This window comes from Notolepis coatsorum (assembly GCF_963971535.1).
Source record: "Notolepis coatsorum genome assembly, chromosome: 3".
NCBI classification, from domain to species: domain Eukaryota; kingdom Metazoa; phylum Chordata; class Actinopteri; order Aulopiformes; family Paralepididae; genus Notolepis; species Notolepis coatsorum.
The window spans coordinates 70,920,751-70,992,839 of NC_140167.1; the positions used below are offsets into that span (position 1 = coordinate 70,920,751).

At 44.8% G+C, this 72,089-nt stretch overlaps 1 protein-coding gene across 1 annotated transcript; it reads left to right on the top strand.

The window, feature by feature from the left end:
• Window positions 1–21,461: 21,461 nt before the first annotated feature.
• vcam1b (vascular cell adhesion molecule 1b) lies at window positions 21,462–58,863 on the top strand (the record flags this gene model as incomplete). The annotated part of the gene is made up of 10 exons (XM_084311241.1): window positions 21,462–21,519; window positions 24,039–24,323; window positions 25,012–25,317; window positions 29,679–29,939; window positions 34,231–34,509; window positions 35,387–35,653; window positions 47,648–47,947; window positions 48,944–49,222; window positions 57,912–58,172; window positions 58,589–58,863. The coding sequence occupies 10 exons, from the start codon at window positions 21,462–21,464 to the stop codon at window positions 58,738–58,740; spliced, it is 2,448 nt and encodes an 815-aa protein (XP_084167367.1). The 3' UTR covers window positions 58,741–58,863.
• Window positions 58,864–72,089: the final 13,226 nt, after the last annotated feature.

Genomic DNA, 72,089 nt, shown 5'->3' on the forward strand with positions numbered 1-72,089 from the left:
TATGCTAGTAGTCGTACTGGCCAGCAGCGTAACTAGTAAGAGTATAGGTAAGGGATATGCACTCAACACTCCATAGCCATGAAGTGCTTTGAGAAGCTAGTAAAGGGCTACATCTGCTCCTCCCTCCCCATCAACCTGGACCCCCTGCAATTTGCATACCGCCACAACAGGTCCACGGAGGACGCCATAGCCCATGTGCTGCACACAGCAGCATCACACCTGGACAAGAGGCAGGGGAACTATGTGAGAATGCTGTTCATTGACTACAGCTCAGCATTCAATACCATAGTCCCCTCCAAACTCATAGCCAAGCTCAGGGACCTGGGCTTGAACTATGACCTCTGCCAGTGGGTCTTGGACTTCCTGATGGGCAGACCCCAGGTGGTGAGAGCAGGCAACTGCACCTCCTCATCCATCCCTGTACACACATGACTGTGTGGCACAGCGGAACAACAACACAATCATCAAATTTGCTGACGACACAGTAGTGGTGGGCCTGATCTCTGCAAACGACGAGAGGGCCTACCTGGAGGAGGTCAAGGTTCTAGCGGGATGGTGTCAAGAGAACAGCCTCTCCCTGAACGTCAGCAAAACAAAGGAGATGATTGTGGACTTTAGGAGGTCGGGGGTCAGGGACTACAGCCCCCTCAGCATCAACGGGGCTCCGGTTGAGAGAGTGAACAGTTTTAAGTACCTCGGAGTCCACATATCCGAGGTCTTGACATGGACCTCACACATTGACAGTGTTGTGAAGAAGGCACAGCAACACCTCTACTTCCTCAGACACCTAAGGAAGTTCCAAGTCAGTCAGAAGATCCTTAAGAACTTCTACTCATGCACAATAGAGAGCATCCTGACTGGCAATATCACCTCCTGGTTTGGGAATAGCACCGCACAAGACCGTAGCAGACTACAGAGAGTGGCCCACTCAGCCGAACGCACAATTGGAGGGGGGCTTCCCACTCTCCAGGGCATTTACAACAAGCGGTGCATGGGCAAGGCTAAGAGAATTATCAAAGACTCGAGCCACCCAAACAACTGCCTCTTTGAACTGCTGCGGTCAGGCAAGCGATACCGGAGTCTCATGGCAAGCACAGAGAGACTCAGAAGAAGCTTCTATCCCCAGGCCATCAGGTTGCTCAACGAACAATAACACTATGTAACAACCATCAAATGCACTCACAGCACACACATCCACACGCACACACTCATTTTAAACATACAACTCACTGCAGCACCCACTTTAACCACTTTAGTACACCTAAGCACACTTTATATTTATCGGTAAAGAATTTGCACTACAACCCATACCTCATTACACCTTACTGTAAATTATATTGTACCTAAATTGTACCTCATCCCACTTCTGCTTTGCACTGTATAGTATATTGTATGGTAACTCAGTTACTTCTACTCTACATAGAGCATTGTATATATGTATATACTGAACATTTTTGTCTACTCTACGTACTTGACTTCTATTTTATACTTGCTATACTTATTTTATTATCTATTTTTGCCTAGCACAGTCTCTGGAGCGAAACAGAAAGAAGCATTTTGAATAAAGTATTCAGTACTTCTGTATGACAACTAATAAAGAAACTTGAACTTAAACTTGAAGTTCGACATTATTTGATGAACAATCTTACTTACCCTTAGCTGCCAGAGTTGTAACCTTCCTGCTGACTTGTTGTAGAGAATTTGTAAGTCTCTTTGGATAAAAGCGTCATCTGAATGAATGATTGTACTTTGTACTTGTTTTCATACTTTTGTTGAAATCAGCTTTTGGTTTGAAAGCGAAACATTGTGAGTTGGATTGAGACACAATAAGAAACAGTAGAAGGTAGGGACGAAGTCGTCATCCATTAGTCCCCTACATTTCAGTAAACACTAGGTTGTGTGCACCAGATTAACCTACACGCACACACCCCACCAGATCCAAAGAGACACAACATAATGCCACAATACCTTAAAGCCACCAGTGATGTCATCGGGGACATTGTATCCACGTGTTGTGTTAATTACAGCTCTATGATGTAGATGAGAAAATTGCTAAATAAACCTCACCACCACATGATCTCATCACCACATGATCTCATCACCACATCTCATCACCACATGATCTCATCACCACATGATCTCATCACCACATGATCTCATCACCAGATCTCATCACCACATCTCATCACCACATGATCTCATCACCACATCTCATCACCACATGATCTCATCACCACATGATCTCATCACCACGCAATCCCACCACATGATCTCATCATCACATGATCTCATCACCACATGATCTCATCACCACACGATCTCATCACCACATGATCTCATCACCACACCAGCGGTATGTACAGAGTTTACAGTAGTATTAATATGCACAGTGATACAGGTATAAAGACACTATGATAGTAGTCGTACTGGCCAGCAGCGTAACTAAGTAGGTAAGGGATATGTACAGATATAGTTATAGTATCTACATGTAAAAAGGATTTTTTTTAATGCAGGTATGTACAGACAGATGTGGATATATATATATATATATACTCTTCCAGAAAATGATCTCGGATTGGGGCTTTAAATAATTGGCCATAACTGGACCACATACCACTTTAACATAACCTTTAATCAGAGCAGCATAACTGGACCACATACCACTGTAACATAGCAGCCTAACTGTACCACATACCACTGTAACATAACCTTTAATCAGAGCAGCATAACTGAACCACATACCACTGTAACATAACCTTTAATCAGAGCAGCATAACGAAAGGTTATCCTATAACCTAGTTATATGAATACTGGCTGAGCGTCTCGTTCTTCGCCATTATGAGATATCTCTTATCTCCTAGCACATAATGTGCTCACGAAACAACAAATGCACTCACATGCACGCCCCTGCGTCCCACTATATGACGCCGGACATGGTCACACTCTACCTTCCTCAGAAAGATTTCCAACACTGAAAACCCAACCAAGGGACCTCAGGGCGCTAAGAGCGAGACGCTCAGCCAGTATTCATATAACTAGGTTATAGGATAACCTTTCGTTATATTATCATACTGGCCATTATGAGATATGGGGCAGAGCAGACGCGTGGCCCGACGCGTGGCCCGACACACACACACACACACACACACACACACACACACACACACACACACACACACACACACACACACACACACACACACACACACACACACACACACACACACACACACACACACACACACACACACACACACACACAGCACACACTCATGTACACACACATATACAGCACGTACACACAGGTCAAAAGACCACTAGTACACATCCTGCATAAACCCCTAAAACACAGTAACAGAGAGAAAGAGAGAGAGAGAGAGATAGAGAGATAGATAGAGAGAGAGAGAGAGAGAGAGAGAGAGAGAGAGAGAGAGAGAGAGAGAGAGAGAGAGAGAGGAGAGAGAGGGGGAGAGAGAGGGGAGAGAGAGAGAGAGAGAGAGAGAGAGAGAGAGAGAGAGAGAGAGAGAGAGAGAGAGAGAGAGAGAGAGAGAGAGAGAGAGAGAGAGAGAGAGAGAGAGAGAGAGAGAGAGAGAGAGAGAGAGAGAGAGAGAGAGAGAGAGAAGGTTGGGCGCTCGTCCGGGATATTTTACCCCTAGAAATTTGTTTGGTGGTTTTTTTTTGTGTTACACAGGGTGTCATGGTATTATGGTTTGGGAGGTGTTCGTTACATATTGTGTAACGTGGGGGCTTGAGCCGTTTTCGTCAAACAGGTGAGTATGCCTTATTTGTTTGTAATTTGATGTGACTACTTATGCTGTTAAAATATATAGTTTAGTGGGCACCACATGTAGATAGGGACATTATTTTCTGGTTGTTGGTTAGCTTCCTGTGCACCACATACTCCTGGGGCAGTCAGGGAAGGGATTGGCACCATCTACTTGTCTGGTACTGTATCATGTACTGGACGGGTGGATGGTCAAGTATGATCTTTGACTGGTAGCAGGTGTGGTTGAAGATGGTTAGGTCTACAGGGCATTAGTTTAAGGGTAGGTAGATTAGGGGGCCAGAAAACACAGGTAGTGTGGTAGGGCCTGATTTAGTGTTTCTTAGGGTAGACATGTGGTGGGCCGGTTGTGACTGCAGTTTAGATGTGGAAGCATAAGTAGTCATATCAGGTTAGAAGGGCCACCTGTTTGAATTTGTTTGTTGTATTTGTTTTGTTTGTTTTGAGTGTTTGGTTAACATACCTGTTAGCACCTGACACCCTGCGTGTATGACACGTCTATTTATTTCAGGGTGGTTGTTTTTTTTTTTATTTGTTTTTGCAAATTAGAAAGGTGCGCTCACATTAGTAGAGCACACATTTCCACCGCGTCCCTTTATTGTTTTTATTGGCATTAGCATTCTTCAGTGGTTCTTCAGTGGTTCTTCAGTGGTTCTTCATGGTTCTTCAGTGGTTCTTCGTGGTTCTTCAGTGGTTCGTTAGGGGGTCTTCAGTGGTTCCTTGGTGGGTCTTTAGTGGTTTTTCAGTGGTTCTTTAGTGGTTCTTCGTGGTTCGTTAGTGGTTCTTCGTGACTGTAAAGTATAGTGAGTAGCTTGTGGTGACTGGTACAGTAACGATGGCTTCCATCAAGGACTTTGTTGATCACCCGTCTCATGATATGTTGGGGAAGTTTTCCAAGGAACAACTTCTAGAACTTGCTGTGCACTACAGGGTAGAGCTTACTGCAAGTGAGAAACGTTTGAAGCCGACTGCCTTGAGTGCTTTAAGGGTGTTACTCATTGGAGAGCAGGTGCTTGAGGAGAGGGTGGATGAGCCTCCTTTGTCTGACGCGTCTCCGCTATTACCTGGTGCAGAGGGTGAGTGGAGGATTAGGGAGTTGGAGTTTAAGGAAAGGCAGCTAGAGCAGGAGCGTGAGGAGAGGAGAGAGGAGCGTGAGCTTAAGGAGAGAGAGAGGAGAGAGGAGCGTGAGCTTAAAGAGAGGAAAGAGGAGCGGGAGCTTAAGGAGAGACAAATGTTGCTGGAGGAGAGACAAATGTTGCTGGTGCACGAGCGTGCGCAGAAGGAGCTTGAGTTTAAGCATGCTGCCTTACAGGCGGGTGCTCTGCATTCAGAGTCACGTTCCGGTTTTGATGTAGGCAGGAATATTAGGATGGTGCCTCCATTTTTTGAGAAAGACGTGGAGAAATATTTTCCCCTTTTTGAACGGGTGGCAACCACATTGAAGTGGCCTGATGCCGCCTGGACACTGCTGCTGCAATGTGTTTTAGTTGGTAGGGCACAAGAAGCCTATACTGCTCTGTCCCTTGAACAAAGCGCTGATTATGAGCTTGTTAAAGCTTCCATATTGAGGGCTTATGAGTTGGTCCCCGAGGCCTATCGTCAGCGTTTTAGAGGTTATCGCAGGTCGGAGGGACAGTCTTATGTTGAATTTGGAAGGGAGAAGGAGAACCTGTTTGACAGGTGGTGCACTTCTCAGAAGGCAGAGTCAAGAGAGCAGCTTAGGCAGTTGATTCTCCTAGAGGAATTTAAAAGATGTGTTCCTGATACCGTTTCCACACATCTAAATGAGCGTAAGGTATCGAAGATAGGCGACGCCGCTGTCTTCGCTGATAAGTTTGTGTTGACACACAAGTCCGTGGTTTTGGAGGACTACCGTGTTAGTCCTAACACTACCGGGGATAGGTGTCCTGTTCAGGGGGGCCGTTTCCCAAAACCTGTGTCTGCTGGTCAGTTAACTTCACCTCCTAGTGGTTCTGCTAGTGCATTCCCAGAAGGGATTATCTGTTTCTACTGTAAAGAACCTGGTCATATCGTTGCTGGGTGCCCGGTGCTTGAGCAGAAAAATTTCAGAACCGTGGCTCTGGTAGAAACCATATGCAGGACGCCTATGCCAACGTTAGAGGGTGATGGGGGAAGTATCAAACGTGTGGACAAAGAGCTCGAGGGTTCCTCAAGGTTTATGATGGATGGATTTGTTTCCCTGACTAATGCACTAGAGTCCAAACAGGCTATAACAATTTGGAGAGATACCGGTGCTTTTCAGTCCCTCATTCTGGAGGGGGTTTTGCCGTTTTCAGAAAACTCTTCTTTGCATTCCGGTGTCGTTGTTCGGGGCTTTGGGGGTGGATTTGTGGATGCACCTTTGCATGAGGTCACGCTCAATTCTCCCTTAGTATCAGGCAATGTTGTTGTGGGGGTATGTTCTCACATTCCCATAAAGGGGGTGTCCTTCATTCTAGGGAATGATTTGGCTGGTGACAAAGTGTTGGCTACTCCAGTTGTAACTCCCATTCCTGTGGTTTCTGAGGTCCCTAATGAGCTGGCACAGAAACATCCAGAAGTGTTCCCTGTGTGTGCTGTGGCACGGGAAATGTCAAAGGACAAAAGTGATGTTGTTGATACTTCGACTTGGGACATTACACTTAGTGACACATTCTTTGTTGAATTAAAATGTGTACCTGGTGAGAATTTTGGAAAGCACACTGTGGATGTACCTCTGCATAATGATTCTCTTGATTGTGGCTTTGTGTTAGGCCCGGTGGTGAAACCAGAGTTGACATGCGTGCCGGAGAAGCATGTGGCAGGAGATGATATGGCAGCGCAGTGTCTCAAGGTCTTCCCAGCCTGTACGGTGGCTGAGGCCACGAACGAATTGGAGGATGAGTGTGGGAAGGATGCTATGAGAGGTGCTGTTGTTTCATGTGACACCGTTCTAGTTGGAGAGGCTACTAAGCCTGACTTAGGCTGCCAGCCTTCCCACAGTAGCTCTATTGTCCCTAATGTTTCACTTGTGGGCAGGGATGGTCCCAGTATGTCAGTTGATGATTCTGACATTGATCCACATGTCCACACTGATTCTCTGCCATGCACTAGGTGTGATGGTCAACCTAGTTACCTGTGTCCTGTGGAGCAGGAGCCGCCTTCGCGACCTGGTCTGTTGAGTGGCAGCCATTTTGATTTTGATCAGGACAATGTTACTTTGGGTGACGCCATTTTAGATGGTGTTCCAGACGTTTTTGTGACTGTCGTACTGCCATGTTCCAGGGACGGTGGGGTTGTACCTGAGGCGGTACATCCTACTCTGGATGTTCACGGTTTGCAGTATCCTGAACTGCCAGTGCCAGGTGGGATGGATATGGGCGCGGTGGTGGTATCAGTGATCTATGGTTTTTGTTTGGCTGTGTTCTGTTCTGTTGAGCGCAGTGAGATTAGTTCTCAGTCTATTTTTGACAGGTCGGTATCGGTGGAGCGGCCTGTTGAAAGGGAGCATACAACACGGTTGGTGGTCGTGTTCGACAGGGGCCGACCCGCTATCGCTGTTGTGGTAGTGGCCCTGACAATTAATGAGTCACAGTTGTTTTTGTTGTTTTTGTTTATGGGTTGTTGTGTGGTGGTTGCCTCTGGGGCAACCAGTTTGGTGTGGGAGGTGTTATGTACCAGGAGCCTGATCACTCCTGTGTCACTGTGCATGCAGGTTGAGGGCTGCCAATTAGCTAATTAGTGCTGATTGGTTACCTGCTGGGAGCTTTAAAACCAGCCCTGGTAACACACATGCAGTGTCTGTGCTTAGAGGAAGAGCTGTCACGTTCTTCCAGTCCTTGTCCTTTGGTTTACACTAATAGTTCCTTGATATAGTAGCATTTTGAGTTAGAGCACGGGGTTTTGGTGTTGGTTTGCACATAGGTTGCGTGCCTTTGAGCCAGGGTCGTAACACCACATAGTGAGCAGACGCCATCATACCGAGCAGGCGCATCACGGACAGCACCGTAACCGTCCTGCCAGGACGGAACCCCCTGAGCGCGCCGAGAATATCCTCTCGCCGTCGCTCTGAGAGGGTTGCCCTCATGGGCCTTGAGCTTAGAACCAAGCCCAAGTACTCCACCTGTTGACTGGGAAGAGGAGTACTCTTCTTCCAGTTCACAGAAAAACCCAGACTGGTGAGAAATTCCACCACCAGCCTGGTATGAGACCTGGCAACCTCCTCCTCCCTGAGGAGCAGAATGTCGTCGAGATAGAAAATAACTCGTATCCCCTGACGACGTAGAGGCTCCAGCGCGGTCTCCACGCACTTGGTGAATATGCGAGGGGACAGAGAATAGCCGAACGGCAGCCTCTGGTATTCGTACGCTACACCCTGAAAAAGGAAGCGAAGGAATTTCATGTGAGGGGGGAAGATCGGGATGTGAAAGTATGCATCCTTCAGGTCTATGGAGGTGAACCAGTCTCCCACTCCCACTATCAGTGAGCTGGATGCAATCCTACCTGGAGGGGAGAGAACAGATGGTAGAGGTAAACGGTACTCTATCCCCCCCCCTCACAGTGAGCTGTGGTGTTCCACAAGGAAGCATACTAGGACCGCTACTCTTCCTAATTTATGCAAATGACATGTCGTCAGCCTGTGACTGCAACTTGTTCCTGTTTGCGGACGACTCAGCCCTGCTGGTCTCTGACAAGAACAAGTTGCAGGTTGAAAAAACCCTCAGCTCGGAACTAGGCAAAATCTGCATATGGCTCGCTGATAACAAACTATCATTACGCATGGGCAAAACAGAGTCCATTCTCTTCGGTTCAAATAACAAACTCAGCAAGACCGACGGCTTCTCAGTTGCAGTGGGTGACAATATTGTCACAAGGAAAGACGAAATTACCTACCTGGGTTCCATCCTAGAGGCAAATCTTTCCTGTGACAAAATGGCATCCAATGTAATAAAGAAAGTCAACCAACGAACTAGATTCTTGTACCGGATCTCCTCTCTGGTAAACAAGAATACCCTGAAGACTCTGGCAGGAGCACTCATTCAAGGGTACTACGACTATGCGTGCACCTCATGCTACCAAAGCACCTCAAAGGCGCTTAAAACAAAATTACAAACATCACAAAACAAACTGGTCAGACTACTACTTGACCTTACCCCCAGAACCCACCTCACCCCTGCCCACTTTGACAACCTAGGATGGCTTAGAGTAGACGACAGAGTACAGCAACTTGCAATGGGCCTGGTCTACAAGATACACTATACGACTAAGGTACCCATGTACATGTCAAAATACTTCCCAAAGGTCAGTGAATACCACAACCACTACACCAGAGGAAGCTCAACAAATCATGTTAAACCCAGATTCGGCTCAAACAAGGGACTAAACACGCTTCGCAATTATGCCACATCAATGTGGAACGCCCTACCCAAAGCTGTAAAGGAATGTGAATCCCTACCCACATTCAAAACCGCTCTTAAAGAGCACCTACGGGAGGCTGCAATTCGAAAACCGCCACGTAAATGCCCAAAACCCCCACCACCTCCTAATAGACAGTCTCCTCCCCACCACATATATATATATATATATATATATATATATATATATATATATATATATATATATATATATATATATATATATATATATATATTAGGGCTGTCAGTTTATCGCGTTAATTAGATTAATTAATTACACAGCAAATTATCGCGTTATGAAAATTGACGCAAAATTAATTACAGCCGACCTATATTTACTTTAGACAAGTGGCAAATCGGTGCGCTTTTATTTTGAAATCCACGCTTGAGTTGGGCGTATTAAACTTGGCCCATTGAATGACCTGTAGCCTACTTGATCGTCACTTCACACATGCGTCGTCTATCAAACAAAACAAACACACAAAGGAATTAGCTCAGCTGGAACAAGATGTCAGCATCACCCGAGGCGATACTCCTGGGACCTATGAACGGCAAGTTCAATTTCAAAAAGAATATAGATGGGACAGTAAACAAGACCATTGTAATATGTAGCTTATGTCAAAAAGAATTTGCGTATCACCGAAGCTGCTCTAGTCTAACGTATCACATGAACGCTAAACATGTCCAGGCAAGTTGTTCGAGCAGCTCCAGTGTAGCTAACGTTAGCTCCAGAGCAACTCGCACGCTTCGTCAAACCACTCTTGGAGAATTACCGTTAGGCAAACGGTTGAGTAAATCCACCACAGACAAACTAACCAACAGCGTCGCGAAGTGGATAGCAAAATATTGTAGGCCAATAGCTATAGTGGAAGATAAGGGTTTAGCGGAGTCATTTCGAATAGCGTCGTCTGACCCAAATTACAAGCTACCCTCGAGAGCTACAGTGATGAAAAGGATCCACAACATGTATGACACAGAGAGGGAGGCGAGGGAAGAAGTGTTGGCACGGGCTGGCCCAATGGCCCTAACGGGTGATCACTGGACGTCGGTGGGCAATCATAATTATTTGGGTGTCACAGTGCACTTGATCGATACTGAGTGGAAACTGCAATCATTTGCATTAACGGTGACCAAAACTGTGGGCCGCCATTTCGCCGATGCGTGTGCTGAACAGTTCAACACCGTAATAGAGGAGTGGAATATAAAAGATAAAGTCACATCTATTGGGACTGATTCCGCCCGTAATATGATAGCAGCAGCGCGCTATATGCCGTTCCAGCACATGCCATGTGCTGCACACGTGCTGCAAAGAACCATCACAGTCTCCCTTGAGGACAGAAGCCTTGACACCACCCTGGCAAAGTGCCGCAAGATTGTAGGCCACTTCAAGCACAGCCCTGCCAGTACAGAAGAACTGCAGCAGCAGCAGACTGCCCTCGGACAAGCAAAAGAGCCCATGATACAAGATGTATCCACAAGGTGAGACTGTTTAACTACCTGTTGTATGCTTAGGGTAAATTTAGTGTGTGTGTGTGTTTATTTCTTTGTATTCTGTACAATTGCATCATGCTGCATTAACAACCCCCAGTGGGACTAATAGTTATTTTATTGAATTGGAAGGTGGAATTCGACACTGGCCATGATCTCACGGTACCTGAGGAACCAGGAGGCTGTGACTGCCACTTTGGCCCAACAGAACCACAAGCTGTCCATGCTGACCCCCACAGAGTGTGACAAACTGAAGAAGCTGGAGCTTGTACTTGAGCCCTGCAGGTAAGTGTCTCTCCCTCTCTCTCTCCCCCATACACCCCCCTCCTCTCTCTCTCTCCCCCATACACACACCTCACACCCCACTCTCTCTCTCCCATACACACACCTCACCCCCCAATCTCCCCCATACACACACCTATCTCTCTCCCATACACACACCTCACCCCCCCCTCTCTCCCCCATACACACACCTATCTCTCCCATACACACACCTCACCCCCCCTCTCTCCCCCATACACACACCTATCTCTCTCCCATACACACACCTCACCCCCCCCCTCTCTCCCCCATACACACACCTATCTCTCCCATACACACACCTCACCCCCCCCTCTCTCCCCCATACACACACATATCTCTCTCCCATACACACACCTCACCCCCCCCCTCTCTCCCCCATACACACACCTCACCCCTCTCTCTCCCATACACACACCTCACCCCCCCCCCTCTCTCCCCCATACACACACCTATCTCTCTCCCATACACACACCTCACCCCCCCTCTCTCCCCCATACACACACCTATCTCCCTCTCATACACACACCTTCACCTCTTTCTCTCTCGCTCTCTTGTTTCACTGCAGGTATGTGACTGAGCTCCTTGGAGGGGAAACCTACGTCTCATGCTCTGTGGTGCTCCCCGCACTCTGCCACCTAAACCGCATCATGGACCTCAACGAGGAGGATCCGGGCTACATGGTAAAGTTCAAGGCCAGCTTCACGAAGGACCTGGACGCACGCAAAGCGACCCTCAACAACAGATGGCTGAAGCTGGCTACAGCCCTCGACCCGCGATTCAAGGACTTGAAGAGCGTACCAAAGGACGAGAGGGATGAGGTGTGTGTGTGAATGAGAAGACCAGTGTTAAGTCCTTAGGCTGTCATGAAAAGTCCTATGCAACTAATTAATTGTCCCTCTTATTAGGTGTGGACCTGGCTTAAAGAGATGCTGCCAGGACCAGAAGCAGACAAAGCTGCTCCACAAGCCACAGAGGACGAGCCACCAGCGAAGAGGACCCTCCTCCTGCTGTCTTCAGACTCTGATTCAGATGAAGTCAGGGTACTGTCAGGACAATTAGACCTCTACAAAGCTGAGCCCAGCATCGGAATGAATGACTGTCCACTGGAGTGGTGGGCAGCTCACGCAAAAGCCTATGGACAGCTGTCTCCTCTTGCTCGCAAATATCTGGCTACTCCTGCTACCTCTGTGCCATGTGAGAGGCTATTTTCACTTGCAGGTCACATAGTCCAAAAGAAGAGGGCAGCCTTACTCTCAGACAATGTAAACAAGCTTGTTTGTCTTAGCAATTGGCTCAAGGAATAGATTTGTCATGCATACAGTAGACCCTGCACTAGACCCTGCACTAGACCCTGCAGTCATGCCCCAGACCCTGTAGTAGACCCTGTAGTCATGCCCCCAGAAACTGTAGTAGACCCTGTAGTCATGCCCCCAGACACTGTAGTAGACCCTGTAGTCATGCCCCCAGACACTGTAGTAGACCCTGTAGTCATGCCCCCAGACACTGTAGTAGACCATGCCCCCAGACACTGTACTAGACCCTGTAGTCATGCCCCCAGACACTGTACTAGACCCTGTAGTCATGCCCCCAGACCCTGTAGTCATGCCCCCAGACACTGTAGTAGACCATGCCCCCAGACACTGTACTAGACCCTGTAGTCATGCCCCCAGACACTGTAGTAGACCCTGTAGTCATGCCCCCAGACACTGTAGTAGACCATGCCCCCAGACACTGTACTAGACCCTGTAGTCATGCCCCCAGACCCTGTAGTCATGCCCCCAGACACTGTAGTAGACCATGCCCCCAGACACTGTACTAGACCCTGTAGTCATGCCCCCAGACACTGTAGTAGACACTGTAGTCATGCCCCCAGACACTGTAGTAGACACTGTAGTCATGCCCCCAGACACTGTAGTAGACACTGTAGTCATGCCCCCAGACACTGTAGTAGACCCTGTAGTCATGCCCCCAGACACTGTACTAGACCCTGTAGTCATGCCCCCAGACACTGTACTAGACCCTGTAGTCATGCCCCCAGACACTGTACTAGACCCTGTAGTCATGCCCCCAGACCCTGTAGTCATGCCCCCAGACACTGTAGTAGACCATGCCCCCAGACACTGTACTAGACCCTGTAGTCATGCCCCCAGACACTGTAGTAGACCCTGTAGTCATGCCCCCAGACACTGTAGTAGACCATGCCCCCAGACACTGTACTAGACCCTGTAGTCATGCCCCCAGACCCTGTAGTCATGCCCCCAGACACTGTAGTAGACCATGCCCCCAGACACTGTACTAGACCCTGTAGTCATGCCCCCAGACACTGTAGTAGACACTGTAGTCATGCCCCCAGACACTGTAGTAGACACTGTAGTCATGCCCCCAGACACTGTAGTAGACACTGTAGTCATGCCCCCAGACACTGTAGTAGACCCTGTAGTCATGCCCCCAGACACTGTACTAGACCCTGTAGTCATGCCCCCAGACACTGTACTAGACCCTGTAGTCATGCCCCCAGACACTGTACTAGACCCTGTAGTCATGCCCCCAGACACTGTACTAGACCCTGTAGTCATGCCCCCAGACACTGTACTAGACCCTGTAGTCATGCCCCCATACACTGTAGTAGACCCTGTAGTCATGCCCCCAGACACTGTACTAGACCCTGTAGTCATGCCCCCAGACACTGTAGTAGACACTGTACTAGACCCTGTAGTCATGCCCCCAGACACTGTAGTAGACACTGTACTAGACCCTGTAGTCATGCCCCCAGACACTGTAGTAGACACTGTACTAGACCCTGTAGTCATGCCCCCAGACACTGTAGTAGACACTGTACTAGACCCTGTAGTCATGCCCCTAGACCCTGTAGTCATGCCCCCAGACACTGTACTAGACCCTGTAGTCATGCCCCCAGACACTGTACTAGACCCTGTAGTCATGCCCCCAGACACTGTAGTAGACCCTGTAGTCATGCCCCCAGACACTGTAGTAGACACTGTACTAGACCCTGTAGTCAGTATATTAATATTTGAATAGTCATATTTGGCACTATATCGTCGAGTTGGACGTAGTCTATTAAGCTAATAATAGTCTGTTAATATATAGTGCTTCGTGCGGTGAGAATACTACCGTAGTCAGTACCCCATCGTTTCGGGCAGAGAACTGGCTGCTTATCCAGGGTGGTTGACCCCACGTGAAGCTGCACCCGAGGAGCCCCAGAGCCGACGAGCGAGTGGACCTGTATACCGGATTATTCTGCCGACGACAGCCCGCCTTCCCAGGCACGGATTATGCTTTGTATACTTTGATTATTCCATGGATAAAGACCCCCGACACTGTAGTCATGCCCCCAGACACTGTAGTAGACACTGTACTAGACCCTGTAGTCATGCCCCCAGACACTGTAGTAGACACTGTACTAGACCCTGTAGTCATGCCCCCAGACACTGTAGTAGACACTGTACTAGACCCTGTAGTCATGCCCCCAGACACTAGCTTGCTGTGGGCTGTTTTGATTTTTGAGGATACTGTAGCTTAGTGTAAACTGTTATTGGCTGTATCAGCAACAAATGTTACCTTATTGAGAGGTATGTTTTCATTCATTTTATTTTATTCAATTTAATAAAATTGATTTCTAAAGCATTCTTCACTTGCAGGTCACATAGTCCAAAAGAAGAGGGCAGCCTTACACACAGACAATGTAAACAAGCTGAAGCTTGTTTGTCTTAGCAATTGGCTCAAGGAATAGATGTCATGCATACAGTAGACCCTGTAGTAAACCCTGCACTAGACCCTGATTTTTGAGGATACTGTAGCTTAGTGTAAACTGTTATTGGCTGTATCGGCAACAAATGTTACCTTATTGAGAGGTATGTTTTCATTCATTTTATTTATTTATTTATTCAATTTAATAGAATTGATTTCTAAAGCATTCTTCACTTGCAGGTCACATAGTCCAAAAGAAGAGGGCAGCCTTACACTCAGACAATGTAAACAAGCTGAGGAATAGATGTCATGCATACAGTAGACCCTGTAGTAGACCCTGCACTAGATCCTGCAGTAGACCCTGCAGTAGACCCTGATTTGAGGATACTGTAGCTTAGTGTAAACTGTTAGCTGTATCAGCAACAAATGTTACCTTATTGAGAGGTATGTTTTCATTTTATTTATTTTATTTATTTAATAAAATTGATTTCTAAAGCATTCTTCTTGGTGTATTTAATTGATCAGTCACCTGCTACAATAATGTAATGTCCTTGAATTTTAAATATTTATATGAATATGAAATATAAATATGCGATTAAAATGCGATTAATTCGATTAATTAATTACAAAACCTGTAATTAATTAGATTAAAAATTTTAATCGCCTGACAGCACTAATATATATATATATATATATATATATATATATATATATATATATATATATGTATATATTCCCTCCCCGCCGTATGTATATTTCTCTCCCACCCACCCACCCCCTCCTAATGTACAGTCCCCTCCCCATCATATGATTATACTCTGTCAGGATCTAGGGGTAACAGTACTGTATATTTGAATACCGTTTATGTCACAAATGTATCAGTACTAAATACCTATATGTCCCTATGCCATAAATGTCATGTATGTTGTGTATGTCATAAATGTCTATATGAATTGAAAATGGGGGACCCTGATGGAAACAAGACAAACGTCTTTCTCAGGTCTGCATCCCCTTAACAATTGTGTGTATTGAGCCGTACTGTATTGTACCCATTCTGCAATCTGTTAAATAAAGTTTTCATTCATTCATTCATTCACAGAGCTTATCAGGTGTTTTACGGTCAACATCCTGAACCGCCTCGCCACAATCAGCCGATTGAACGCAGACAGATCCAGAATAGGTCTGACACCTCCCGATTTCTTGGGCACCAGAAAATACCGGGAGTAAACGCCACGCATCGCGTCCTCCTTTCCGCCACGACAATGGCTTGCTTCGCCAACAGAGATTGGATCTTGTCTGCCAGAGCTGTCACTGCTGCTGACCCTGACAATAGGGTCTGTACCACGACAGGGCCTTTGCTGCTGCTGCCCCCTCCCTCTGGAATGCCCTCCCCAGCCATATCCGTGATGCAAACACCCTGACATCTTTTAAATCAGCCCTCAAAACCCACCTTTTCAATCTTGCTTTTGACCTCTAATTCTGTCGGTTTTATTTTATTTTGTCATGTATTATTTTTGTTCTGTTTTGTTCTGTTTTTTTGTTTTGCCATAGTTTGTCTCTCCTGCCCATGTGAAGCGTCTTTGAGCACCTGGAAAAGCGCTATATAAAATAGATGTATTATTATTATTATTATTATTATTACCAAACCTGAAAACGGAGGGTGGGGTTGTGCAAACTGCAACACAAGTCCCCGCCTCAGCGTTCTCTCCATCCACCTCGACATATGGCACTGTTGTAGCCATATGTGATGATAATCGCAAAGCGCACCCGCCACCACTTGGCGCTGGCCCGGTCCCACCAGCTGTGCGTTGCCAACCCTGGACTCACCAACCGCGCGAGCAGGGCGTCTCGCGGAGCCGGGATATCGCACCCTGACACTACCAACGAGGCAATCGCACCCAAGGGGGGACCCCGACAGAAAGGGCCGGTTTGATACGGGGGAAGCTGACATCACACTGGGTGACATAAGCTCCCCCACTGAACATCTCCCCGGCATGGACTGCTGAGGATCTGTTCTACAGCTGGACATGCAAGGCGGGTGGTCCCCTCACTGCCCGATAGGGTGGGTTCCTACACACCGTAGCCCTGCAGTGATATTACTACCACCCAAATCACGCATGCCTGACTGACCACCGCCGGTCTTCTGGCCGTGGGAGGCACTAACGTGATTCCCGGCCTGGCGAGGGCGGGGCTGGGGGAACTCACGCTGCGACCCCCTGGGCCTCGAGTTCCCCCGCTGACAACCTTCGTCGTTGACAGACACAACACCAGGCTCACCAAACACAGACGCAGAATGTGTGGCGTGGGAGCCGCTTGACAGCACAGCATTCTCATAGGCAGACCCAGGCCTAACCAGCAACTGGTTGTCAGCCCCTGTCCCCATGAGAAGCGAAACGTGGGGCCGCTTGCGCCTTGGTGAAGGCATGCGGCCTGCAGCCAAAGGGGACAAATCAGAGCCCGTATCCCGCTGGTGTTGGGGGGGGGGGGGGGGGAGTGACCGGAGAGCGAGCTAGACACAGCTAGATGGCGATGGTTTTTTAGGGCATGCTCATCTAATGTAGCCGATCCCTCGGCCGCCAAGGTTGTCGGCCTTGTGATCACCTGTTGTCTTTGTGTCCAGGGTACCTCAGGCGGGGGAAACATGGCCGCTGGTCGGGGGCCTCGCCACAGTCGCTGGCGAGGCCGGGCCCTCACCTCTGGCTGCGTGGTGCGAGGCGGTGTGGGGCCTAGGTCAAATACCGCCTGCGCTCCTGCCGAAAGACCAAAGAGTCCCTCTGCGGAGAGGGGAACCCTGAGGAGGAGAAGCCTTTTCTCCTCCTCAAAGGAAGACTGCTCCAACCAAAGATGTCTGTGAACAAGCGTTGACAGCATCCTAGTCCTCCCTGCGGTTATAGCTTGCGACTGGGATAAAAGCTGTATAACCTCAAAAACACGCGCAATGTTTTCGACGTCGGCTGGCCTTAAGGCCCCACTACCCGACACCATTGTGGACAGAAAAGCAGCCAACTGAGCAATAATAATAATAATACATCTATTTTATATAGCGCTTTTCCAGGTGCTCAAAGACGCTTTACATGGGCAGGAGAGACAAACTATGGCAAAACAAAAAACAGAACAAAACAGAACAAAAATAATACATGACAAAATAAAATAACACCGACAGAATTAGAGGTCAAAAGCAAGATGACACTGGTCGCCGCTAAATTCCGTCCTGTGGCGGTATAAACTTCATCAGCCCATACAGCCACCTGCCGGGCCGACTCGCCCTCTGGTGTCGGCTTCCAGGTGGGACACCGTTCAACTATGCCAGGGCAAAGGACCGATGCTACCTGGCTCTCTAGCCACGGCACACCTGCCTTGAGCCCTGGTGTCAGCCCTTCCACCCGTATAAAGGGTAAATAAGCCTCAGCAAAACCCCCCACATTAGACACAGATTGACCTTCAGCAATGAAACGGTTAAGAGGAGGGAAGAGTGGCGACAGCCCACGGCGGGGAACAAAGGAACGGCGTCCCAGCATTGTAGCATTAGCATTAGCCGCGCGCTCCAGGATAGCTGGGAAAACATCCAAAACGGAGTCATTGTTATGGTTTGAAACAGCACGGCACAGACAGGTAGTTCAGAGTTAGCCAAAAACTAGGGCGTATTTATTTATAAATAGGAATGAGCAAATAAACAACAAAACACAAAGGGAGAATGTTCTGGGCAGAGTTGTCCGCGGCTCTGCAGCACGTCTTCTGGGCTGAGAGGCACTGTGGCGTTGCGCCACTGCCTCTGCTGCTCTGCAGCTACACGTCGATCCACTCGGGAAACAGAGAGAGAGAGAATGTCACTAGACGAGCAAACGGGATTACAAGCAGTCCAGTATTGTCTTAGCTGAGTCCGTGATAACAACAAGCGGTTCCTCTTCAGTGTTTAACTAGCTGAGTCCGTGATAACAACAAGCGGCTCCTCTTCAGTGTTTAACATAACACACAAAAACAGAAAGGTCCAGAGTCCCGGACTTTACGAGAAAAACAGTATCCAAAAAAGAACGTTCCAAAAACTCACCAAGGCGCAATTGCGCAAAGCGGTCTACGAGGCAAGGGTCCAAAGAGTGGCAAGCAAGCAACAGCGGCGACTTCCAACAGACGTCCTGAAGAGAAAAAGGCGAGGTACAACATGGGGAAAACAAGCAGCAGCCAGTGGATATCCAAAACGACCCGACAATGAACGTTAGGAAACCCAGAGTATATGAAGACCTCCAGTGAGCTGATTACAACACACATCAGGTGCGCAACAGTAATTGGTACCTTGACCTTGAAGCGTGCGGCGGCAACGGGCCAATCCTCACAGTACCCCCCCCCCCTCCACGGGAGCCACTCGGCGACCCACCCGGCCTCGGCTTGCCCGGATGGGACCGAAGGAAGCCGGTGATCAGGGGCACTGGAGAGGGGGACAGAGACAGAGGCCCGGAAAGGCGGGCTAGAGACAGGGACAGAGGCCCGGAGAGGGGGACCGGAGACGGGGACAGAGGACCGGTGAGGGAGGCTGGAGACGGGGACAGGGACCCGGTGAGGGGGGCTGGAGATGGGGACAGGGACCCGGTGAGGGGGGCTGGAGACAGGGACAGGGAACCGGCGAGGGGGGCCGGAGATGGAGACAGGGGCCCGGTGAGGGGGCTGGAGACAGGGACACAAGGGGAACCCCGGGGCAAAGGACTGGACGCCGCCTGAAGACACTGGGCATGACAGGAGGAGCTCCACCCCCTGATGGTGCCGGAGGACCAGGCGATGTGGGGCTCATGCAGCGCGAGCCAGGGCCGACCCAGGACTACTGGGACAAGAGGGGATCTGGTAATAAAAAACTGGAGTCTCTCAACGTGGTTACCAGCAACGGTGAGGAGGACAGGACAGGTGCGTTGAGTGATGTCAGCCAGGCGGTGATGATCCAGCGCGAAAACCTCCAAGGGCCTCTCGAGGTCCTCAAGTGGAATGTTGGCCCGGGTGGCAAACTCAACGTCCAGGAAACTCCCATCAGCACCAGAGTCAATGAGTGCACCCACCGTCGCCCGCTGGTCCGCCCAGGCTAGGGTGACGCTCGTCAGACGGTTAGGTGGTGCACGGGTGTGGGAACAGGAAAAACGGCTCACCAGGATCTCCCGGGGTCCTGGCGAGCCTGGTCCTCTTGGCCGGGTAGGGCAATTGGAGATACGGTGTCCATCCCGGCCGCAGTAGAGACAAAGGCCGGACCAGAGCCTGGACTCCCGTTCGGCCGGGCTAAGGCGGGTGCGTCCCAGCTGCATGGGTTCCACCTCGGTCACAGCTCGGGAGGGAAAAAAACCACCAGTCACGGAGGGGGCAGGACGGTCAGCAGAACGGTCACGAGGACGGGGGGTCTGGGGAACGTCTGGGTTTCCCAGTCGTGCTCTCTCACGCCTTCTCTCCCGGAGGCGTCCGTCGATGCGGATAGCGAGGCTGATTAGGCCCTCGAGAGAATCGGGCTCCTCTTGGGTCGCGAGCTGGTCCCTTACAGTGTCGTTGAGCCCCTTCAGGAAGGTGAGATGAAGCGCCCGATCATTCCAACCGCTCTCGGTTGCGGCCAGTCTGAACTCCAGCGCGTAGTCGGTGACACTGCCACTGCCCTGCCGGAAGGTGCCCAGCCGAGCTCCCGGGTCCTGGCCACGAGCTGGGTGGTGGAAAACCCTTTGGAGCTCTGCCACGAAGTCTGGGTAGGAGAAACAAAAATCGGCCCTCATAGACCAGGAAGCAGTGACCCACTGTGCTGCTCGGCCTGTGAGCAGGTTAGTCATGTAAGCTACTCGGGCTCCCTCTGACGAAAATCGGCTGGGTTGATGAAGGAAAACCAACTCACATTGCATGATGAATGTGGCACAATCCTCGAAGTTACCCTCGAACAAACGTGGTTCGGAGAGACGGGGCTCCCGAGGTGCGAGGTCGGGAGGCGCGGGGTCTGCCGCGGCTGCGGGTGGTGATCTGGCTGAGACTCCTGGGACAGGTGGGGTTAAAAGCAGGGTGTTAAATGCTGCACTGAGAGCCTGTAGCTGGTGCAGAATAACAGCCTGCTGATTACCCTGGGTAGTCTGCTGGGTGGCCAGAGTGTCAAGGGAATCCAGAATAAACTGGACCTGGGCCCGGAGGTCCTGCACAGCAGCCGCAGCCGCACCTAACTGTAGGCTGTGGTCGTTGGTCAACTCGATCTGGACCGCCAACGCTGCCCTAACTCTGTCTGTGTCGGCTGGGGTCGTCATGGTCGGGTCGTAATGTTATGGTTTGAAACCGACCCCAACAGCACGGCACAGACAGGTAGTTCAGAGTTAGCCAAAAACTAGGGCGTATTTATTTCTGAAATTGGAATGAGCAAATAAACAACAAAACACAAGGTAGAATATTCTTGGCAGAGTTGTCCGCGGCTCTGCAGCACGTCTTCTGGGCAGAGAGGCACCGTGGCGTTGCGCCTCTGCCTCTGCTGCTCTGCAGCTACTCCTCGATCCAACTCGGGAAACAGAGAGAGAGAAAATGTCACTAGACGAGCAAACGGGATTACAAGCAGTCCAGTATTGTCTTAGCTGAGTCCGTGATAACAACAAGCGGTTCCTATTCAGTGTTTAACTAGCTGAGTCCGTGATAACAACAAGCGGCTCCTCTTCAGTGTTTAACAAACACACAAAAACAGAAAGGTCCCGAGTCCCGGAATTTACGAGAAAAACAGTATCCAAAAAAGAACGTTCCAAAAACTCACCAAGGCGCAATTGCGCAAAGCGGTCTACGAGGCAGGGGTCCAAAGAATGGCAAGCAAGCAACAGCGGCGACTTCCAACAGACGTCCCGAAGAGAAAAAGGCAAGGTACAACACGGGGAAAACAAGCAGCAGCCAGTGGAAATCCAAAACGACCCGACAATGAACGTTAGGAAACCCAGAGTATATGAAGACCTCCAGTGAGCTGATTACAACACACATCAGGTGCGCGACGGTAATTGGTACCTTGACCTTGAAGCGTGCGGCGGCAACGGACCAATCCTCACAGTCATGACGACCATGTTTACCCAAATATCCTGCCCCTTGCGCCAATACATAACTCGGCCGTCTCACGGGACAACGAGCAGTATCACTCATGCTAGTATCAATGCCTGTTAGCGCAGGCCCTACCTGTGCACGACGTAGCTCGACTGCTAACCGTCGCGCGAAGTCCCTCGATCCGCTGTCACAAGACGAGGAAACCCCAGGACAGGCCCGATGCGCTGTTAGGATGTGCCGAGAAGATTCCAGGGGCTGGTGAACCTCTGGCGAATACCCAACATTGTGTAATTTCTCCCTGCGTTTCATAACAGCTAGTTCACGGAGTGCACTGCTACTTCCGTATTGGAAACAAAAAGAGGAAGGTAGAGTGTGACCATGTCCGGCGTCATATAGTGGGACGCAGGGGCGTGTCCTGGTCATGTGCATGTGAGTGCATTTGTTGTTTCGTGAGCACATTATGTGCTAGGAGATAAGAGATATCTCATAATGGCGAAGAGCAAGACGCGATTGGCCAGTATGATAATATAACTGGACCACATATACCACTGTAACATAACCTTTAATCAGAGCAGCATAACTGGACCACATACCACTGTAACATAACCTTTAATCAGAGCAGCATAACTGCACCACATACCACTGTAACATAACCTTTAATCAGAGCAGCAGAACTGGACCACATAGATACCACTGTAACATAACCTTTCATCAGAGCAGCATAACTGGACCACATACCACTGTAACATAACCTTTGATCAGAGCAGCATAACTGGACCACATATACCACTGTAACATAGCAGCCTAACTGTACCACATACCACTGTAACATAACCTTTAATCAGAGCAGCATAACTGGACCACATATACCACTGTAACATAACCTTTAATCAGAGCAGCAGAACTGGACCACATACCACTGTAACATAACCTTTAATCAGAGCAGCATAACTGGCCCACATACCACTGTAACATAACCTTTAATCAGAGCAGCATAACTGGCCCACATACCACTGTAACATAACCTTTAATCAGAGCAGCATAACTGGCCCACATACCACTGTAACATAACCTTTAAATCAGAGCAGCAGAACTGGACCACCACTGTAACATAACCTTTAAATCAGAGCAGCAGAACTGGACCACCACTGTAACATAACCTTTAAACCAGAGCAGCAGAACTGGACCACCACTGTAACATAACCTTTAAATCAGAGCAGCAGAACTGGACCACCACTGTAACATAACCTTTAATCAGAGCAGCAGAACTGGACCACATACCACTGACTGTAACATAACCTTTAGAGGTAAAGGTCAAAGTACCCTTGAGCAAGATATTTAGTCCTCAGGGACTGGTTGTACTCAGGTACCCATGTATGGCAGTGTGAGTGTGTGTAGCAGGGTCGCTGAGAAATTGCATAATGGTTAACATGTGTTCATGGATAAATTAGGGTGAATATTTTTTGATTGATCAATCTGATCAATACAATTGGTCAATGTGAGCATTTTAAAATCACATTCAGACGCAGTCACATTATCATGAGAACAATAGATGGAGGGTGTGAGATTCAAAGTGTTCTGTCCAATATCTGTTCCTGCAGGGGGCGATGAGAGAGAGAGAGAGAGAGAGAGAGAGAGAGAGAGAGAGAGAGAGAGAGAGAGAGAGAGAGAGAGAGAGAGAGAGAGAGAGAGAGAGAGAGAGAGAGAGAGAGAGAGAGAGAGAGAGAGAGAGAGAGAGAGAGAGAGAGAGAGAGAGAGAGAGAGAGAGAGAGAGAGAGAGAGAGAGAGAGAGAGAGAGAGAGAGGGGGAGTTGGGGGAATTCATTCAAGAGACTGTTGGGATTTTCGGGGGGTGTGCGTTAAGTTTATTCCTCTGGCTTGGTATCCCCCTCTTCCAAGCATATCAATTCACTGCATGTCTCCTGGGCTGGTCAGCCAGTCGTTTACTGTAGAAGAAAGGAAAACCAATTCAACATTATCATCACTATATATATATATTTTGTAATAACTTCTCGAACAATGTTTCTGAGTAAAACACCCGCGTTGCCTTTGTTTTGGATATTTATGCAGCTTGGTACAGGTAAGCTATGACAAAATAATAATAATAATAATAATAATAATAATAATAATAATAATAATAATAATAATAATAATAATAATAATAATAATAATAATAATAATAATAATAATAATAATAATAAGACATCTTCATTCGACAGCATTTTTATTTTATTTATTATCAAAAACGTATAATAATTTTGTATAGCCTCTATTAATTTAATCCCCGCGGTCGTATTGGTCGTAGGAATTAATTCTGGTTAATTATAATGACACAATTGTTCGTTTCAGACTCAGAGGTCCTCGCGTTCCGAGTGGATCTGCAGCCAAAGAAGGCGCTCTTCCGAGCGGGCGACACTCAGCAACTCCGCTGCAGCGTGACGGACTGCGCGGACAAGTTGACGATCACTTGGGGTCTGCTGGAAGACATGCCCATGCCGGCGCGAATACGCAACAACGGCCAGGAATCACTGGCGATCTTTGAACCAGTGCTGACAGAACACGAGGGAGCGCTTATATGCAAAGTCAGCTGCGGAAGTCAAAAGAAAGAGCCGCACGCGGTTGTTAAAGTATATTGTGAGTTATAGCCTGTATACACATTTCCCCTTCATATTACTGAACTGTGCCTCCTTAAAAATAAACATGTCTGTGAATGTAGATTGAAACTGAAATTGCATTCCAAAAAGCCCTATCATTTGTGGACAAAAACAATTTGGCCTATATCTTAAATTATCCTATTCTGTATCTTTTACACAGTAAATTTAATAACACACAAAAAAGACAACAACTAACACAATAGTGAGCTTTACCTTCCAGCAAACATTTTTTAAGAGTGGGTGACTTAATTGGAAGTAAACTCTTGTTGTCTTAACCAAAGGTAATTTGAGAGGGGTCATTTGCTTGGTGACCTATATACAGTATGCCCAGCAGCAGATTCTAGTCCCTCTTCATTCCTGTTCTCAAATATCCACATGGTACTGTATGTGATTTATTTGGCACATGGAATGTCTGGCAGACGTTCATATGTATGCCAGATCAAACCTTTTGTTGAAAAGGCTGTTGGATAAACACAATATGTTGTAAAATGCTAATCTCATCTCTGAAACAAGCTATTGTTTAGAATTTAAGAAATGTACCCCTATTTACCGCTCTAATATTGATAAAGATATAATATCGTCTTGTTTCTAGACTCATTCATCATGAACTTTTGTGTAACGTCGCGTGTTATGGATAATTAAAGCAAAGCTGTTTGTGAATATCTCAGCCTTTCCAAAGGACCCAGTGATCTCGGGTCACGACCACCTCGCGTCGGGTCTGCCGAGCTCCCTGCACTGCATGGTGACGCACGTCCACCCTGCCGAACGCTTGACCATCGACTGGCTCCACGGAGAGAAGGTCCTGCATGGCCACACGGAGGCCATGAGCGCGGGGTCCGTGCTCTCCACGCTCACGTTGATCCCGGTCAGAAAGCAAGCAGGAATGGACATCACTTGCAGGGCGACCCTCGACCTCCCGGGCCTGCCTGCAGAGGAGGCGGTGAGGGAGACCACGGCGGTGCTGACGGTGCACTGTAAGTATCAGATCCTTAACACATTGTCTGCCACACAGTATGCCCATCTTTGTGCCCAGTCTGCCAGCGCTGTAAGCCTATGGAGATGTTTACCTTCTTTGCAGGGCTATAACTTTTTTAATTGTATTGCTATATTGACATTACTATGGCCCATTCAACATCGGGTATCTATCGTTCCGGATGTGGGAACGTTATATTTTTTCATTCATACATTGTTGTGTTAATACCGTCGTGAATATAAGTATGTTTTTACGGTTTTCTGCAGTAATTCCTAAAACGCGAGTTATAGGCCCCGACGCATATGATAGATTATCGATTGGCGTTTCTTTCCTATACACGCTATATTAAAAAATTCAAATGTATATGATCGGTATACATTATGCTTCATCATGCATGAAGGAAAGGGGGGGGGGGGTGGGTCGTTTATAATTCCTTGATCGTCAGTGACGGCTTTATTTAGTATGGGTTGATATGTTGATCAGCAAACAAAGAAATGGACAATCAAGCTGAAAATAACGTTAGATTCCTCTTACCGTTCGCCGATGAGACTGGAGGAAAAATATTCCAATTATTTGACGTCGATCTGCTAGATCCATTTCCCGTTTGTATGACGCAATAAACGCAGAAGTCATATTGATTATTGCATTTCGAAAGCGATCCCAATGCACTCGATTGTGTATCTAGACCCACGTTACAATATATCTCTGTATCTCTGCGGAGGAATTTCCCTGATGCACAGAGCGCCACTTCCGGTTTGGCGTGGAGTGTAACTCGCCCAAAATCCACCAGGCGGCGGTATTGAGGCGTTGCAATATCAGAACAGGGTCCAGCTGCTTCCCGGAGGGAGGCTGGATGAATTATGAATGCCATGGCGAAAAAATGAAATATTGATCCCAAAAAACGAGTTCCCTCGTTGTTGGCGCACAACGCATGGCGGGCAATAACGAGTATACTCGTTGTTGGCGTCTAAAGTGTTAAAGGTGCTACTAGAGAACCAGCATGTCATTTATCCAATCTGGTGCATTCCACGTGGGGTAATGGGAAGTAAGGAGGGGATACATGCATGCAACATGTAAACAACAACATTCATTTTGGACCCGCCAACATTTTAGAAATGATAAATTCCTTAACACTTTAACTGCCGAAAACGCCGGAACTCGTCATTCCCCGCCATGCTCAAGTTGCCGCGGACGCCGGAACTCGTCTTTGATATCAATATTTCAAAAATCTGTGATCGGAATCATATTTTCCATCCGGAGCCCTTGACACACAGTTCTGATCTCCTCTCAATCCTCTAGCGGTTCAAGAGCGCCATCTGGTGGCCGATCGGCAGATCGAAACCGGATGTCAACCTTTAACCCGGTAGGACTCACTCCATATGGGGTCCGGGCACTCGCTAATGCTAGAGAGACTCCGTCTTCACACAGTGAACATCGATCGGTGGAAATAACTCGAAAAAACAACATGATTTGGACGTATATACTATTATACAACCTGGAAATAGATCGGGCATTTCTACATCCCATAATAGAACAAATCTGTTCCACGCTCATCTGCCAGCGGCGTGAGGAAGCCACAGTAAGATTCAGCGTTATATTCTAACGTGTTCTTTACTAACTGCTCTGATGAACATATGACCCACTCTGGATGAATCATCTAACGCTGCCCACGGAATTATAAACGATCCCCCGCCCATCCGGTCATCATCAGATGATACGTAGAAACTTCTAGAAGTACGTCCAATTGAAATTTTTGATTTCGCACAGATTCCTACCAAACTGTATTTCATCATCAATATAATGCATTTGGGGCTATAAATCACGTTCTGGAGAAAGCTGCAGAAAGAGATGAAAACATACTTATACTTTAGACCGTATTTTTTTTTTTTTTACTTTGGCCATTCCGCTGGCTCTTTTTTTTGCGTTTATCGCATTTACTCTGGTCAAGAATGACCGACAGAAACAGGCTGAATGGGTACAGATGGGGGGGAAGACACTCTGGGAAAGGCACGGCTGCAGTCCGGGATTCGAACTCGCTAAACCCCAGATCCGTGACGAGCACGGTTGTCCCCGGCGCCGAAATGGCGCTCGAGGTACGCGGTGAGCTACTGGAGCTCCCCATACTTTAGACCATATTTTAGTATGAATATGTGAATGAAAAAGTTTAACGTTGCTACACCATGAACAATACATATAGGACCTTGAATGGGCCCTAATAATGGCAATCTAGCAATAGAATTAAAAAAATTATAGCCCTGCAAAGAAGGGGAACTTCTCCATGTTAAATAGAGCTGGCAACGGATGGTATATCATGAATTTAACCTTAGGCAATCAAAGTGTTAATCAATTTTTTTTCTTACTTTTATTTCCTTTCTAAAAGTTATGTGGATGTATTTATTATTATTATAATTCGATTTTTATTTATTTTTTAAAGATTACTAAATGTTACCTATAGCGCCTTTAACCTAGACTTTTATCACTTCCTTTTAAACTGGGTAGACTTGAACTTTGTTCTTCAAAGTGTTTTTTTTTTATTCCTCCAAAATTTTATATTTGACCAGCCAAATGGACCGTTGATTACCTGAGTGTAGAATAGGCAAATTTACCAGCCTCAAGCAAAATACCCCAGGATTTGGTTAATAAAAATGGTGGTGAAACCGCCATTAAAGGCAGATCATTGATCCAAAACAAAAAATGTGTAGCCCCAACACTGAAAATAAGAACTAACACTAGACAACAGGTAGATATGAGTTTTTAATTGTATTTGCTATATTTTGTGTCTGATAATGGAACACACCAAATGCATGGGAAATGTGCTTACCGTCTTCTCAGGCAGACAAGAAGATAGAAGATACGGATTTCCTCTCTGTGTGTTCAGTAGGAAGCTATCCGGCTGCAAGCTAGCCTAGCTTAGCACAAATGAATGAAAGCATACGGATCAGCTAGCCTAGCTTAAAACTCTGGGAGAGGTGTTTTTGGCCAACAGCTAGGCTAGCTGACCCGTATCCGCTTCCATTCATGTGTGCTAATCTAGGCTAGTTTGCAGCCGGATAGCTTTCTACTGAACGCACAGAGAGGAAATTGGTATCTATCTTCTCTGGAGAAGACGGTAAGCGTATTTCCCATTCTTTAAATGTTTGTTTACAGTGGTTGTGTTTACAAAGAGAGAGTTGAGAGAGTTTTCCATCTGCAGATCAAACTCTTTAAGAAGATGTACCACAGTGAATATAATCCACATTGATATGGTCACAAACAGCCCAGATTGGGGCTTTAAGGTTGAAAACTCTAAAACACACTGAGCTTTGGACTCTGTATCTCTATTATGTAACCTCATTGGCAATACTGATTATCCATAAGTGGTTCCAGACTGTTCATTCCTCGCTGTTTAGACTTGAACCCGATTAAACAAACGTAAGCTAGCGGTGACCTGTGTAGTGAAACACTATGAACACACAGCGCAGACTTTAATTAAATTTAGTTTATATCCACCTTTTTATTTTACAGTTGTACAGCCCTGGCCTATTTTTTTTTCATAATTCTATTCTATTCTATTGTGCTTCTATCTTTTTTTTTTTTTTTTTGTCTTTTTCCCCCTCCATTTTCCTCCGATTTTCTCCCATCCCAATGTTAGTCGTATGCCAATTCCCAGTCCCTTCCTGGTCGCTGCGCACTTACCCCCCACAGTCAGATCATCTGGGAGAGTGGAGGCTACCACGTGCTTCCTCCGACACACGTCCAGCCAATCACCGCTTCTTTTCACCTGGCAGCGCGGATTCTCATTGAGAGGGCGTAGCGTGTGGGAGGACCACACTATCCCCCTCACGTCCAATCCGCGCTTAGCAGGCGCCCCGACCGAACTGTAGGAGTCGCTGTTTACAACGACCCGGACCCACCCCGCCAGCTTCTCCCACCCTCTGATACAGCCAATTGTATCAGTGCAGACGGCCAGCCAAGCTGGTGACAACCCCGGAGCTGTGAGCTGGATTCGAACAGGCAAATCCAGCTCAGCTCCGGGGCTGGTGACGAACGCAATCTCCGCTCGGCCACCTAACCGCCCTATTGTGCTTCTATCTTAATTTAGTTCATATTTAATTACATTTTATTCCACCTTGTTATTTTATTATCTGTCCGTTATTGTCTGTCCGTTAATGTCGCACTGAAAATGACCAAATCAAATTCCTTGTCTGTGAAAACTACTTAAAGAAACTATATAAACTATAAAGACCTTTCTGATTCTGATTTCAGGACTGCGTTTGTGAAACAGCTTGTACCCTTATGTCTGAGCACGCTGGGCCTCTCCAGGGTCCAGCTAACATCATCAATGATTTATGACACTTCCATTCCTCTCTCTGTCTGTTGCAGATGCACCTCAAAACATGATTATACCGGTTTCAGTTCTTGTAACAGACGGCTCTCCTCTGACCATGTCGTGCTCCGTCGAGGGCAGCCCCACGCCAGCCATGGAGTGGAAGTTCATTACAGCCGACGGGCAGGAGGTCACGTTAGCTCACAGCAAGAAGCTTGTCATTGCGGAAATGACGCTCTTGCAGGCTGGCGAATATCAATGCGTGGCCAGCAACATGTTGGGAACCGAGACAGCTACGGTTAAAGTCACGGTTGTAGGTGAGCCCGTGTGGTCGATAAAACATCCCCCACTTCTCTTTGATCTCCCTCACCCATCTTCCCTTTCTACCCTCATCCCTCATTCTTCACCCCAATAAACCCTCCCCCACCTTTCCCCAAAATGTCATGACACCCTTATCTATGGCCCCCACCCCTTTCAGTTTAGTAAGGTATAAAGATGTTGATGATCCGGCGGGGGCTCTCTCATTCCGGGTGTCCTAGCTAGTCACCTCGTTGAGAGTCATCCAGTCGTTCTCTGACTATTTTTGTATTGATACTTTGACTGAGTTTGTTAATACATTTTATTAACCGGGTCTCCTCTGACTGAGTAAGTTATTCAGCGTCGGCTACTTTCCACCACACCAGCCAAAAACTGGTACAGTACATTTAGCCAGGTTTTTCTTTACCCTCAGGCTCAGGCCTCAGCCACTTTGGCAAATTATCCTACAGAGGTTTTATCATTCTGAAAAACATTTGGCTGGTAACAGGCTAGTGAGTTACCAGGCGGTAATACTATGTGTTGTTTAATACGGTAACAGGCGGTAACACCATGTGTTGTTTAATATGGTAACAGGCGGTAACACCATGTGTTGTTAAATACGGTAACAGGCGGTAACACCATGTGTTGTTTAATACGGTAACAGGCTGTAACACCATGTGTTGTTTAATACGGTAACAGGCTGTAACACCATGTGTTGTTTAATACGGTAACAGGCGGTAACACCATGTGTTGTTTAATACGGTAACAGGCGGTAACACCATGTGTTGTTTAATATGGTAACAGGCGGTAACACCATGTGAATGAATGAATGAATGAAAACTTTATTTAACAGATTGCAGAATGGGTACAATACAGTACGGCTCAATACATACAATTGTTAAGGGGATGCAGACCTGAGAAAGACGTTTGTCTTGTTTCCATCAGGGTCCCCCATTTTCAATTCATATAGACATATATGACATACATGACATACAGATAGTCAGTACTGCTACATCTATACATTTATGACATACCAGATTTGCAAATACAGTACTGTTTGTGATACAGAAGGAGTCAAGAAAAGGGAGTATATACATTTGACGTAGAAACTGTACATTGGAGGTTGGGTGGGGGGGGTTGGGTACATTGGGATATTGACAACCATACTGGGTAATTTACATTGGAGGTGGTTGGGGGGGGGGGGGGGGGGGGGTGGGCACACTGTATAAACAAGTAACACTGTACATTGAGGGGGGGGGGGGAGGAGACACTGTACAAACAAACACAATTGTACATTGAACTATTGACAAAACCATACTAGGTAAATGACTGTACATTGGAGGGGGTTGGAATGATTGGGTTAGGATATTTACAGGGGCCAGTGTTGAATTGCAGTCTCCCGTAGGTGTCCCTTGAGAGAGGTTTTGAAAGTGGGTAGTGATCCACATTCCTTTACAGCTTTGGGTAGGGCGTTCCACATTGATGTGGCATAATTGCGAAACGTGTTTAGTCCCTTATTTGAGCCGAATCTGGGTTTGACATGATTTGTGGAGCTCCCTCTGGTGTTGTGATCGTGGTATTCACTGACCTTTGGGAAGTATTTTGACATGTACATGTGTTGTTTAATACGGTAACAGGCTGTAACACCATGTGTTGTTTAATACAGTAACAGGCTGTAACACCATGTGTTGTTTAATACGGTAACAGGCTGTAACACCATGTGTTGTTTAATACGGTAACAGGCTGTAACACCATGTGTTGTTTAATACGGTAACAGGCGGTAACACCATGTGTTGTTTAATACAGTAACAGGCGGTAACACTATGTGTTGTTTAATACGGTAACAGGCTGTAACACCATGTGTTGTTTAATACAGTAACAGGCAGTAACACCATGTGTTGTTTAATACGGTAACAGGCAGTAACACCATGTGTTGTTTAATACGGTAACAGGCAGTAACACCATGTGTTGTTTAATACAGTAACAGGTGGTAACACTATGTGTTGTTTAATACAGTAACAGGCAGTAACACCATGTGTTGTTTAATACAGTAACAGGTGGTAACACTATGTGTTGTTTAATACAGTAACAGGCGGTAACACCATGTGTTGTAAGATGGTAACAGGCGGTAACACCATGTGTTGTTTAATACAGTAACAGGCGGTAACACCATGTGTTGTTTAATACAGTAACAGGCGGTAACACCATGTGTTGTTTAATACGTAACAGGCGGTAACACCATGTGTTGTAACAGGCAGTAACACCATGTGTTGTTTAATACGTAAACAGGCGGTAACACCATGTGTTGTAAGATGGTAACAGGCGGTAACACCATGTGTTGTAAGATGGTAACAGGCGGTAACACCATGTGTTGTAAGATGGTAACAGGCGGTAACACCATGTGTTGTAACAGGCAGTAACACCATGTGTTGTTTAATACAGTAACAGGCGGTAACACCATGTGTTGTTTAATACGTAACAGGCGGTAACACCATGTGTTGTAACACGGTAACGCAGTAACACCATATTGTTAGATCCTGATCAAACTGGCCAGTATCACGTCTTCGTCTGTTTGGCTCTCCATCCAATTCCTCTGCGTTGTGTCATTTTAATGGTCCTGACGTCTCCGATACCGGCTGATAAGATCCTTATCTCTCCCCGTTAGTACAATCCGCAAACCATAATAATTCTCCACCTCCGTAAGAATTCGACACTTCGACAACGTGAAATACCTTACAAGGAAAAGCGTGTTTATTTCTATAAACAGAAACCTCAGCTCAGATGTTAACAGATTGTATTGTCCTTGCAAAGTCTATTCTAATGACCTTTCGGTGTGTTCAGTCTATCTAATGATCTTTCAGTCCAGTCTATTGTCCCTCTGTCTCTCAGTCCAACAGTGGTCAGGCCTGTTCGTTAGCCAAGACCATCCTCGTGGTAGCCGAAGCTAATGATGATGTGGCATTCTCCCCCCCCCCCTCCCCCTCTGTGATAAGAGGAGAGAGTCTCTTGGTCCCTTCCCTCCTGTGGGATTCGTTTCTTTGGTCTGCCTCACACCCGGAAACACTGTTCGACTTATAGATCTTCGTCGTAACAACGACGGCCCCGCCTTTCTGGTTGTCATGCGACGTGCTGATAACCTTTCACACATTAAAATGCAGTTTTCTACTGTTTCATTAAGATGAACCCCTCTCCCTCACTCTCGCTATCAGTTTGTTCTTACAAGGAATTCAAAACATTCTCTCGCTGGCAGTGTGCCTCACAACAATCACCCTGCTCTACTGAACCACCGTCTCCTGCTTCCATGCACATTTCGATCTCACCGTTTTAGCTGTGATCATCTCCCCCCAATCTATACATCACATACATTGAAAAAGCACCCCAAATCCTTCAATATGTTGTTTAATACACTAACATGCGGTAACACCGTGTGTTGTAAGGCGGTAACAGGCGGTAACACCATATGTTGTAAGACGGTAACAGGCGGTAACAGCATGTGTTGAATTATTTCACCTCCAAAAAAGCCATGTGAATTACACTTTTCCCCTCTCCAGTCTCCACATGCATTATTGTGCATGTTATAACACACATTCTCAACTAGTGTTACGAACATTTTGCGCATGATTTACTTGATTTCACGATAACTTCACACAAGCTACGTGGGGTTTTACATGTGAAAGCAAAGTCTCACATGGGCTTCAGTGGAAATGACATATGAAATCTTATCAGCACATGGTTTGACTTAAGCAGTGCTGGGGTGCCAGTCATGTCGGGGACCTTAAGCAGTGCTGGGGTGCCAGTCAGGTCGGGGACCTTAAGCAGTGCTGGGGTGCCAGTCAGGTCGGGGACCTTAAGCAGTGCTGGGGTGCCAGTCATGTCGGGGACCTTAAGCAGTGCTGGGGTGCCAGTCATGTCGGGGACCTTAAGCAGTGCTGGGGTGCCAGTCATGTCGGGGACCTTAAGCAATGCTGGGGTGCCAGTCAGGTCGGGGACCTTAAGCAGTGCTGGGGTGCCAGTCAGGTCGGGGACCTTAAGCAGTGCTGGGGTGCCAGTCAGGTCGGGGACCTTAAGCAGTGCTGGGGTGCCAGTCAGGTTGGGGACCTTAAGCAGTTCAGTAGTCAGTGTTTTGTCAAACCATACAAAGGATGCATTTATTAAAATACCTTGTATATGTCTCATGAACCCTTTAAACACATTGCACTGTGACTCTGTCAAACTATTCACATAATATTATCTCAGAAGCAACTATAGGATTCAGTCAAAATGCCATCTACCAGTTTCAATATCATATCGGTCATCTCTCTTTTTTTGCAGCTCCGCCTACGAGGACCTCCATGTCGGTGAGCCCCGGTGGGGAGGTGTGGGAGGGGGAGAGTGTGACGTTCTCCTGCCTCTCACAGGCAGGAGGAGGTCCGGTGGAGAGGATGGTCCTGAGTAGTCTCGGCAAGGAGCGGGAGCTTGCGTCCAGCAGCCACTCCTCCTCTGTCTCCTTCACCTTCCCTGCCGCCCTGCCGCGAGACTCCGGCAGATATAAGTGTGAGGCGTCCAACCAGCACGGTGCGGAGCAAGTCATCACCACGCTCTACGTGAAAGGTAAGAATTAGGGCTGGGCGATATGGCCTCTAAATTATATCACGATATTTGTTTGGCTATGTCACGATACACGATATATATCACGATATTTTGGCATTTCCTCTAAAGCACTTAAAAATGCTTGATTTAACCCTTTGATGCATACAGTCACGCCAACATGATGATTATAATAGTCCTTGCAACATATGTCTGCATTAAACCATGAAGATGCTTTCAAAAAGAATTTAATTAAAAGTTTCTAAAAATCTAAAAGAGTAGTCTACTGACACACTAATACAGATTTCTTTTTTATTAACATCTAAGATAATTTATATAAAAACTCTTGGGTGCCTAAGACTTTTGCACAGTACTGTGTTTTCTATCCACTTTAGCCAAAAATACACACACACGCTACTTTGAGAAAATAATTATAATTTTTATTATCAGAAATGTTATAACATCCTACTGTTAAACAAAACACTATAAAGGTGTGTGTGCATCATGTGTATTAAATATATATATATTTATTTTTAATTGCATGAAACATTATGAAGTATTATGCATGCGTGCGTGTGCGTGCGTGTACGTGACGTAAGTTGGGCGACTGTGTGTGACTTCTGTGTCTCTGAGAGGGAGATAAAATATGTAAACAAAGTATGTATCAACCACAGGAAACATTTACATAATGTACATTATGTTATAGCCATAAGTAATATATTTAGGCCTACATATTGTATAAGTAATATATTTACCCTGACCCTAACCCTAACCTTAACCACACTGTTACCTTAAACTAACCATAACCTTAAACAGGGTATCTGCAGGTTTAGCCCAGTCAGATTTAAGGCTTTTTAAGACTTTTTATGGCCGTGTCGTCACGTCCTCCTCTGTCTCTCAGCTCACCCCCTGGAGTTGGAGCTGACGCCGCGGGTGCTGGTGGCCGAGAGAGGCTCCTCCGTGGAGCTGACCTGCCGCGCCTCCGGCTGCCCACAGCCGCTGCTGACCTGGAGGAGCGACGTGCCACTGCGTGGCCAGACACACACCCAGGGCCCCCTCTCGCTGCTCCGCCTGGGGCCCCTGGGCCTCTCGGACGAGGCGGACTACGTCTGCGAGGCTGAGTGCGGCTCCGTCGTCCAGTCCGCGCGCGCCACGGTCCAAGTCTTCTGTAAGTGTATATATATATATATATCAGGGGACTGAGGGGAAAACACAGCGTGAGTGAACGAGAGAGGAAGGAGCCAGACAGTGTCAGCGGGAGCTCGCGCTCACACACACACACACACACACACACACACACACACACACACACACACACACACACACACACACACACACACACACACACACACACACACACACACACACACACACACACACTAAGGCTGACCCCTAATGTTCGAACGTTCGTTCGTTACGTTAACATTCGAATTCTAAATCAAAATTATTTTATGTGTCTATTCATTCTGTTTAAACCAATGGGGTTTTTCTTCACAGTTGCAGATAAAGATTAGGCTACACTAATATTATAGTATTAAAAAAACTGCTAAGTTATTATTCATTAAAGAAAGTGGATTTAATAAAAAAGAAAGACTCATTTAATCAGATTAATCACTTTATTCAAATTGAGGATTTAGTTTGAGGATATTTATATAATTTTTTATTATTATTTTTTCATTATTTTGAAAAAAACTATTTCAAATTTTAAATAATTTTTTTTATTAAAAAAGAAGGTTCGAACATTCGTTAGAAAAACCCTGACGAAGTTCGAATCCCAAAAACAGGCTTCGGGGACAGCCTTAACACACACACACACACGCACACACACGCACACTAGTGATGTGACGATTCATCGATTTGCATCGGTGCACCGGCATACACGCTCACAATGCGAGTGCACCGGTGGAATAAGTGCGCATCGGCAAAATGTCAGGCTGAACCAGTCCCGGCGCCATGGGCGGGCATTAGGGGGCCGGGCCCGCCCACTGAGTCAGCTGTGCCCACCCTGGTAATTTTTTTTTCTTTTTTTTTTCTTTTTTTCAATCAAAGTCAACTATCCAAATCCTTAGTCGGGGACAGCCCTAGTGGGCACTGATGTCAACAACAACACTACTGAAGCTAGCACGGCACTCTGTGAGAATTCGTTTTCTACCCTCAAGAATGTCGTTACAGAACATCGCCTTAGTATGCTTCATCGACGCAACTAAGGCCAATTTAATTCAGTTGGCATTTGAGAAGGACTTAACAAAAAAGTTCAGAAATGAGTGGAGGGGCAGTGTTTTAAGAGGATTTCACTCTGTCCCCAAACGCCGCTTGCCGCTCTACTAATGATGGTGAGTAGCCTGTGGAGGAATTTTGTTTGCTTTTTTATGCACCTTATTTTTGTCAGTTCAGTTCAGTTTGTCAGTGAATTCAGAAGTGTTGAATAAATGGAGACTTTTCAAAGATATAGAATAGAATAGAATAGAAATTTATTATCCTGAGGGAAATTTGACACTGCAAATCACTCAACATTAAACATTTAGACAGAACAAGTCACAAATAAGAATAACAAAACAAATGGCCTAAGAATAGAATAAAAATAGAATAAAAGATACAGTAAATAAATACAGTAAAAATATACTGAAGTCTACAGTAGGTGTAATAATGCACAGTGCTGTTTAAAAAGTAAGAGTCCAGGAAGATGGTAATTGTCACTCTGTGCTCAGTGATGCAGTGAGGCACAGTGATGCATTGTATAGTCTGATGGCTGTCGGAATGAAGGACTTCCTGTGCCGTTCAGTGCTGCATTTAGGTAGTGTGAGCCTATAACATGCTCCTCCTGTCAGCCAAGTCTGTGTATAGTGGGTGGGAGGGGTTTTCCCTGATGGCCTGGAGCTTAGCAAGGTTCCTCCTCTCCGCCACCCTCGCTAGAGTCCAGCTCCACCCAACCACGCTACTGGCCTTCTTGACCATCTTATCCAGCCTGTTTGTGTCCCCTGCTCTCAGTCCGCTGCCCCAGCAGGTCTGTTATATATATCCGTTCAGTCTGTTTTTGTATAAGTGAAAGTTCTTAAGATAGAGAGAAATTAGATTTTTCAATTGCCTCTCTGCTGTTTAGTTCAGCACTGTGGGCAGCGCCAAGCAAGCCACAGCGCCGCTGTCCCAGCTGAAACGTATAAAAGGGAACCTGTGTTGAAAAACCATTGTGCCCCCCCGAGAACATTTTATGCCCCCCCACTAATTTGTTTCTGCAGCCTGGTCTGGGCTGAACTTGCGATGCATCTTGTTGTAGCGTCTTTGCATCGGTCAAAAACAGATGCATTCATATAATTTCCTCTCATCCACTTGTCAGCAGTGCACTGTGACTGCATACACACACAGCAGATACTATTGCTTCGCTACTACATAAGGCGAGAGCCGCGCCACAGTTATCAACAAACAGTGGAAGTCGAGGAGACATGAATAGAATTGATCAACATGCTAACGCTAGTAGCCTCTGGCTAACGCCAGTTTGCCGTTCAGCTAACGCTAAACTAGTGTCTAACTAACTAACTAACGTGACTCTGCAACACCAGTACCATTAGTGAGGAGGGGGGGGTATATTGAAGACGCTTGACAACAGGGGTTCAAAGATAACTTCACATTTATTGGTTATTCGTTTCTTAATTATATCGCTTCATGCATCCATCCAGCCTGGCTCCGTGTTGTTGACATAATGCGGCTACGGTCGGAAAGTATAGACGCATCCTAGTGATCTAGTGTGTGTGACATTATATAAATTGTCTTACAGTAGATTATTTTATTTTTAATAATAATATAAGCTGCATATAAGGAATACAACCAAATCCTCTGTCATACCATAAAATTTTATCATTATTTTGCATCGTGTTGAATCGCATCGTATCGCCCCGAATCGCATTATGTTGAATCAAATCGTATCGAATCGTATCGTATCTCAACAGGGGGTGAATCGTATCGCATCGCATCGCCCGGTGCTTCAAATGTATCGTTAATGTATCGTATCGTTGGCACCGTATAGAGATGCGCATCGCATCGGCCTCAGTGAGGAGATGCACATCCCTAACGCGCGCACACACACACACACACACACACACACACACACACACACACACACACACACACAATTGTTAACACTTTGGACGCCAACAACAAGTATACTCGTTATTGCCCGCCATGCGTTGTGCGCCAACAACGAGGGTACTCGTTTTTGGGATCAATATTTAATTTTTCCGCCATGGCATTCATAATTCATTCAGCCTCCCTCCGGGACGCGTGAATACTTTCCCTAAGGGCTCGCGTCCACCTGCCTCACATTTATATACTTTTTTCAATGTATTCCAATGGGGAGGGAGCGTATGCGTATAGGAGCGTATAGTTAGTGCGCTGCGGTCGGCTTTTTTTTTTACCGCCTTTCAGCTTTTCTATGCGGCCGCATACAGCCTAGAGAGTTGAAACGTTCTGAACTTTTTCTCACCGCATGCGCCCCGCCCCATTCTACCGGGCGCACTGCCAGCATGTTTCAGCTAGAAATATGCGCCAGGTGGACGCGGGCCCTAAGGGGGTTGCACTTCCGTGTTCGGCTTGCGCGGCCTGATTGGCCACTGACGTTTCTCTCAGCGCCCAATTGCGTGACCTAGTAAATTTGGTAGAAGAGTCTGGTGGGCGAGATTATGCATGACCAGCCTGTGATCTAAAAACTCCTGCCTGTGGCTGAATAATGAAGCCCAAAGTCGCGTCACACGCAAGAGCATATTACCTCAATATTAAAACTCACTGCTCGTCCACCCAACGTAAACAGAGCAGAGATAAGCAATAATGAAGTCGTGTTTTGAACAGAGCAGAGATAAGCAATAATGAAGTCGTGTTTGCAGAGATAAGCAATAATGAAGTAGTGTTTTGAACATTTATGTTGTGTTGATGCACGTTAATATAGAGAGATGAAAACAATACGTTATTTATATTGATGTGATGTCGATTGATATGAATAGCTAGTTACGTTAATATAGAGAGATGAAAACAATACGTTATTTATATTGATGTGATGTCGATTGATATGAATAGCTAGTTACGTTAATATAGAGAGATGAAAACAATACGTTATTTATATTGATGTGATGTCGGACTTGGGCTGTGGAACTGAAGGACTTGGGCTGTGGAACTGAAGGACTTGGGCTGTGGAACTGAAGGACTTGGGCTGTGGAACTGAAGGACTTGGGCTGTGGAACTGAAGGACTTGGGCTGTGGAACTGAAAGCTAGGCGCGATTGTTAGGAGTAACGCGATTGGGCGCTGAGAGAAACGTCAGTGGCCAATCAGGCCGCGCAAACCGAACACGGAAGTGCAACCCCCTTAGGGAAAGTATTCACGCCTCCGGGACGCAGCTGGACCCTGTTCTGATATTGCAACGCCTCAATACCGCCGCCTGGTGGATTTCGGGCGTTACACTCCACGCCAAACCGGAAGTGGCGCTCGGTGCATCAGGGAAATTCCTCCGCCAGAGATATATTGTAACGTGAGTCTAGATACACAATCGAGTGCATTGGGATCGCTTTCGAAACGCAATAATCAATATGACTTCAGCGTTTATTGCGTCATACAAACGGGAAATGGATCTAGCAGATCGACGTCAAATAATTGGAATATTTTTCCTCCAGTCTCATCGGCGAATGGTAAGAGGAATCTAACGTTATTTTCAGCTTGATTGTCCATTTCTTTGTTTGCCATCAGTCTGATCAACATATCAACCCATACTAAATAAAGCCATCACTGACGATCAAGGAATTATAAACGACCCCCCCCCCCTTTCCTTCACGCATGATGAAGCATAATGAATACCGATCATATACATTTGAATTCTTTAATATAGCGTGTATAGGAAAGAAATGCCAATCGATAATCTATCATATGCGTCGGGGCCTATAACTCACGTTTTAGGAATTACTGCAGAAAACCTTAAAAACATACTTATATTCACGACGGTATATATGACATGTTGAATGGGCCATAGTAATGTCGATATACTGTAGCTATAATATTTAAAAAGTTATAGCCCTGCAAAGAAGGTAAACAATTCATAATGAATTGTAAGTAAGGGTGCAATTAGCACCGTGCAATCCATTCTTTGTGGATCTAGCCCTAACTTACCCCATTAAATATTATACTGTGAAAATATTTGATATTGAATGTACCTAAAATATCAAAAGTAAAAGTATACAATTAAATGACGTTCTCGCATTTTAACGCAGATGCGTCAACCTCTAAAGGTCAGGTTGAAGTGGTTGGCCTTTAAAGGTCAGGTTGAAGTGGTTGGTCTCTAAAGGTCAGGTTGAAGTGGTCGGTCTCTAAAGGTCAGGTTGAAGTGGTCGGTCTCTAAAGGTCAGGTTGAAGTGGTCGGTCTCTAAAGGTCAGGTTGAAGTGGTCGGCCTCTAAAGGTCAGGTTGAAGTGGTCGGTCTCTAAAGGTCAGGTTGAAGTGGTCGGTCTCTAAAGGTCAGGTTGAAGTGGTCGGTCTCTAAAGGTCAGGTTGAAGTGGTCGGTCTCTAAAGGTCAGGTTGAAGTGGTCGGTCTCTAAAGGTCAGGTTGAAGTGGTCGGTCTCTAAAGGTCAGGTTGAAGTGGTCGGTCTCTAAAGGTCAGGTTGAAGTGGTTGGCCTCTAAAGGTCAGGTTGAAGTGGTTGGTCTCTAAAGGTCAGGTTGAAGTGGTCGGTCTCTAAAGGTCAGGTTGAAGTGGTCGGTCTCTAAAGGTCAGGTTGAAGTGGTCGGTCTCTAAAGGTCAGGTTGAAGTGGTCGTCTCTAAAGGTCAGGTTGAAGTGGTTGGTCTCTAAAGGTCAGGTTGAAGTGGTTGGTCTTTACTTCCTGTTTGAAAGGTCATTATTTCTCCCAACCAATCAGGTGTTTTCTTTTCAACATCATTCATCATTCAAAGGAACTAGTAACTGCAGGGTTCAGATAAATGGAGTAAAAAGTAAGTCAATTTGAAAATGTAGAAACATTTGAAAAATACAACGTTCCTTAAAATGGAATTCAATTAAATTTTTTCTTTATTTAACCAGGCAGGTCAATTAAGAACAAATTCTTACTTAAAATTATGGCCTGGTGAGAGGACAAAAGGGCATCTTGAAGGGTGACAGGGAAAGGGGACAAAAAATATATTAAATAAAACATTAAATAAAATTGTATATAATTAAATGAGATTGAATGAAATTAAATTAAATTGAATGAAATTAAATTAAATCAAATTAAATTAAAAAGAGACAGAAGAGGAAAAAATGGCATCTTGAAATGTGACAGGGAAAGGGGACGAAAATTAAATTAAATAAAACATTTAATCAAATTAAATGAAATTTAATTTAATTAAATTTAAAGGTCCCATGCATTGCTATTCCTTGCACTATTTGGGCAACTTTACACAATTCCTGTGAGTCTATGGAACACATCTGTAAAGTTTCTTTTTAAAAAATTCATTGTTTTATATTTTTAATCAAGTACTCAAGCAAAACATTTCGACCTCAGGATTTCATGCTGTTTGTGCTGGGCTCCGCCCATAAGCGCTTTGAGTGACAGTCACCCACACAGTCTGCGACTGGCAGACAGAGAGAGAAATAGAGAGATTGATGGGGATACTAATTAATTTAGCCGCGGGGGGGCATAATCCCATGGGACAATGCATTGGTAACTTGTTTCAAATGACAATATATACTTCTGTGAATATTATTGCACGGATCGGAATACGGGCGTGTGCGTGGGAGCGTGCACAAAGATATTTTGACAGTGATATGCAGTGCTCCCGACTGCGGGGAGAAGACCCATCCCCGCGGCGCACACACATTTACACACACTCCTGCACCGCGGTCCCTCTCTCTCTCTCTCCCTCTCTCTCTCTCCCTCTCTCTCTCTCTCCCTCTCTCTCTCTCCCTCTCTCGCTCGCTTGTTCTCTGCTGTCTGTCGCAACCTCTGTTTGAGGAAGTAATTTCGCTGCTCTGTTGTTGAGCGAATTGTGGGCGGTGACTACAACCAGTAGTATTCACATCAGCAAAACAGTCAAATCAGAATGGCTTAGTTGAGTGAGGGAAGATCTCGTGAACTCGAGACTAGACTGATGAGTCAATATGATAATTAGAGACACAGACCACATTGATATAATCCCCCATTGCTAGGAAACAATGCTAAACACTGGAAAAGGCCATTTATAATGCATGGGACCTTTAACACATTGACGGCCATTTGGATCCGTCTAAAATCACTGTAGACGGCCAGCATATGTAAACAGACTTGCACAGTCCGTGGGGCTGTTTGTAGAGCTAAATCTATACTTTATAGTATTGCTATCTGTCCATTCTCATTGTCAATTGAGACCATAAACCGTCCCTTCAAAATGGCTTAAAGAAATAATTTTTTCATCAATACGTTCTCATTTTATAACGTCTTGAATATAAGCGTTATAAGGGGTTTGGTCTAGTATATTTCCTGGAAGGCGAGATAAAGGGCTAATAGCTACTAACGTTATATCCAATGGCATTTCGGTTATACAGAAGCTACAGTTAAAACTCAAAGTGCATATGATCGGTACGATCCTCAAGCATGAATGCATGAAAGGGGGGGGGGGGGGGGGGGACGTCGTTTCTGATTATTGATTACCAATAACCGTGTTCGCCTCAGTAGCCACATTCATTGATCGGCTGGTTGAGTATCAAAGCAAGGCCTGATCAGCGTGTAATTTACGTGAAAAAGATCTTACCATGAGCCGGTTGGATCCCCCAGACCATTTCCCAGTTATCGATTGCCATCTGGTAGATCGATACGTCCATTGGCTGATGATAAATTCCTTTACTGCACACTGAAATCCGCGATCCAAAACATATTCCAAGCTACAGGCTGCACATCCAGAATCCAGCTAACTGGAAACTCCATTGAAAGTAAAAAAAAAAATAATGCACCGTTCTGCCACAGGGCACACTGCATTATCTAGACAGCGCCCCTAAGAGGATCTGGCCGGTAATACACTTTTTCTAATTCAAAGAGTAGGGTACATCTGCAGTGCAGCTCGGCGACCTTGAATAGGTTATTAAAATGGAATAAAAGCCAAAACAACCTTCCCACGGAGATATCCGTGGATGGCCCTCTAGCGGTGGATTCGAACCACGGATTTATCCGTGGCCCGTCCCGAATGTGTTAAGAGACAGATGATACACACATCACAGAGGTAAACCAAATAAAATAAGAAATGTCAAGGTATGTAAATAATACATGAAGCAGAACAGACAAATTACAGGCTGGGTGACAGTTGCAGGTTTGTGTAAACAACATAGAGTCAAGTAAAAGTAAAACAAGTGAAAACCGTGTTTACTGGTATGTACGGTAGTTTACATTCCATACCGTATGAGTCATTATATTTTCTTTGTAAACAGGGGTAACTTCCCCTGATTGAGAGAGAGTTCAGGAAATGATAGACGGACCAAGTCACCCCCCCCCCCCTGTTCTGCCATGAAAATAAACAGTTCATTGGGAGACAGTGTTCCCAGTCCCACGCTAAGCACAGGCCCACTGCCAGGTACAGTCCATTCCTTCCGGGTGGGGGGGTGACAAAGGAAATTAGGCTAGTCATTCGGTCATTAAAGTGATTAGACTTCCTGTAAGTTGAAACAGAAAGTCAACATTCTGTTGAGAGGAGTGAATGTTTTGTAGGTTTATGACGCAGCATAACCCCCTCCCCCCTTATATATCAGTGACCCGCAGGGTTGTTTCACAAGTGGGAAACATGACACCTTCCATATGATGAGCCTCACATGGTTCTACTCTACAGCCCTTCTTTCACAAGCCAAACACGTCAGTTATCTAACTACCTTTAGGGAAAGTGTCCACCATGTAGTTTAGAGATTGGGGATTATATAACAATAATAACAATAATTTTATTATCAACGATAATATTATTAATAATAATAATAACAACAATAACAATAATAGTATTATTATTAACACTTTCCCGGCCACTTGGATGCGTCTAATATCACTCTAGACGGCCAGCATATCAAAACAGACTTGCATAGTTCGTGAGGCTGTTTGTAGAGCTAAATCTATACTTTATAGTATTGCTATCTGTCCATTCTCATTGTCAATTGAGACCATAAACCGTCCCTTCAAAATGGCTTAAAGAAATACTTTTTTCATCAATACGTTCTCATTTTATAGCGTCTTGAATATATGCGTTATAAGGGATTCCGGCTAGGATATTTCCTGGAAGGCTGGATAAAGGGCTAATAGCTACTAACGTTATATCCAATGGCATTTCGGTTATACAGAAGCTACAGTTAAAACTCAAAGTGCATATGATCCGTACGATCCTCAACCATGAATGCATGAAAGGGGGGGGGGGGGGGGGGGGACGACGACGTCATTTCTGATTATTGATTACTAGGGATGTCCGATATTATCGGCCTACCGATATTATCGGCCGTTATCGGCATTAAAATGTGATATCGGAAAATATACATTTCTATAACCTTTATTTATCCAGGCAAGCAAGTAAGAACAAATTCTGATTTTATTTATTGTCAAAAGTATGCATAATGTTGTGTTAATTCCACAACAAGAGATATGTAATGTTAATTACCTGAAATTATTCAATTATTTGGGGGGGGGGGGCCAATATCGAGCATCCCTATTGATTACCAATAACCGTGTTCGCCTCAGTAGCCACATTCATTGATCGGCTGGTTGAGTATGATAACAAGGCCTGATCAGCGTGTAATTTACGTGAAAAAGATCTTACCGTGAGCCGGTTGGATCCTCCAGACCATTTCCCAGTTATCGATCGCCATCTGGTAGATCGATATGTCCATTGGCTGATGATATATTCCTTTACTGCATAGTGAAATCCGCGATCCAAAAGGTATTCCAAGCTACAGGCTGCACATATAGGATCCAGCTAACTGGAAACTCCATTGAAAGTAAAAAAAATAAAATGCACCGTTCTGCACACTGCATTATCGAGATAGCGCCCCTAAGAGGATCTGGCCGGTAATGCACTTTTTCAAATTCAAAGAGTAGGGTACGTCTGCAGTGCCGCTCGGCGACTTTAAATAGGTTATTAAAATGGAATAAAAGCCAAAACAACCTTCCCACGGACATGTCCGTGGTCGGTCCACAACCGTTGGATTCGAAACACGGATATATATGTCCTTGGCCGCCATTGTGTTAATAATAACTATTAATATTTGACATGCTATTAAACAATCTTTCTGAATTACAATCAAATTACAAAAATATTCCCAAATTGAATTCTCAAAATATATTGTTGTGGATTATTTTAAATGGGTCAAGACAGTGAACTGTAGAAATCCAGATGAGTCAAATTATATATAAAAATAGAACATAGTTTATTTCTGTTTCTGTGGCCACAGAAAAGACATCTTCAGTTTACAATCAGAGACAAGTGAACACACAAGCGTCTGACCAGCTCTGGTCAGACTTACAATTAAGTACCAGCTGGGAATGACAAATGAAAACAAAGATGAGAAAATGAAAACAAAGATGGGTTTAGGGGGTTTATCGTGTCTCACACAAGACTGATATGAAGACAACGAGAAATATAACAAGATGTGATTTACTTGGACATGTCATATCTAAGTCAAGCTGTCTTGGGCCTTGGCCGTTGTTGTTAACCTGCAATGAGTCTCCTGGCCATTTTCGTTTTCGTTTTTGAGGACTGCATACTTTTTTTGCAAACCAAAACACCATACTTTATACTTATAGCACATGCATGAGCCTGGTCTTTTTTGAAAGATATAGTCAAGTTAGACCGCGCTCACAAGTTCTCACACTGGGTGCTGTAATCCCATAAAGTTCAGTATATCAAAGCAGGGTAGCCGGACCAGCACTCACAGGTTCAATGTTTTTTAATGGCAGCCTGTATCAAAAGCAGACATGTTTCGGACAATGTCCTTCTTCAGTGGTATGGCTAGCCATACCACTGAAGAAGGACTCTTTTGAAAGATGACATTCTGAATTTCAGAAAAAATTCACTTTTAGTGCTAACGTAATAGAGTAACATAGGTCTGAACTTGAGTTGTAAAAGTTTTCTGTAGTAGTTAGTAGTCCAGAGGTAGTATTTCCCCAGAAGGTGGTATGGCTTACAAATGGGGCCATAGCCTGAAGCCTTATGTAGTACATGTCCAAATTTCATAAAGATCCATTCAGAAATGAGTGATTAGGAGTGATTTTGGGTAAACTGTGTACAAAGAAAAACTCAGTTTTCTTCAATTCATTCGGCTGTTTTGCTCTTCCTGTTTTCGTATCTTTTCGTGTTTTTAATTTTTTTTTATTTAGATCCCCATGTGGGGTATCATTGGAAATTCAGAAAAAATAAATAACGCACATCCTCCGTTTGTTGGTGCTGAGCCAAACTGTAAAAACAGTAATACATAAGAACAAAGCGGGGCTCGCAACTCACTTGGAGTTCCAAGGTGATTTTAATAAACAAAAAAGGCAGTAGATGCAAAACGTTTCGACCTTACCGGTCTTCCTCAAGCTTGAGGAAGGTCGAAACGTTTTGCATCTACTGCCTTTTTTGTTTATTAAAATCACCTTGGAACTACAAGTGAGTTGCAAGCCCCGCTTTGTTCTTGGGTATCATTGGAAAGCCACACTCATTGGCTACAACGATCCACAATAATTTTTGAGATCGGATCTAGATTGACGGAACTACTGCAGCCTGAGTCGGGAGTGGTATTTTGTGCAATACCGTGTACTTTGCACAAGCCTCAAATACCGGCATGTAACTCAAGAACCGCTCAATGGATTTTGTCACCTGAAAGGGCTATCCACAGGCAACAAATAAGCCTTCAATTCGATATATATTGTATATTGTATTACAAAATATGCACACCCGAGCTACTAGGGGTCGCCAAAGTGCCGGTTGCAAAAAGTCCGAAAAACGTCCCATATGAGGGACGTTGCAGCTCAAGAGGAACACTGTCAGACTGTCGCCCTAGTGTCTGAGCTGTATACTAGTTAACTATATTAACTAGTCAAGGCTGTACAGAGAATATGTATTTAAACAGAGCTTATGAACATGATAATATTTTCGACCACAATATAGGATATATATATTTAAAAAGAAAAAAAACTCATCTTCTTCATTATCTTTTGTTGTTTCCCCGTTCTCAGCGTTCCCCTCAGACCCGCTCATTGAGAACAGAGGTTCTTTCCTAGAGGGCGAGGAGGCCATGCTGGTCTGCACCGTCCCGGACGTCTACCCCGCCAATCTCCTGACCATTGAGTGGCTGGGCGAACACATAGAGCGCCGGTCGGAGACGGGACCATCCTCCAGCCATCTGGTGAACGTCACGTCTGTCCTGCCCTACCGGCTGGGCCCAGAGGATGAGGGCGAGCTGCTGTTCACCTGCAGAGCCACTCTGGACATGGCTGAGCATCCAAGGGAGGCCCGCGCCACGCTGCAGATCCACTGTGAGTTCGTACCACGAAGTCATCCCTGTAACCCTGTTGAGACCCTGGTCAAACCTTACTGCTTTGAGGAATAGTCAACATCTTATCCCCAAAGTGTGGCATGAAGAAGTGTTCCATTTTTACATTCACCTTTTTTACTTGAGCTAAAAAGGCATGGAGATCCAGTTATGGTAGCCTTTCTGAGTTGGCTGGTTTAAATTGAAAAGGTACATGCTTTTATGAATTGACTGCATGTCTTGTATGCAAAACCCTTTTATTAAAAGTACAGTAACTGTGTATTATAGTATAGTAAAACAGTATAGTAAAACAGTACAGTATAGTTGTACAGTATAGTACAGTATAGTCGTACAGTATAGTAAAACAGTGCAGTACAGTATAGTACATCAATACAGTACAGTATAGTAAAATAGTATGGTAAAACAGCACTGTATAGTAAAACAGTTTAGTAAAATAGTAGTGTATAGTAAAATAGTATGGTAAAACAGTATGGTAAAAACTAAATGCTGTATAGTAAAACAGCTTAGTCAAATAGTAGTGTATAGTAAAAAAAAGTATTGTAAAACAGCACTGTATAGTAAAGCAGTTTAGTAAAACAATGCTGTATAGTAAATCAGTTTGTTAAAACAGTATGGTAAAAAAAATGCTGTATAGTAAAACAGCTTAGTCAAATAGTAGTGTATTGTAAAAAAAGTATGGTAAAACAGCACTGTATAGTAAAGCAGTTTAGTATAACAATGCTGTATAGTAAAGCAGTTTGTTAAAACAGTAGTGTATAGTAAAACAGTATAGTAAAACAGTTTAGTAAAACAGTAGTGTATAGTAAAACAGTTTAGTAAAACAGTAGTGTGTAGTAGAACAGTGTAGTACAGTAAACGTTTCTTACTTTCCACCCCTGCAAATGTATACTATGCCATCTAATAAAGCAGAAATGCCACCAAAACAAATCCTCTATTCAGAAAAGGTCTAAATCAGACATGATGTGCTTGTACCTTCCAGACGCGCCGAGGGGAACTTCCATGTCGGTGAGCCCCAGCGGGGAGGTGAAGGAAGGGGAGAGCGTGACGGTCTCCTGCATCTCAGATGGAGCTCCGGTGGGGAGGATGGTCCTGAGGAGGGTCAGCAAGGAGCAGGAGACTGAGCTCATGTCCAGCAACAACTCTTCCTCTCTCTCCTTCATCCTGCCCTCTGCCGGTCTGGAAGACTCTGGCGTCTATGAGTGTGAGGCATCCAACCAGCATGGCACTCAGCGGGCCAAAACACAGGTGGTCATCAAAGGTGAGAATTGCTGCATTATCTCCGCTGTCGTGAGAGGAGGACTGTGTGATGTCCAATAGACCCTTTCCACAGCGGCCATTATGACATGTCATCGCAGGGTAAACACAGGTGTAATTAATAACATTATGGTCCTGTTCCATTTAGGTGTGTCACAGCCATTCACAACCATGTAACAGTAAAGTGCAATAGTAATATACAATGTACAGGTGATTAAACTGGGTATAAATTAGTACTAATCAGATGTATGTACAGACTTGTAGTATTAATATGTACAGTGATACAGGTGTAAAGACACTATGGTGTAAGTCATACTGGCCAGCAGCGTAACTAGTAAGAGTAGGTAAGGGATATGTAAAAAGGATTATATACAGGTATGTACAGACAGATGTGGAAATATATACGGTATATATATAACTGGACCATAATTAATGTTATTAATTACACCTGTGTTTACCCATACATGTCAAAATGGCTGCCGTGAAAAGTGCCTATTAAACCTTTCCAGATGGAATGTTCTCTCAGGAACCTACAGTATCTGGGAATTGTAGGATTCCATAACTTTCCATCGTCATTAGAATGTTCAGTCCTCAAAATTCTAGTCTCACGTGTGATTTTACACCTGAAACAGTTAAATGGACTGAGATGGGGGGGGGGGGGGGGTTCACACTTCCTGTGTAAGTCGACTCACTGGAGATGTGAGGTTTCGTACGCCAAGAACAACTTCCACCTTGTAAAGCACAAACCCCGGCTTCCTCAGAGACTGTCCTGAGTTACCCTTCGTTGACACTTTATTTTAAAGTCCTTCAGTGAAGTCATCACTCTTCCACCCACGGACCGCATGCAGTCTCAGCTTCTTCCCCCAGGCCATCAGAACATTGAACACTGATCTCTCCACACACAAGCACACATGAACACACACACACACACACACCAGGGTTTCTGTTCGAAAGAATTGTTGCCGGTCTCCGTGTCCTGCAAGATTTCAATCTACCGGACAAATGGGATCAATTCCGGTCAGAGTTTATTGAGCTTAAAAACAATTGGCAGGCTATATAAAGAATGACATCCTCAAGGCATGTAGATTTATAATATTTTAACTTAAAACTAGGCTACTTTTGCGTATACAGTCTTTATTCCAAATAAAATAAGTCCTGAGACTCCGTGCTGCTGCTGACTTTAAATCAAATAGGTGTCTGTGGGCAGTCGGCCCGACATTAATAAACAGCAGTGTGTTATAATCACATTTTTATGAGCTAACGAATTCCGTTATATTGGACATTTGTATTAATTATATCAAGCGAATAACTGAGAAATTTGGCAGGGAGAGACGGCAACATTATCGTGAAATATAAACGTTGCGTGATGACTATTATATCTCCGCCTCCCAGTCCCAACGAAGAACATCCCAATAGTATGCAACTGCAGAGCCGCAGAGCCAGCGGCGCTCTCAGACCCGTCTGGGGACCGCTCAGCAGCGCCACCCACCAAACAGCTGAATTGCCAATGGCTGAATTGGAGTATTGCACTGTGCGCGCACAACTGTCAGCTCTGCGGCTCTGCAGTTGCATGCTTCTCGCAAATCTAGCTCCTGCTGCCAAACCAAATGAATCTCGACATCGCTTCACCAATAGTCGTTATCAGAACACTACACACATATCATAATAGAACCCACATCGTTGTCATTATTAGACCTGCTTGGTGAAGCAACAATGAAACAAATGTAACTATTTTAATACAATTCAAATTGTGCTTAGAGGGAATTATTTTCACCTGACATTATGACCGGAGAGATTTAAATATGTCGGACTTCAACAGATTTTGCCGGTCAAAAACCGGTAATTACCGGACAACGGAAACCCTGACACACACACACACACACACACACACACACACACACCACACATGCTGCACTCTCTCACACACAAACACACCACAGGTAACTTTAAACACATAAGAAAAGGTCACTTTAAAAACGGTATATTGTATAGTAGCTAGTGTACATAGGACTCATTACCTAAGCTTAGCATTGTATTGTATTTTATCTTAGTACTTTTATCATGTCTATTTTATTATCTATTCTATTTTATTCTATTATTATTTTTATTTTTTTGCACAATCGAAGCGGGCATGGCCACCTTCATTTCACTATGTCTTGTGTATATATGTGATGAATAAACCTCTTGAATCTTGAATCAGTCGCTTCTCCTCTCCAGTGTAGACTCTCCTCTCCAGTGTAGACTCTCCTCTCCAGTGTAGACTCTCCTTCTCTCCAGTGTAGACTCTCCTCCTCTCCAGTGTAGACTCTCCTCTCCAGTGTAGACCCTCCTCTCCAGTGTAGACTCTCCTTCTCTCCAGTGTAGACTCTCCTCCTCTCCAGTGTAGACTCTCCTCTCCAGTGTAGACCCTCCTCTCCAGTGTAGACTCCTCCTCTCCAGTGTAAGATAAGATAAGATATTCCTTTATTGATCCCCTTGGGGAAATTCAGGCATCATAGCAGCACAGGGGAGGGGAGGTACAGGTAGTAAAAACAAGCAGTGTAAACAATATAACAAATCAATATAATTAACTAACTAACTAACTAACTAACTGAAGTATTCAATATTCACATAAGGTGCAGTATGCATAATGTAGTATTATTGTCCTTTTAGGTTCCTAGTAGTTGTAGTTGGATGTCTGGCAGCAGTCCCTGCCCACTGTTGTGGAGCCTGATGGCCGCTGGTATGAAGGACTGGCCGAGGCGGTTAGTTGGGAGGGGGGGGGGGGGGGGGGGGTATGAGTCTGTGACTGAACGTGCTTCTCATCTTGACTAGCTTGTCACAGAGGGGGTGGGAGGGATTCTCCAGGATAGCAGCCAGCTTCCTTCTCATCCCCTTCTGTGCCACCTCCTCTAGTCTGACCAGCTCTTCTCAGTGTAGACTCTTCTCATTCCTTTCTGTTTGCTTGTTGGTTTCATCATCATGTGACATGCAGCGTCTCTGTCTAGAACAGGGGTCTCAACTTTTTGCCACGTTGTTGCGCAAGTTGGATGTTTTATTTATTTGATCACTTGTAGGCTACCATAGCGCAGGCTCATGACAGCAACGTTACGGTAGTGACTTGGTTGAAACGTGATCCCGGAGTGATACTGTACCAAGTGGAAGGAAAATATATCCTGTCACAGTGCGTATGGCAGGCATCCTCGAAATTCTCCGCTATCTCTTCTGCAAGCAGTGCTCTACCTGTCCGGCTGCACTGCTCCACTGTCTGTGTCTGTCTACTCTGGTCCAATCACATTCAGCGTCCCGTCAGCGTTTTTTTCCCCCCACCCACAGTCTGCGAATCAGAGGCAGAGTAGGGCGGGTCTTCACGGAATGTGTGTTGTCTCTTTCAACGGGTCAGAGTCAGAGCAAGAGTTGACAGCACATCTACAGGTAGTCTAATCTGCAGGTACTGTGGCTAGTAGCATAGTTTCGCCAGCAGGCAGTTAGTAGAAACATGTGGCATGTTCAAAGATGGCCAGTAAAAGAAAAGTCGACAGTGAAAATCACTGCAATTCAAAGGTGAATGGACTGAAATATATGCGTGCATCCTCCCAGCACCAAACCAATGTGCCTAATTATGCCAAGAAACGGTAGCTCTTGTGAAGAGTGGCATATTTGAAACGCCACTACGAAACAAAACACAGATGCAAATATTTTGATGCAACTTTTCCTCAAAATTCAGTGCTAAGAATCACAAAAATAAATGGAATGAAATCATCATATCAAGCTGCTGAATTATTGTTAAATCTATGTCACAACAAGAAAAAGCAACCGAGTCCTCACTCAGTGGCATGGGTGTTGGCTAAACACAAGAAGCCATTCTCTGATGCATACATAATAAAATAATGTATGACTGAAGTGATGGAGACCATGTTTGAAGGCAAAGAAAAGCAAATCCCCCTCAGATAGCACAGCAACCAGAATAACTGAAATACTGGCTGGTGATTTGAATAAAAAAAAAACATGCACAGTGTATTTCCATAGCTGTGGATGAGTCCACTGACACCACTGAGAATGCTGAGGTTTTATGATGAGGCAAAGGGGTTGTTTGTTGAAGATGTATTGCGCCTGACAAACCTGAGAGGACACACAAGGGGGGAAGACACAAGAGGAAGCGCTGCCAAGTCTCTGGCAGCAAGGAGTAGGTAAGAGAAGCCTATGTTCTGAAGAACCGTTCATGTTCTGAAGAACTGTTCATGTTCTGAAATGTTATTGCTAAAGATTGAGAAGATTGGATTAGTTGTACTTTTTTTTGGAATACTTGAAACCCTTTTTTTGTGGAATATTTGATGCGGCCCAGCCTCACCCAGACTCTACCTCCAGCGGCCCCCAGGTACATTGAGTTTGAGACCCCTGGTCTAGAAACATGACCTATGACATATTTTGCTCTGCACAAAAATAGAACATGACACCATTGTCGAACAATGCCCATGGATCGACACTTGAGTTTGAAAGTATGAAGAATGTATGCAGGCACGAGTGGTTATTTGACGTGGTGCGCACACTTCAGTACCAGTCATTTACCAATGAACCGCAGGTGGCGACAATGTTCACACGCTAAACAAATACTGTACATGAAAGTACAGCGTACAGCACTCGTATGCTATTCTAAATTCGATTCCTATTACCATTATAGACAGTGTGCAAGTGTGCACAACCCAAAGGGTTCTATGATATATTTCTAACATGGCTAAAGGTGGCATCAGACAAACAAGTAAAACAGATTTGTTGTGTAGTAAATTGCCCAACACTAACACTTTGTGGTCTGGAACAACATTATTCATGTATTAAGAATATTTACAAACTAAAATATTTCTCACACTGATATCACAATCCTGCAGTATAGGCCGTAAGGTGAAGGCTGTATAGTTTCATCCCGTTCCCACCTCGGCGGACTACTCAATTTTCACTCTGGGTGAAAGATATATTGGTGTAGATTTACAATCCTGCCCATTTTGCGCAATCATAATTTGAAAGTCGGGACTAGATCTTTCCTCGCGAACGGATACTTGGTCACCACAGAGTTTTATTTGACGTAATTGGTGCGAGTTCGGTCACATATCTTGCGCTCGACCAATAGCAGCTCTCTTTGTTGCGAGGATACGGCCGTCAGCCGACAACAAAGGACATCCACAGAGTAACGTTACAGACGAAAATGGACAAAAACACCTTCTAAAGTTCGCAAAAAGGTTTCTAAACAATGTTATATGCATCTCATGTCCGTTCAGAAAGAACGTGTACAAGATTTTACACAGACACGGTAGGATAGATATAGAAACTGCGTTGAACGGTGGCTTAACCTACCAGGCCAGAATCATGCCATTGCGGAGACATACAAATATTGTTTAGAGATCAATTTGTGTCATAAATGTCATGATTATATCTGTATGTCGTGTATGTCATAAATGTCATGATGAATTGAAAATGGGGGACCTTGATGTAAACAAGATGAAAGTCTTTCTCTGGTCTGCATCCCCTTAACAATTGTGTGTATTGAGCCGTACTGTATTGTACTAATTCTGCAATCTGTTAATAAAGTTTTCAATCAATCAAGATGTGGATACACTTTTTGATGCTGTGCTGAGAGACAGTTTAGCTGTGTTTTTGTTTACATAACTAGCATTCTAGTTTTATTCAGATACTGTATGCCATCTAGTTTTATTATTTACAGTGATGTTTATGTAGCTCTGCTAGTTCATAGTGATGTTTAAAGTATGTTAGCTTTCAGAACCCCCTCATCCACCACCACACTTCCCAGGCAACACTGACGTTAATCATCCTCACCACTGTCATCTGAGTCATCATCCCATGTAGCCCTATATCCTCAGTTTCCTTAGAAACATTTGCACAGTTTTGCCATTGACAAAGATCTGTACATGGCAATTTTGCAGACACACAGGAACATCTTCTTGTCTCACATTTGAATTGCCTTAACTGAGAACGTAAGGTTATTCTATAACCCTAGTTATATGAGTATAGCGAGCGCTCTGCTCTGTTGGAACTATCCCTTTATCCAGTCTAATATTGAATAATTTTCTCCACACACCCATCCGCCTGGCCACACCCACATCCGCTCCTCTACATAAGCGGGGTCGTGGCCACACCATCAGCTCTTTCCCAAGTCTTTCACCACCGAAGGCGAAGACCATGGAGTCCTCAGTGAGTCAGAGCAGAGCGCTCGCTATACTCATATAACTAGGGTTATAGAATAACCTTACGTTATATTATCGTATAGCTTACGCTCTGCTCTGTTGGAACACAGGAGCTGAGCAGAGCGGAAGCTCGACAAATGTACCCGCTGAGGCCCCCCACAACCATCAGAACCGGGGAGGACCCGAGCCCCCAGGACCCCCCTAGAGGAGGACGGGAGGGAATCGGATCCGATTCTGCGAAGAGGGTTTAGCACCTCAAACACACAGGGTGAGCAGACCGTGGGACTTACCTTCACACAGAAGGACCCGCGACCACTCAGGCGCGCATCCCACATGCCACCAGGGAACGGACGGGAAGCAAAACACCCCGTCACAGTCCCCAACATCACAGGGTCGAGGGTCAAGAACCCAACCCCGTGGCAAGGCCGTAGCAGCAGAGCACGGAGGAGGACCCAGCCCTAGGAACAACCTGAGGGCCAGGACCCGCCGAAAAAGGGGGCCCGGTGAGGTCAACGATGCCGTAGCATCGGGACCCCACCAGATGGTCACTGATGACACCACCCCCCACATCGCCAGCGTATCGGACAGGGCCTAAATCAAGAGTAGGCCCTTCCCCCCTTTGGCACGCCGCCCTGAAGCACTCTAGCTTACTGCACCTGGTATTCCCAGGGGGTCCCCCATCCAAGAACTAACCAGGGCCGAACCTGCTTAGTTTCCGAGATCTGACGAGATCGGGCGTGTCAAGGTTGGCATGGCCGTAAGCCCCAAGAGGCTACGCCCCCACAATACTGTGGGGCCAGACGGCGTGCCGGGGGCGTGTATCACTTACGCAACGGATTTAGTCGGATTTCGGTTTCCGGGTTCGCCTGATCGCCCCCGCGGCAGCGGCAGACTCGGCAGGCTTGCCGCTGCGCCCTGCTGTGGCGAGACGCTGGAGTTCACTTCCCCTTTCACATCGCGCCATGCTTATGCTGTCTAGCACAGTCTCTAACAGTAACAGTAAGAAGCATTTTGGATAAAAGTATTCTGTACTTCTGTATGACAACAATGTATGCCTTTCAAATGTTAATATACATTTGACGTAAAAACTGTACATTGGAGGAGGTTGGGTGGGGTTGGGGGGGGGGTTGGGTAGGAGGGGTTGGGGGGGGGGAAACACTGTACAACTGTACAAGCAAAACTGTACATTGGAATATTGACAACCATACTAGGTAATTTACTGTACATTGGAGGGGGTTGGGGGGGGGGGGGAACACTGTACAAACAAGCAAAACTGTACATTGGAATATTGACAACCATACTAGGTAAATTACTGTACATTGGAGGGGGTTGGGTTAGGACATTTACAGGGGCCAGTTTCGAATTGCAGTCTCCTGTAGGTGTTCTTTGAGAGTGGTTTTGAAAGTGGGTAGTGATTCACATTCCTTTACAGCTTTGGGTAGGGCGTTCCACATTGATGTGGCATAATTGCAAAACGTGTTTGGTCCCTTGTTTGAGCCGAATCTGGGTTTGACATGATTTGTGGAGCTCCCTCTGGTGTTGTGATCGTGGTATTCACTGACCTTTGGGAAGTATTTTGACATGTACATGGGTACCTTGGTCGTGTAGTGTATCTTGTAGACCAGGCCCATTGCAAGTTGCTGTACTCTGTTGTCTACTCTAAGCCATCCTAGGTTGTCAAAGTGGGCAGGGGTGAGGTGGGTTCTAGGAGTAAGGTCAAGCAGTAGTCTGACCAGTTTGTTTTGAGATGTTTGTCATTTTGTTTTTAGCGCCTTTGAGGTGCTTTGGTACCATGAGGTGCAAGCATAGTCGTAGTACCCTTGAATGAGTGATCCTGCCAGAGTCTTCAGGGTATTCTTATTTACCAGAGAGGAGATCCGGTACAAGAATCGAGTTCGTTGGTTGACTTTTTTTATTACATTGGATGCCATTTTGTCACAGGAGAGATTAGCCTCTAGGATGGAACATCTAGGGACCTGGGGGTATGTATTTCCAGTGTCAGAAATATTGTGTCTGTTACTAGGCTTGAGTAAATTGTAATGAAGAAATTATGATTTATGATTTTTGCATCTTTTATCAATATGTGAGGCGTGCCCCAAAGTACGCAAAAGTACACATTACCACCCCCGACTTCCGGGGCTCTAGCTCCGTCAATCATTTGGCGATCTCGAAACCTTTGCACAGGGTTGTAGCCAATGAGTGTGGCTTTCCAATGATACCCCATGATATGATAATTGGAGATCTAATACGGTCTCTATTGATTGATTTATGATAAAGAAAAGCAGCCTTAAGGCTTAACATTAATGCAACAAACTGTGTGCTATAAGTATAAAGTATAATAAATCGCAAATTACTTTGGGGTACGCAATTGTCAGGCGTTTTAGGCTAAATGTGGGGTATGCTTGGGGATAACTATATATAAAATGTTATACACTGTTATCTTCATTTTAATAAAAGCTGCTATATAAATGCAGTAATTTACCATATAATCTTGTTTCCCATTTTCCCTTTTTGCAGCACCTCCAAGGAACACGACGGTTCTGGTCTTTCCGTCAGCGGACGCACAGGAGGGTCAGAACATCACTGTGTGCTGTAGCTCCGTCAGCTTCCCCCCGCCGGCCGTGGTTCTGAAGAAACTGAGCAACGGCACCGAGCTCTACTCTCCAGACGGCACCTTCCAGCTGGTCAACCTCACGGCCAGCGACGCGGGCGCGTACCAGGTGAACGTCACCAACGACCTGGGCTGCGAGACCGTGGTCTTCACCATCAACGTCATGGGTGAGTTACGTTACGGTCGCTCGTCAACGGGAGAGTTTTCATTCCAGAGGAATGAGGTGTTCACCGTTTCGGAGTGGGGTCATGGAAACATGGCAGGGGTGTGAAAACATGGCAGGGGTGTTAAAACACAACCGATTGTGTGTAGCTGTGTGTGTGCTATTATTACAAGCTGCTTCAGAAATCTGCATTCTTCTGTAACAAACAGACGTACAGCGGCTCTCTCCACTCAAAGCAAACAACTACGGAATTCGAGGATAAGTAAACTGTTTAGATAAAAGATGAGCCACCTAAAACAACCCGGAGTGTAATCCGAGAAGAACTCGCAGGCTGTGGAAACACACAAATCTTTTCCTTTTCTTTGGGGGGGTCAAGGTTTTGCGCTCATTGTTCTTTGTTTTCTCCTCTTTTATTTCCAGAGAAAAGCACAAGCCCTTCGCCCGGGTTAACCGACATCATCGTGCCCGTCGTGTGCACCTGCGCCACCTTGGCCACCCTGGGGCTGGTGTTGGACTACGTGAGGAGATCCCGCAAGCGGGGCTTCTACGAGTTGGCAAAGAGCGCGGCCTAAGCGCTCAGGGATTCGGATATCCCGTCAGGCAAACTGATCCAGGTTCCCGCCGTTCCGACGCGCGTGGATATAATGTGATGAACACTGTGGCCGACCCCCGCTGTAACCAAACGGAGGAAACATGGCCGTGCCCAGCCTTGTCGGGGCAGCCGAGTGAGAATAGTTTTTGGGGGACCTACAGTACAACCCAGTCTATGGAACGGTTGTGAGTTGAACCCCACAACAGTCAAAGCCCCCCCTAATCTAATATAGCGACAACGAGAAATGTAACACCTGTTAGCTATTGTACTAAATATCACAGAATGGCTACAACCAAGAAATGGACAGTTATGGCAGGAAAAAACATGAGCTGTAGTCCTATTGATTAAGATGTGTTAAAATCTGTTTTATATTGGGACCATTTTCTAATTAGGTTGTGTGCTATTTTGAAATAACTGGATTTTTACCATGTTTACTCGCTTGCCTTCAATCATGTAATATCGATACATGAACAGTATTGATCTCATAGGAACAATGTAATCTACTGTATGTTGTTGTATGTCTAACCGTGAAGCATAGCTTAAAGTAGCCACACAAAAAAAACTGCCATCTTAAGTAACCCTGTTGAAGCCAAGAGAAAAATAAAAAAAAACAAGTATTTAGACATCTTGACTTGACAGATTACCTCTAGACTACACAGGACATGTGAACACTGGGTTGAGGGCCCTTGGAGAGGGGTCGTTGATGCGGGGCCCTACTTTAAGCATGTGTATTGTGTATACTAGTGGTGGCCCGAAAGCAGAAGCTTTCCACTTGCCACAAGCTCTAAGCGGATTGCTCACAGCTGAGAGATATGACTGACGGAAATGTGACCTTTCATAGTTCAGCGCGGAGTGTGGGCACCATTAGGCCAGAGAAGCCCCTCCCGCCACACTCAGTATGTGTGTGATATGTTTGCTATGTACATATTGTTTATGTTTTGAAAGTCTAACAGAGGAGTCAATGGCTACCTGGTTTACACTGCTTCACATGATGAGTGACCCGTCCTCAAGGCTTATTTGCTGTCTGATCCTCCCATTAAGGGAGAGAATATTAGCCTAGTAAATTAGCACAGATTAAAGGAGCTGTAAGTGGTATTTTTTTGTTTGTTAGAATAAGTGGTCTACATGTGCTATTCCTTTCACTATTTGGGCAACTTTAGGGGGGGCATAATCCCACGGGACAATGCATTGGTAACTTGTTTCAAATGACAATATATACCCCTGTGAATATTATTGCACGGATCGGAATACGGGCGCACGCATGGGAGCGTGGGCAACGTTATTTTGACAGTGATATGCGAGTGGAGAAGCTCCATCCCCGCGCGCACACACATTTACACACACTCCCGCGCGCGGTCGGGAGGTTGTGTGTAAATGCTTGTGTCCCTCTCTCTCTCTCCCTCTATATCTATCTCTATCCCTCTCTATCTCTCTCTCTCTATCTCTATCTCTCTCTCCCTCTCTCTCGCTCGCTCGTTCTCTGCTGTCTCTGTCGGCACCCGCGCACGTCAACCCGTTTGAGGAAGTAATTCCACTCGCTCTGTTGTTGAGCGAATTGTTGATTGTGGGCGGTGACTACAACCAGTGCCTTACTCATGTCAGCAAAACAGTAAAATCAGAATGGCTTAGTTGAGTGAGGATCTCGTGAACTCGAGACTAGACTGATGAGCCAAAATGAGAATTAGAGACACAGACCCCATTGATATAAACCCCCATTGCTAGGAAACAATGCTAAACACTGGAAAAGGCCATTTATAAGACACAGGCCCTTTAAAATAATACCTCTACACTCCGACAGCCATCACTGATATAGAGTGTCTGGTCAGTAACATGGGTCTCCCAGTCCCTCCACTCTGCAGTAAACAGAAAATACATTTTCTGGTATCCCACCAGTGCAGTAAGCTAATTTGGCTTGGCAAGATTTCTTGAAATAAGTAAAAAATATCTGGGGTTCTCTCTCCTGATTGAATAAAGTGGGAAGGGATACTATCAAATGTATTTTATGTTTACTGCAGAGCGGAGGGACTGGGAGACCCATGTTACTGACCAAACACTCTATATCAGTGATGGCTGTCAGAATGTAGAGCTATTTAACACATAATTTAACAAAAGAATACCACTTACCGCACCTTTAACGACACCTTGTCAACGTGAAACCCAACTGTAAAATCGCTTTCTCGTCATTGTGTATTTTCACATTTGAGCATGATTCTAACAGAGCATTATTCATTTAGGTACATTCCATGGGGGAATGTCTGTGCCCCACACAGTAGTAGCAGCAAACACACAGTGAATTTAAGCAGAGGTCGCTTGCTGTTGCCAAATATTTGGTCTCTGAAGGGTGTTTGCGTAACAGCTGATAGAAGAATGATAAGAATCATGTCAAAACAGTGGTACAGACACATTTTGATACTGTGACAACTAAGTTACTGACTATTATGAAAATAACTATTATAAGGTTTGAAATAGTGTGCCATTTATGTGAGCTAAACCAACTCAGGTTCTATGGCGTTACAAATTAATGTTGTTTTATTTAGCACGTCTATTTTTCAATGGACTTGAGAGGGCTCTGGCTTCATATGATGCTTCCAGATAATTATTTGGGGACACGTTTAAATCTCCTTCAAGACCCACATTTTGAAAAACACTGCCATGAGCCACGCAAAGAACTCTGCATTGTGTCAGGCATTATAAATCACGGCGAATCGAGATGTTGGCCATCGAGTGCTACTGAAGATGTAGCACGTTCAGTTGATTTTAAAACTAGCGTTCAACCTGCCGGTTGCAGCGTGATCCGGCTGACTAGCATAACATCACGGCGACACCAAAACAACATAAGACAGAATAATGGCCTGATATTTTAATATAGATTTTGAACGTTTTTGTTGTGAAAGTTGAAGCCTTCGCAAGAAGAAGAAGGTTTTTTATTGAAGTGTTTTTGGAAAGGTAACTTACTGTTGCCTAGTCAATCCAAAGTGTGAACGTGGTACAACAGCCTGAAGAACTCAACGTTTACCATCTTTACGCATAAATCCACGCTTACTCTTAACCCTTTCACTGCCACACGACAGAAGGTTAACCCTTTACTATCACCGTCGGTTGTGTGATAGTAAAGGGTTAACCTTCTGTCGTGTTAACCGGCTGTTGTGTGGCAGTGAAAGGGTTAACCTTCTGTGTATTGTTGCAGTGAAAGGGTTAACAGTTTTGGTAGTGCGGCAGTGAAAGGGTTAACGTACAGTCTTTGGATAATGAGATTTCATATTGCATCATTTGTATGAAAACCTTTGGATTGTTTGAATTCGTCTGTTAACGTGTTCACGTAATTCTTGTCCTTCCTTGTCTCTTTCCACTGCTAAAAACAAGCTCATTCTGTACTTTTATAAATTATGTATTTCTTTTCTTTTTTCTTTTTTTACACATCACAGATTACTTTATTGTCATGTTGGAATGTAATTTGGGCGATATTTCTCTGTGAACCACATGTAGATATGTACAGCACCTGTTCATTATTAAAGATATTTATTTCTAAAGAAATACTTTAACTTTCTTCATGCTCTTGTGGGAGAGTCGTGAGGAAGCTGTGTGATCGCGGGGAAATCCTTAAGTAAGGGGCTTTATTTTTGCTAGTCGTTCCGTACACAACAAGTCTTTACTTTCAGTTTCACTTCCTCCAGGAGTTTGAGTTAATAGGAGCTCTTCTAGGAGCTTTTTTCACAGGCTACTCATCCAAGAGTAGAGGAAGCAGCTGCTTAAGTTTCAAGGAAAATACAACTCATTGTAAGAATTCACTTATACATCACTTCATTACTGGACTGGAACTCTGGACATTATCATATTCGCTTACGCTTAAGGTCCCCAGAGTTTGCACTGAATTAGGAAAATCTGCTTTTAACTTCTGTGCCCCTGACACATGGAATATTTAGCAAAGCACCAAACTCAATCGTTTAGTATCCATTGGTCAGTTTTAATCTATAATGGCCAACCATTTCACCTCAGTCTGTAGTTGTTTTGATTGATTTTAATTGTTTAATTGATTTACTTTTCTGTTTTTATATTGTTTTTGTATCATGTATTGCTCCTGTTGTGGAATATTTTAAATGAGTGTTTGGCATGCCACTGTTGGAGAGAGGCACTTTTTCACCCTCATCTCATCTTGACGAGCGATTATCATGAAGTTTGTGTCTCTTTGCAAATGTTCAATTTACTAAAAGCGTACATGCAGTGTTTAGCTTAACTCAGTGTCCTTAGAGATCTCTGGGTGGTCAAGGTGGAAAACACCCCCCCCCCCAGGTGTCTCCTAAGACAGAAATTAACACAAAAACAGGGCAGTATCTTGCGAAAAATATAATTTCCAGTGTGTTTGCTTACAACATAATCTTCTAGGATTCAGCTACTGGTGAAGTTGGTGAGTTTGCAATGGCTAGCATGAATCCATCTATACCATCTATACAAATAACACTGCAGACCCTAGAAGGGACTAGAAATCAGATAATCAGGGTCTGAGATCAATTACAAAAAATTATACAAAAGATAACTAAAATTAAAATGAAAAACAAACACATTGACAAAACTAAAACATTGCTGTTGTCCTGCAGCTCTAGAGAAACAGCATGAACTTTGTTTTGTTTGCATTGACAAAATATCAGAGTGAACAGCGGCAGGGATTTTTTTTTATGTAAATGGTGAAACACATTTCAGTTACCGAGCACTCGTTTGGAACGAAGCGTTCCCAAAACAAACGCTAGGAGTGGAAAAACTGGATTATGTTAAAACTGCTTTGCTATGAGCCAGTGTGGGAATGGGACCAGAAATAAAAACAATTCCCACATTAACTTAAAAAGTTAAGAAGGTCACTAACAATTTAGAATATGACTATAGATCAGGATTTACATCTCAATAGTACATGGATGTGTTCCTGGTTGAACATTTTGAATGACATAGTAATTCATTTGAACTGAGCCCAAACGGACCTCATAGATGTTGGTTGGAGAACTCTATTTGTTAATTTGCTTATGGGACAGCTGCACAGCCAAGCTGCCCTCCCCTCAGAGCGGAGAGATAAGGCAAAACAAAACACATCCTATAATAATTTTGAGAGCCAACACTTAGAGAATAATCAAAGACTTTTTACAAGAATGAAACACAATCTCAGGAGGGTCATACATAACCAAGCTTTTCATTGTAATGTACGCGTGCCTTACAAAATAAAACAAAAACTTGAAACTTGGCTGCATGCTATATGCCTCCCTGATACTACATTACAATCCATCATAGTGACAAGTGATAAGCCCCATATTGCCTCTCACATCACTGGAATGATGGACTTGAACTTGATAAGTATTACATAGTATTACTACTACATATTATATAGTATCAAAATAGTATTACATATTTATTATATGAAAAGGGCACGTTTGCCTTCCCACAGATATAGATTATAATGGCACTTCTGATATAAAAACACTTTAGAAATATTCCCAGTACCCACAACCACGGTGTAGCTAAATCCATGGTTCGAGGCACAACAACACAAACACAAACAATGAAATGCACATCACGTATTGAACCAAGACAGTCTCTGAACATAATGGTGTCTGTGTATTATTAAATTCTATTTTGGTGTTTGATATCGCATAGGTTTTATCTAAACCAGTGGTTCTCAACTGGTCTAGCCTCAGGACTCAACATTTTCCTTAGTCATTAAGTCGCGACCCAAATTGTTTTAACCACTATGATTTATTTCAATTTTTTTTTGTTTGCAGTAATACACAATCTTTCATGCACTGTTAAAAACATGAAATAAACACAAAAAAGTGCAACAAAAGTGCAACTAGGGCTAAAAACCCAATGAAATAAAATAATAATAAATAATATATGCTTCTTAGCAGATATCTTAGCTTAACATAACAGACCTAAGTTTGGGGGAACTAATGGGATAACTGGGGTTGCAACAAAAGTGCAACTAGGGCTAAAAACCCAATAGAATTATAATAAATAATATGCTTCTTAGCAGACTTCTTAGCTTAACATAACAGACCTAAGTTTGGGGGAACTAATGGAATAACGGGTTGCAACAAAAGTGCAACTAGGGCTAAAAACCCAATGAAATAAAATAATAATAATAATAATAATAAATTATTATGCTTCTTAGCAGACTTCTTAGCTTAACATAACAGACCTACAGTAAGTTTGGGGGAACTAATGGGATAACTGGGGTTGCAACAAAAGTGCAATTAGGGCTAAAAACACAATGAAATAAAATAATAAGAATAAGTAAGGGATAATGTATAGCTACGAGGTCATTGTCGCAAAATAATTGACCGACACGTAGTTTAAAATACCGAGCCGCCTCGGCGAGGTGTTTTAAACGTCAGTGAAGGTCAATTATTTTGCGATGATGACCGAGTAAAGCTATACATTATCCCGCTTATTACATGGCTAACTTACTAACAATATACCTAATTCATTTGACAAATCGCAGTTGTTCTGTGGCTCTGTCAGCCCAAATAAAGTGATTATTATTATCGCGGGCAGCCCGGCAGGTGTGTCTGATTGGCTGCACTGAAACAGTGTTTGTCAGTGGGCTTGATTGCGAACAGCTGCGCACAGCGGTCATTATTGTCCCACAGTGGTCATTATTGTCTGATAACTGACCTCTGACGCGCGCTATTGACCAATCACAAGCAAGCATTTCGGCGAATGTGAAAACGCCATGTAATAATAATAAATAATATATCCTTCTTAGCAGACTTCTTAGCTTAACATCCCAGGGAACTAATGGGATAACTGGGGATGTTGTTTGCTCCTGACAAGAGTCTCAAAGTCTGGGGTGATGGTAGACAAAGCAACTCTGCGGTCATGCTCAATGTCCAATCTGTTCCTCTGCTTTGTCTTCAGCTGGACCAGAGCTGAGAAGCCACTTTCACAAAGATAGGTAGTGCAAAAAATAATATTATAAAAAAAAAAAACATTTTTTAACTTTTTTATAAAAAAGAAATACACACACATCCGCGACCCACTCAAAATGGCCCTGCGACCCACTTTTGGGTCGCGACCCACCAGTTGAGAAACACTGATCTAAACAACACATTTCAGGTGCTTTTTTGTAACATGAATTTAAAAGACACAAAACAAAACACTATTTGATCACCTCAATACTCAATTTGTAAAACATCCTTCATTCTGAGAGTAATAGATTCCAAACAAAGTTGAGTATATATGACCAAATATTTTGTGTTTTACTTGCCCTCTCTTATTACACTTTGCCGCCCAACCATGAGAACAACTCGTGTTTCGATTCCACCCGTTGAGGACCAGGGCCCCGTTCCCCGTACCTGGATAACTGAGTTAGCCGGATAACTTTCGGTCAAGTCTGACTTAAGCCGGACCTTCCTGTTCCCCGAAGCTGGATTGTCTAAATCACCATGACAACAGATCAAAAAGTTTGAGCCTGGTCGAGAGCAGGGTTTAAGTTCAAGTTAGCCGGATGAACCATCGCCACGCCCCCGCAAAGAAATGACAGCCCGTTTCCTGAAATTATTCCCACAGTCTACGATCTGCATTATACCATTCTGAATTACGTTTTTGTGCTCCATTCTTCCAGAGGGGGCTTTTGAAATGTAAAATAGACCTAAAATGCTGATACTAAATTCACTTTGTCCTAAATAATGCACGTTATATACCGTGGCGCTCGCTCGGTGCGATGTACACATTATGTGGTTATTTTAACAACGCAACGCGGGTCTCTCGTTCATTAATGTATAAACAATGAATTTATCCCATCTGGCACAGTGGCGCAGCGGTAGTGCTCAATCCTGGCAACCCGGCGACCGGTTTTCGAAACCCCGTGTTTCCAATATAATTTTTTGGAATATAATATTAATGATTATACGCAAAGGTAGCCTAGTTTTAAGTTAAAATATTATAAATCTACATGCATTGAGGATGTCATTCTTTATATAGCTCTCAACGTGCACCAAATTGAATTATTCCTATATTGCAAAAAGAAGGAAAAGACTAGGTTTCGAACCCCGGTCGTCTGCGTGAAAGTCAAAAGAAGAACCCGTTACACCACAGTGGAGATAAGTAAAAGATCGACCATACATCAATCAATGGGTAAGAGAGCCGTATCGTTATTCTGTATAACAGTTTAACTAATTATTTTCGCTAGCAAGATCTCATTTGATTATTCAATCCAGCAGGCAAGTTTAAAGAAATATAATCTGATTGATTGAGGTAATGAGGGACTTAAAATTAGCCTATAGATAACGCATTTAACTTGTCGGCGAGGCGATTGAGCCGTACTGCAATATGTTAATAAAGTTTTAAATCAATTAATCAATCAATGCCGCTAGAGAATCAGGATCTCTGCTATCGATACGTGCTGGCTTTTCGACTGAAGCGGCCGCGCGCACTTATCCTGGGTCTCAAGTCTGGTTTGAGTTAACGAGACTGAATCCACCTTCGAGGAACAGGAAAATCCCGGCTTCAAACATCGGGTTAACTGAATCTGGATAATGTGACTCTTGATCGACTTAGTTGAACCAGGTACGGGGAACGGGGCCCAGAGCCACGAGTTAACTCTTGGCAAGTTGTTATTGTTTTATTCCATATTAATAAACGGATCAAGGTCCCCGATCGGCTCTGCAGATTTACCCGACAGATTTAAATCGGCGACATGCAATACCGGCCAGATCCTCTTAGGGGCGCCATCGCTCCACTGCAGTATCATTGAGGCCGAATGGGAACACATTGACACAGCTGCATCTGCCTCCTGGTTCTGGAGCAGTGGGGTCAGCTGCATCTGCCTCCTGGTTCTGGAGCAGTGGGGTCAGCTGCGGTCAGCTGCCTCCTGGTTCTGGAGCAGTGGGGTCAGCTGCGGTCAGCTGCCTCCTGGTTCTGGAGCAGTGGGGTCAGCTGCGGTCAGCTGCCTCATGGTTCTGGAGCAGTGGGGTCAGCTGCGGTCAGCTGCCTCCTGGTTCTGGAGCAGTGGGGTCAGCTGCGGTCAGCTGCCTCCTGGTTATGGAGCAGTGGGGTCAGCTGCGGTCAGCTGCCTCATGGTTCTGGAGCAGTGGGGTCAGCTGCGGTCAGCTGCCTCCTGGTTCTGGAGCAGTAGGGCCGACGGGCATGGATAGGCATCAAGATGGAAGAGTCCACCTTGAGAAATGACAAAGAAGGGATAGATAGATATAGGTGGGAGAAAGAGAGAGAGTTGTGAGTGTCTTCTGTATTTTTCTCACTACCAGCCATTTTCCCCTTCTTTCTCCCCTCTGCTTCCATTTTCCACCCTTAAAAGAAATGTTGCCTGTTCTTCAAATTTGTTCACATTCACTCACACATTCACACACCGACGGCGAAGGTGACCATGTAACCTTTTTTCGAATTTCTTTCACCCGTTCCCATGGTAGGTTAGGGTTATACACAAATTAGTTTTGGGTCCGTCCATTATTTCACATCCCATGGGGGGTGTTTCCTCATTTTCATGACCATATATGGATAATCATGCACGAGCATTGACGGTAGAACAAAGTGGTATTCATCAACACGGAGGGGCATAGAGCCTGCGTACGCACGTGTGATGAATGCCGACTTCCCTGTGCGTACGCTAGTTCTACATTCCGTGCTTACGTGTGGAAGTAGGTCAAGTTCTACGTCCACGTTGCGTAGAACATTTCTATTTCCACACGTAAGCACGGAATGTAGAACTAGTGTACGCACAGGGAAGTCGGGATTCATCACACGGTGCGTACGCAGGCTCTATGCCCCTCCGTGTTGATGAATACCACTTTGTTCTACCGTCAATGCTCGTGCATGATTATCCATATATGGTCATGAAAATGAGGAAACACCCCCCATGGGATGTGAAATAATGGACTGACCCGAGCGGAACCCTGAGAAACTCCACGAAGATTGTTCACTGCTGTCGAACCAAGAAGACACTATCGCGTATTATGGGATAAATAATAAAAGGCGGACTTGTAAACGGTGATGTCAGATATCAACGGCTCCCTAAGACCATTGCTGCAATTCTGCCTGGACAGCTCAGAATACTAATAAAGACCGTTCGCGTTCGTTGACCACTGTTTGGCGTTGGTTGTGTGTCATTATAACCGTGCTGTAATATGAATGCCTTTATTAGTTGTGTTCAATTGGCTATATGATTTTTAGAGGCATCTATTTTGTTGTCGGCTAATAAAGACCGCGCTGGAATATGACTGCCTTTTCCCGTGTTGTTTGATTGATACCCAGGGATTAAAGTTCTCCTCAATTCTATTCCAAATCGCGATGGATCTCCCGTCAATTTTCTACCTGCTGCATATGATTTCTAGAGGCATACTACAATCTATTTTGATGTCAGTATTGGGTAGCCTATATAAACAATAATAGAGAGCATATACAAGAACAATGAATCTCACTGCATGTATGATGTAGGCATGCCTTTCAATACATGAACTTGAATTCCATCATGTTTGTGTGCGGGACTCACAAGGCTGTTGTCACAATGGGTGGTACCGGTACAGTAATAATTACAGTCCACACAATATCACGATCCATGCCATAGCCTATGTTCTATTAGGACATGATCTGTGACGACAAATGTTCTAGAATGTTTGATTAAGATATCATACTCTGACAGCATGCCTATGAGCAACAAAAACGCGAACTTGAATCCCATCATATACATAGTCTGTCCACTATCTGCATGGTGTCATTGCAATGCGTTTTCTATTCTTTCTTATACAGTAAAAAGGGGGAAGAACACTATATGACTTATTCTGCTTACAGCTTAGAAATTCCACTTGTTTCGTTTAACGTAGCCTTTTAAATATAATCAAAACGTTCCCGTGTTTCGGCGGTCTGTGCGCAAAATAATAACGAGTTGAGCTTTATGATTTATGATGAATTGAAAATGGGGGACCCTGATGTAAACAAGACGAAAGTTGGTCTGCATCCCCAATTAACAATTGTATGTACTGAGCTGTACTGTACTGTACCCATTCTGCAATCTGTTAATAAACTTTTCAATCAATCAATCAATCAAGCTACGCGGAGCGCAGTCAGTCAGTAGCCTACACCCCGTATATTCCGATAACGCTATATAAACCATGCTGCATTCATTCTGAGAGAAAGATCTATTATTCCAAATGCTATTTATAGGGTTTTGACCATAATTACACTACTGTTGCTATTTTACAATGAACTATAATGAACTACGGTTCGTACAGAACATGCCAGTGTTATTATGCACAGAAGCTCATTTCCTTGTTGTAATAATATATTCTACCACTGGGCGTCAGGTAAGTGTGGTCTGACCTGTGCGTAGATGTAAGCACGGAGTCAAGTTCAAATCGAAATTGATGAATCCCACTCTTTGCTTAGAAATGATCGTACGCACAGGGTAAGCACAGATCTGTGCGTAGAACATGTTGATGAATGAGGGCCCAGTTCTAACCTTACTTTCTAGAACAAGTCACAAACAAGCAAGGCAGCTGTGCATGAACAACTGAAACAGGTCAATATTTTCCTGACTCATGGTCTACGTTTATTTGTTTATTTTATGGATCCCCATTAGTCTACACACTCATGGGTGAATGACTATTCTTCCTCGGGTCACATAACTTACAACATTACAGTACATTACATTACAGTAATAAAAAAACAATAAAAACATAAGAAACACTTAGTACATTCTCAATATCTTTAAAATCTCACAAAAAACACACACAAAGGCTCCAACCACAAATACAATACTAAATAAATAAATCAGTAACTCAACTGTATTTCATTATTCATAACAGCCTTTTTCAACTTTTTCTTAAAAGTACATTTGTTTCTGATCATCATTATCTTCACAGGTATACAATTCCAGTTTTGCCTATCTGTGGGAAAAACAACTGAAAACAGGTCATACAGACTAAATGGACCAGTTCTGAATGAACCCTAGAACAGAGCAGTGCCTTAAAAATACTTTGAATTATTCAACGTCCAGTCCCACCTTACTTCGAGACTGTTGTTTGAACTATTTGGAGTACCCCTTAATCTACCCTAATTTTCTTTTTGAAAATACTGCAGTTCGACCAGGTAAAGTCCTAACGTCCTTAGGACACTCGTAAGAACCCAGGAGCTAGTCTGCCAAGCACACAGTAATATATATGAATAAAAAGAACAATAGCTCTGACAGGTACCATGTCCTAGTTATTATTATTATAAATTTTTTTAGACAATCAGAATTTCAACAGCTCACCGGACCAGGCGTTCTCTTTCAGTGATTCTCTTGTCTCCTTAAAGTAACATTTTCTCTGAGGATTTTGAGACAGGGAAAGATTATGCTCCCCTGGAATGCTCTACGCCAGGGGTGGCCAACCTTTTTTGAACCAAGATCTACTTTTTTATTTACCACCTAGCCCGAGAGCTACCAGCCAAAATTGTATATTGTAAGCCGTCATTTGAGGCTTTATAAAAGCAGCATAATGAACACAAATCTGTCAGTGCCGAGTCCGACCTCATCTTAAATAACAAACAGCATTGCTTGTTGTAGTTAACAAGGAGAGGAATAGTTGATTTAGCAAAAAAAAAAAAAATTTATAATAAAATTTTATTAATCAAGATCTACTTGAAATCAGCCCGCGATCTACCTGTCGATCGCGATCGACTGGTTGGGCACCACTGCTCTACGCTATGGCAATCAACAACCTCTTTGGCCTGCTGGTGGTCAGGCCTCGGTATCCCATCCTCGTCGCCAAACTGTTGTGGAATATTTTAAAGGGGAACTATCTTATAAATGGCCTTTTCCAGTGTTTAGCATTGTTTTCTAGCAATGTGGGGTTGTACCAACACTGCATCGCAAATTCTATTTTTGGCGCATTCCTCCAGTTCAGATGAGACAAGGTCCTCCCCCACTGAACCAAGCCATTCTGATTTGACTCGCTCGCTGACGTGAATAGGCACTGATCTGCCACCGCCCGCCCACGATCAACTGTGATACGTTTATATGAGCAGCGAGTGGAAATAATGCGAAAGCGGTTTCCCTGTCACTGACACTTCCTCAAAAAGAGAGAAAAAAAAAGAGAGAGAGAGAGAGAGAGAGAGAGAGAGAGAGAGAGAGAGAGAGAGAGAGAGAGAGAGAGAGAGAGAGAGAGAGAGAGAGAGAGAGAGAGAGAGAGAGAGAGACAGATAGAGAGAGGGAGAGAGAGGCTCTCATACGGTGCGACTCGTCTCGGAGCATTTACACACACTCACGACTGCATGTGTGGGGGGAAACACACGCGCGCTCTTAGAAAGCGATCTCTCCTCTCTCTCTCTCCCTCTCTATCTCTCTCCCTCTCTCTA